Consider the following 70,770-nt stretch of genomic DNA (forward strand, 5'->3'; position numbering starts at 1 on the left):
TGTGCACTCCTGACCTCAGGTGACCCGCCCACCTTGGCCTCCCAAAGTGCTGGTATTACAGGCGTGAGCCACCGCCCTGGCAAACACCTTTTTTATGTATGTCAGCAGGCTTTTTATGGCAATCATGGGAGATAGCGAATGTATGTATCGTAAACTCTGAAGCAGCATATGAATACAACTACTGTCAGAACTCTGAAGCCCTAAATGGCTTGATAAAAAGGCTAGAAGTCCACCTATAATTCCAGCACTTTGGGAGGCTGAGGCTGGTTGATCACTTGAGGTTAGGAGTTCAAGACCAGCCCAGCCAAGATGGCGAAACCCTGTCTCTACTGAAAATACAAAAATCAGCCGGGCATGGTGGCACACACCTATAATTGTAGCTACTCAGGCTCACTGCAACCTCTGCCTCCCAGTTTCAAGTGATTCTCCTGCCTCCGCCTCCCAAGTAGCTGGGACTACAGACATGTGCCACCATACTCGGCTGAGGTGGAGATTGCAGTGAGCTGAGATGATGCCCTGCACTCCAGCCTGGGGAACAGAGTAAGACTGTCTCAAAAAAAAAAAAAAAAAAAGCTAGTTAGAGTCAGTGCCAAAAACTACTAGCTCCAGGGTTTTATGTGTGTTCTAGATTCCTGGGCCCCACCCTGTCCTTCTTTCACCTCCCTCCCAGGTAGAACATGGGGTTAAAAATCTTTCAATGACTACTGATCCATTGAAAAAACAGTCAAGGAGTACGTCAATTGGAATCGACTCAATTTCAGTGCTTGTTAAGGATGAAAGAAATATTATCTTTTTAACATAACCGCAGGCCAGGCATGGTGGTTCACACCTGTAATCCCAGCACTTTGGAAGGCCGAGGCAGATGGATCACTTGAGTCCAGGAGTTCGAGACCAGCCTGGCCAACATGGCGAACCCCATCTCTACTAAAAATCAGGGAGAATCGCTTGAATCTGGGAGGCGGAGGTTGCAGTGAGCCAAGATCGCACCACTGTACTCCAGCCTGGGCGACACAGCAAGACTCCATCTCAAAAAAAAAAAAAAAAAAAAAAAGATAAGCATAGGAAACATTTAGGGAGTACCTACTATGTGTTAGGCACATTATTGTGTCATCATTAAAACTCAAAACCTTGTGAGGGAAGGAAACAGAGTCACAAAGAAACACACACTCCAAGAGAAGGCACGGGCTTTTCTGGGATGAGACAGCCATTCCTATCTCTTAGGCTCCTCCTACTAAACCACTGCATTTTCTCTACTACAGGCAGAAATGGAGATACACTGTCTTGGTTCTTACACAAGCTGATAGCCAGATGGATCCTGCATGTCCAACAACCCTAATCACTGGGTTAAAGGCCAGAGACTACACAAGGCTAGGTTGAGGCTAGATGGGTCACAGAGGGCTTCTCTTTGTCCCTTAATCAGGGAGTAAGACCCAGTGCCCTAGGGAAAGATGGGGTCATATTTAGACCAAGACAGAAGACAAGAAAGTATGGCATGCCAAGAAGAGGTCTGCAGCCAGCATCTCTGAGCTGTAACCACGGCTCTAGCACTGCAGGGAGAGGCTTCCAAGCCTGTGGGGTGAGGTGTCTGCTGCCTGCCTGCCGTGTGGGGTGCTGGACTGGCTGGAAGACAGGAGACACCAGTGGAGCATGCATTGGCCACTGTCTCCATAACAACAAAGGGCTTGCTTTAGGGCAAACCACTCACCTCTGCGCTTCACATTCTCCATCGTGAATGGGAGAGTTGGGTGGACTCAATCCTCAATGCCAATGTCCGATCCTGGTTTCCTGGGGTCACTTGAAGGGCCCCTCAGAAGAACAGATTTAAGGGGATGGCTGGAAGGTCATGAAGACAATGGCCAAGGGCACCTCACCTCCCTCCAAACTCTCGCAGAGGCTCCCGCTCCCTCACCCCAACCAGAGGCCAGGGAGCTGGGGGATGACGGTCAAGGAGGTGAGGGAGGGGGTATAGAATGGACCAGGAGCACATGTCCCTCTCCCGGCTGTGCTGGAAAGTTGTCAGGGCAGTGATCCCGTCCAGCCTTGCTCTCCGAGCCCCTCCTCTGCCTGAGAGCAGTTGTTGGGGTGGGGCCTGCACTCCTGCACCTCCACCTGGGTGGAGGCTGGCAGAGGATGTGAGGCAGGGCAGGCCTGCAGCTGAGTGGGGCGGCTCTGCTCCCTCCTCCTGATACCTTTGCAGGAGTCTTTATCCTCCCATTTTCCACCTTTCCCTTTGGTTGTCCCCTTCTGGCACTTTCCCTACTTCCCTCCTCTGACGGACTTAGCCTGGTTTCTCAGGGATATCCACCCTCTGACAAAGAACTCAAGATCCAGAGGCTTTATTCCAGACCTCGGGAAATGGAGCTCTGGAGGCACATGAGGGTAGGGCAGGGTGGGGTGGAACGGTGGGCACGAGGGAGGCACCCCCCGACCCCCGCCCCTGTCCCAGAACTCTGGACCCCATGCAGCCTGCACTCTTACCTTGCACTGATCCCCAGGGACATCATGTCAGGCCACACAGCCTGGAACCTAGGAACCTGCCTGGGAAAGCTCCAAGATAAGTCACATCCCTTAAAAACACTGGCCAGGGCTGGGCATGGTGGCTCATGCCTGTAATCCCAGCACTTTGGGAGGCCGAGGCAGGTGGATCACTTGAGCCCAGAAGTTTGAGACCAGCCTGGCCAACATGGTGAAACCCCTGGGTCAATACAAAAAATACAAAAATTAACCAGGCACGGTGGTGTGTGCCTGTGGTCCCAGCTACTACTCTGGAGGCTAAGGTGGGAGGTTTAACTGAGCCCAGGAGGCAGAGGTTGCAGTGAACCATGATCATACCACCACACTCCAGCGTGTGTGACAGAGAGACCCTGTCTCCAAAAAAAAAAAAAAAAAGAAAGAAAAAGAAAAATGCTGGCTAGGCAGCAGCACCCAAGGATGGTCCAGTCAGGATGACAAGCACCATCTCTGTTGCAAGGAGAGCTGGCTCTGGCCAGGGCATGGGGGGAACAGGGGCTTCCCAGTGGCTCACAAGCATCTGTTTAGTACTGGCCTCACTTGTGTGCTTACAGGGAGGGGGTGGGGGTTAGATGGAAAGACAGCCTCTCCTGCCAATGAGGGGGGGATTTCATCACTGCTGGGAAGGGACCCCACACCAAAAGAACCCTGGTGGAGGCTGGGCACAGTGGCTCACGCCTGTAACCCCAGCACTTTGGGAGGCCAAGGCAGGCAGATCATGAGGTCAGGAGTTCAAGACCAGCCAGGCCAACATGGTGAAACCCCGTCTCTACCAAAAATACAAAAATTAGCCGAGTGTGGTGGTGCATGCCTGTAATCCCAGCTACTCGGGAGGCTGAGGGAGGAGCATGGCTTGAACCCGGGAAGCAGACGTTGCAGTGAGCCGAGATCGCGCCACTGCACTCCAGCCTGGGCGACAGTGAGACTCCATCATCCATGGGTGGGAGAGGCGGGGGGAAGAAACCTGGTGGTTCCCAGATGCCCAACTGCCTTTCAGATGGGAAGGAACACTTTCAACTGCGAACAGGACTCAACACCTCTGGGGGAAACGAGCTGCTTTCTGGAAAGAGCAGGACAGGGAATCAGGACACAGATGCTTCTGACCTCAGCCAGGAAGCCCTGATCTACTGACGGCTCCTCAACCCAAGTTCAGTCTAAACGTGACTGTCCACTAAGTCCTTTCTGCAGAGGCCCTACGCTGAGAAAAGCCCCCAGTCCGGCTGAGAGCGCCCTCTGGAATGGCTGCAGGGCTCCTCCTTCCCCGGCTCCTCCTCCTCTCAGACCCAGGCCTGGGCCCTGCTGGCTAAAGCGTGAAGGAGGCCCCCCAGGGAAGCCGCAGGCACAGGGGCCTGTAAATTATAGAGCAGCTTTCTTAGCCCCTCTCAGAAAGGCTCAGGCACCTTCACTAAATAATTCACCACCTCAGAAGACCCACTGGTTCTTGACACAGATGAAGTAGGTCAGCCCTGGGTGGCCCTGGGTGGGGGCCGCAGGGCTCAGAGCAGCTTCCCCACTGGCACAGGCAGGGGCTGAAGGCTGGGCGGCCTTGCCAGCTGGTCCGATACTGCAGCGAGGCAAGCGTGGCAGACGAGTAACCCCAGACTCCTCCAGGCATGAACACAGCCACCCTCTGAGGTCCAGGTAACACCCACAGCCACCCAGGGTTACCTGCAGGGCCTGGTCCTGGCCAGGCTCCTCCTCCTCCTCCCTCACAGCACCTGGATCGCCAGCAGTGACATCTCAGACCCAAGCCAACCCATGGTGCAGGACTGCGATTCAAGATAGGGGAGTAAGGCAGGGAGCGGTCACCCGACCAGCAAGTGAGGAAGTGACCACAGCCAGCCACAGCCACTTTAGTTTTGCTCAGAGCAAGGCTGGAGCAACACCTATTGGGAGGGGGGTTCCAGGGCCCCTGCTGTCCTCCCTGTCCAGGCACGGCTTTGGGTCTGAGGTGGGGTGGGGTGCAGGGCAGCTCTTCCAGGAGTGCATGAAAAAACAAACAGTTAAACCCTGAGTTCAGCACACCAGCCCTCCAGTAAGAGCTGGAAAGCATTTCAAGCCACCTCTTCACAGACAAGGAACCGAAGACCCTAAGTCACAAAAGGGAAGCCTGAGGGCCATGGCAGGCATTCCTGACACCTGGCCCAGGCCAGCCTGGGCTCTTAGCACTGCACAGTTTCCCTGAGCCTCACACCCATTTGCTCCTGCTCCAGGAATCAGAGTTGCAGCCCATAGACTACAGGGTGGATAAGGTTAACCCCTTCTGGGCAAGATTCCAGGTCCTAGCCTTCCCGCCAACACAGCCTCACAAGAGGCAAGCCAAGGACAGATACCACCTGGCAGAGCCCAACAGCCCAAACCTCAGTCCTCTTCTACTAGAGCAAGGCTCGAAAAGACCACAGGCCGTAAATGGTTAAGCCAAGTAGATCACTGCGCCCCAGAAAAGGAAGGTCCCACCTGGGAGCCTGCTCTGGGTGCAGGGAGTCTCTCCCTACCCTGACAGCCTGGAAACTGAGGAAGTGAAGCCACAGCTGCCAGGCCCTGAGGCAAGTCACTTTCCCTAGGACTTTGTTTCTCCAGCTTACAAACAGGGAGGCCAAAGAGGCTAAGCGAGCTCCAAGGTCCTCCCCCGCCACCTTTACAGTCACAAGCCAGCTGCCAGCAGGCCAGGCCCACTTCACTTCCTTCCCCCGACTCCACGTCTCTCTGGCTCTGCCTTCCCAATGGCAGTCTGCGTCCACGGAAGGGGGAAGCAAAGGCCAGAGAGCAGTCATTTTGATTTTGTTTTATTTTGCATTTCATATATTATCCAGTTTCACATTCTCACAGGATCAGCAATGACAACAGCCGCCTCATCTCCCAAGTCTGAAATGGCCAGACGGTCACAGCTGCGGCTGACGGTAAAGCACTGATATGCTCAAAACAAAAAACATTGCACAGTGTTTCCTTCATTTCATTTTCTTAAACAAATGTCTGACGCAAAGGCGTACTGCTGAAGAATGGAAACCCTTTTCTTCTTCATGCCTCAAACTAAACATTAAACTTATCTGACAGGGCGAACGAGGTCGCTTTAATAATTAATGGTACACACATGAAAAATCCTTTATGATGCATAAATATTTTGTTACACAGGGTACAAAAATACTTCTCACGTTTTGGTTGTTTCGAGGTTTAGAAAGAATGAGGAGCAGTGGCAGGCCGGGTGCGCTGTGGAGAGGTGAACAGAACATGGCAGAGAGGGCTTTCTTACAACTGTTGGCCCATCCGAGAAGACAGGAGCGGAGGAGCCCAGTGTGAAATGAAAAAGCAAACCCCATCTATCTGTTGGGTGGAGGTGGGAGCCGAGCCTGGAAGCATGTGGGGCCACAGGGCTTGGGCCTCCCTGAAGCAGGGTGGGTGTAGGGGTGGGGTGAGGAGAGAGGGGCCAGGCAGGATGAACCACTGGGAGCCAGGACCTGTCGCTATGGTGACAGTGTGAGAACAAACTGTACACTCACATATACACAAGTGGAAGTGTCTTAATTCATGCCAGAAAACATGCAAAATTAAATGCCTCGCTTCCTCAAGGGGGAGCTACAGAAGCAAGTTTGGGCGGGAGGTCAGGCCTGGCCAGGTCCCAGTGAGGTCTCCGAGCTGGATCTGGGTGCCCCAGCGAGAAGGTCCCCAAATCCTCCTGGGAGGCATTGGAGAAAGGCTTGAGGGTGCAGAACAAGATGAGGAAAAGGAGGGAGGGGAACAGGAAGCAGTCCACTGAGTCAGGCTTAGGATTCACAGTCTCTGGAAGGCAGCAGCAGCTCTGCACAGGCCGCCCAGGGGCAATGGGAACTCAGGGTGCCTGTCCCGGCACCACCACAGATTCCCAGAACCACCTCCCTGGTGACCAGACCTGGAGGGAGGGAGAGAGGCGGCCGTGAGCAGAGGCGTGGGACTAGAGCTAAAGCCAGGCCTGCTCTGGGCTCGGCTAAGCTCTTGAGACCCGGGCAGAGGGAGGAACCACGGCCCTGCAGGGAGCCGGAGTCTAGGACACTTGTCCTGGGCCTCTGGGGCCAACACTTACTGAAGAACTAACAGAACTGACGGTACTTCCATCCTTGCTGGGTGGTGTCAGAGGAAGGGTACCAGCGCACCTGCAAGAGAAGCCAGTGTCAGGAGCCAGCTGTGCATCCCTTCCCTCAACAGGAAGCCCGGTAACCATTGCTGTCGGTATCTCTGTTGGAGTCCTGGTTCTGTCACTGACTGGCTGGCAGACATCGGGCCAGTTACTCACCTTTAAGCATCAGTTTCTCTATCCGGGGAGTGCATTGCCTGATGTGCCTCCTCTGCAGGACACAGGTTCCAGCGAAAGAAGGTCACGCAGGCGTCTCATACCCCAATAAGCCCAATCCAAATGGGCCACTATACTGGCAGGAGCCCTGGCAGCTGAGGGCAGTGGTGTCAGCAACCCGCCCTTCCCCTTTACTGACAAAGCACGGAATTACTAATTCCACGGAGGAGGAGGAAGAGAATGAGCCTCGTACATTTTTGTTTAACTTCTTTGGGTCTCAGTGTCCTCATCTAGCTATAGGACAGAAATGATGAAGACACGGGTGGTTGTGAGGATCAGGTAAGACAGGATGCAAAGATACAGTAAGGCCAGGTGCAGTGGCACACACTTGTAATCCCAACACTTTGGGAAGCTGAGGTGGGAGGATCACATGGGCTCAGGAGTTCAAGACCAGCCTGGGCAACGTAGTGAGACACTGTCACTATTAAAACAAGGCCAGGCACGGTGGCTCATGCCTGTAATCCCAGCACTTTGGGAGGCCAAGGCAGGCAGACCACCTGAGGTCAGGAGTTCGAGACCAGCCTGACCAATATGGAGAAACCCAGTCTCTACTAAAAATACAAAATCAGGCCAGGCGCAGTGGTTCACGCCTGTAATCCCAGCACTTCGGGAGGCTGAGGTGGGCGGATCATGAGGTCAGGAGATCAAGACCACCCTGGATAACACAGTGAAACCCCGTCTCTACTAAAAATACAAAAAAATTAGCCAGGCGTGGTGGTGGGCGCCTGAAGTCCCAGCTATTTGGAAGGCTGAGGTAGGAGAATGGCATGAACCCGGGACATGGAGGTTGTAGCAAGCTGAGATTGCACCACTGCACTCCAGCCTGGGCGACAGAGTAAGGCTCCGTCTCGAAAAACAACAACAGGCCGGGCACGTGGCTCAAGCCTGTAATCCCAGCACTTTGGGAGGCCGAGACGGGCGGATCACGAGGTCAGGAGATCGAGACCATCCTGGCTAACACAATGAAACCCCGTCTCCACTAAAAATACAAAAAAATTAGCCGGGCGTGGTGGCGGCGCCTGTAGTCCCAGATACTCGGGAGGCTGAGGCAGGAGAATGGCGGGAACCCGGGAGGCGGAGCTTGCAGTGAGCCGAGATCGCACCACTGCACTCCAGCCTGGGCGACAGAGCAAGACTCCGCCTCAAAAAAAAAAAAAAAAGAAAAAAAAAGAAAAACAACAACAACAACAAAAAATACAAAATTAGCCGGGCATGGTGGTGCATGCCTGTAATCCCAGCTACTCGGGAGGCTGAGGCAGGACAATCGCTTGAATCTGGGAGGCAGAGGTTGCGGCGAGCCGAGATCACACCATTGCACTCCCGCCTGGGCAATAAGGGCAAAACTCCGCCTCAAAAAAAAAAAAAAAAAAACCCAACGTCCGTGTGGACCCCAAGGGGTAAGGACTCTCTAACATCTGTCCATCTGTCCTGATTCTTCTGAGAAGCCATGGATGAGACCCGCTGAGGCTCCCCTATTTTGACCTTTGCCCCTGCTGTGCCATGCCCTCCATCACAAGCCTCTAAGTCTAGAGGTCTATAATGTCAGGCGGGTGGCAGCTATCTGAGCTCATCCTCACCAGTGCCTGGAAGCTGCCTAAACCCCGGCACTTGCCAGAAGGCCCCACAGAGCAAGTAGCTCCAAAGCTGGGTTCCCAGAGACTGGTCAAGAAAATGACACGTTCCCTCCTCCCCGTGGGCCAGTCATCTGGAAGGCAAGTATGCTGACTGCCAAGACCGCAGGGAAGGCCGCCTGCCCCAGTTATGCACGGTGAAGCATGTCTGTCCCAGCCTGACCCAGGACAGGGAGAAGGAGGTGGGGGTGGGGGGACAGGACAACACAGGACCTTCAGTTGGGGTTGGGGGATGAGCATCCAGGGAGGGGAGCTGGAGTCCCCTCAGGAAGGGAAGGGGCAGCACATGAGCGTGTGGTAGGAAAGGAGTAGAAGCTGGGTCTGCAGACAGCTCCCTTAAGGTTGGAGCAGGCAGACCCAGTTACCCACTTGGCTGCTGGGAACTCCTGCTTCCTGGGTAAGCCATGCCAGGCCATCTGGGGGCTGATGGAAGCTTCCTAAGAACCTGTCCTATCCCCGCCAAATTCTAGGTGCCGTTTTGTACACCGCAGAATTCCAGCCACCACATCCTCCCAGGAGCTCGGCAGGAAGTTAAGACGCCTGGCTGGACACTAGCACTTATTCCACAAGAGAAGGACACATGAGGAAACCAGCAATGCTGCTACCAGAGAAGCCGGCGGCTGGCACCAGCTCAGGGAGCCTCTTAGTGGGCCCTGACCACCGCCCTTCATGTAGCCTCCAGCTGGCACAGCCCTACAGCAAGGAAGTCTCTGATGGGCTGGGTGTCCCACAGGGCCGGACAAGGGGAGAACATGGATGACAGAGTGGAAAGAGCTCAGGAGGCCTGCAACCCACCTGCTTTCACCACTGGGAAGCAGAGGCCTCTGAATGACTGCTTAAGGCCGCCCTCAGCAAATCTGCTGGATCCTGCCCTACACTCTCGCTACAAGATGCTCGGACTCCTACTTCCCAAGCAGCGACTTTCCCTCCAGCTTGAGGGACTCCTTGGGGAAAAAGTAGAGGAAAGCTCCCATATTTGGGCCTGGGACAGCTGTGCCACTGAAGCAGACAGAATGCATTTAGAAGGGCTGCTTTTCCACTTCCTTTTCCACAGACCAGTGGCCTGGGTCCTCTAGAAGCCACACAGTCCCTTCCTAGAGCTCTTCTTTCTGCTCCAGCTCCGAACAGGAGACCTGCGGGGGACCATGCCAGCAAGACAGGGCGCCCACAGTGTCCTTTCAGGGCCTCCAGTTGTGCCCAGGGGGAGAGGCGGCTCCTGAGAGTCCACCCCACAGGCTCCGAGAGGGCTGCTTCAAAACAAAGAGTGGAGGATGCAAACTCAGCCCTCTCTCAGATCCTAGGACTGACCAGTTGAGAAGATGCACCAGAAAGCAAGAAACGGGATGAACCTACATAAGAATAAATATAAGGCCAGGCGCGACGGCTCATGCCTGTAATCCCAGCACTCTAGGAGGCAGAGGTGGGCGGATCTCTTGAGCCTTGAGACCAGCATGGCCAATATGACGAAACCCCGTCTCTGCAAAAAATACAGGAATTAGCTGGGCTTAGTAGCACACACCTGTAATCCCAGCAATTCAGGAGGCTGAGGCAGGAGGATCATGCTTGAGCCCAGGAGGCAGAGGTTGCAAAGAGCGAAGATCATGCCACTGCACTCTAGCCTGGGCAATGGAGTGAGACCCTGTCTCAAAAAAATAAAAATAACTAAAAAAAGAAAAAGAAAAAAAAGATATAAACAACCAAAACTATGGAAGCCTCACTCATCCGAAATTAAAACAATATTTAACCCAGATTGGTAAGTCTACACTTTGACCTTGTCATAGTTCTAGGAATTTATCATAAAGAAAACAAAACAATGGCCGGGCACGGTGGCTCATGCCTGTAATCCCAGCACTTTGGGAGGCCGAGGCGGGCAGATCACCTGAGATTGGGAGTTCAAGACCAGCCTGATCAACATGGAGAAACTCCGTCCCTACTAAAACTACAAAATTAGCCGGGTGTGGTGGCACATGCCTGTAATCCCAGCTACTAGGGAGGCGGAGGCAGGAGAATTGCTTGAACCTGGGAGGCAAAGGTTGCGTGAGTCGAGATAGTGCCATTGCACTCTAACCTGGGCAACAAGAGTGAAACTCCGTCTCAAAAAAAAGAAAAAAAAGGCCGGGCGCGGTGGCTCAAGCCTGTAATCCCAGCACTTTGGGAGGCCGAGACGGGTGGATCACGAGGTCAGGAGATCGAGACCATCCTGGCTAACACGGTGAAACCCCGTCTCTACTAAAAAATATAAAAAACTAGCCGGGCGAGGTGGCGGGCGCCTGTAGTTCCAGCTACTCGGGAGGCTGAGGCAGGAGAATGGCATAAACCCCGGAGGCGGAGCTTGCAGTGAGCTGAGATCCGGCCACTGCACTCCAGCCTGGGCGGCAGAAGACCCGTCTCAGAAAAAAAAAAAAAAAGAAAAAAAAAAAAGAAAAAAAAGGCGGGCGCGCTCAAGCCTGTAATCCCAGCACTTTGGGAGGCCGAGACGGGCTCACGAGGTCAGGAGATCGAGCCATCCTGGCTAACACGGTGAACCCCCAAAAATACAAAAAACTAGCCGGGCACGGTGGGCGGTAGTCCCAGCTACTCGGGAGGCTGAGGCAGGAGAATGGCGTGAACCCGGGAGGCGGAGCTTGCAGTGAGCTGAAATTGCACTCCAAAGCGAGACTCCATCTCAAAAAAAAAAAAGAAAAAGAAAAAGAAAAAAAAGAAAACAAAACAGAAGAGGTGCCCAGAGAAGTACGCACAAGGATATCCATTGTTGTATAGCTATCAGTAAGCAAAACTGTACAAACAAACCAACTTACCATCTACAGGGAGGTGCACACATTCGTACAATGGTATACTAGCCAGGCATCCAAAATGCAGAGCTACACTTACTAATATTTTTTTTAAGTCCTAATATTTAAGTTGTTTTTTTTTTTTGAAACAGAGTCTTGCTCTGTCACCTAGGCTGGAGTGCAGTGGCACTATCTTGGCTCACTGCAACCGCTGCCTCCTGGGTTCAAGCGATTCTTCTGCCTCAGCCTCCCGAGTAGCTAGGATTACAGGTGCCCACCACCACGCCCAGCTAATATTTGTATTTTTGTAGAGACAGGGTTTCACCTTGTTGGCCAGGCTGGTCTTGACCTCCTGACCTCAGGTGATCTGCCCACCTCAGCCTCCCAAAGTACTGGGATTCCAGGTGTGAGCCACTGTGCCTGGCGCTAATATTTAAGTTTTTAAAAGATTAAATATGTATTATAGTTTTTCTAAGATTCATACCTATAGATTTACTTACACACCTGCTCCAAACTACCTACCAAATTGAAGAATTAAAAGTACAGGTTTTCTGGGGATTGGATGATAAGCCAAAGGGAAGAGAACAAAACTGCCTTTTTTTTCCATAAATGCAGATATGCTAATACAATAATAGCTATTGCTCATGAAGCACTTCCACTGTGACCGATGCTGTTCTAGGTAGGTATCATATACTAAGTTCATTTAATCCTCATAAAAACCCTATGAAGTAGATACTATTATCATCTCCATTATACAGATAAGAAAATAAGGCGAGGGAGTCTATGTAACCTTAAGGTCACTGGTAAATGGATGAACCAGTTTAAGGGGGAGAAAAAGCCATGGAAGACCCACATATCCTCAGTTTGGAATGGAAAATAAAATCCAGTCTGGGAGGACCCTGGGATGCAATAAGACACTGAGAACCCCTGCTTTTTTAGGCCACCATCTTTCTATGCTGAAACCCCACTGGGCCTGCCATCCACAGTTGCTTTTGTGCCTCACCCTCTTAAAGGGGAAGATTCCATCAAGAGGGTTAGAAGGCCAGGCAAGGTGGCCTCCTGCCAAGACAGAGCAGGACCAAACAACCTCCAGGACCCCTCCTGCAGGTCTGGTCTCCGCAGCCACGTAGCTGTGGGCTCAGGCTGGGCTAATGGCAAAGGGCATGCAGCTGGGGTAGATAACAGAGGTACTTGTTCTCATCCCCTTGTCTTTTAGCTGCTGCCTTCTCCTGAAGTCACCTCCTTGCCCCCAGGCACAGAAAAACTCAGTCCTATTGGTCCTTTGGGTTCAGAACAATCCACTCAAGATCAACAGTGCCCATACTTCCTTTATTTAGTTATTTATTTTTATTTATTCATTTTTTTTGAGATGGAGTCTCACTCTGTCGCCCAGGCTGGAGTGCAGTGGCACCATCTCAGCTCACTGCAAGCTCCACCTCCCAGGTTCACGCCATTCTCCTGCCTCAGCCTCCTGAGTAGCTGGGACTATAGGCGCCCGCCACCACGCCCGGCTAATTTTTTTTTTTTTTTTTTTTTTTTTTTTTTTTTTTTGAGATGGAGTCTCGCTCTGTCGCCCAGGCTGGAGTGCAGTGGCCGAATCTCTGCTCACTGCAAGCTCCGCCTCCCGGGTTCACGCCATTCTCTGGCCTCAGCCTCCCGAGTAGCTGGGACTATAGGCGCCCACCACCTCGCCCGGCTAGTTTTTTTGCATTTTTTAGTAGAGACGGGGTTTCACCGTGTTAGCCAGGATGGTCTCGATCTCCTGACCTCGTGATCCACCCGTCTCGGCCTCCCAAAGTGCTGGGATTACAGGCTTGAGCCACCGCGCCCGGCCCCGGCTAATTTTTTGTATTTTTAGTAGAGACGGGGTTTCACCGTGTTAGCCAGGATGGTCTCGATCTCCTGACCTCGTGATCCGCCCTCCTCGGCCTCCCAAAGTGCTGGGATTACAGGCACGAGCCACCGCGCCCAGCCCATATTTCCTTTATTTAGACACTATTATCCCCCATCTCTGGGGCAGCACTGTCAGGGGGCAAGCAGTGGGGCTGTTGGAAGGAAAATAATAAAATGTTCTTAGTCGGCAAACAGTAAAACAACCCGTTTTACTACTGAGGAAATGGCTGCCCAGAGAGTCTGAGTAGCAAGGACAGAACTAATGACTCCCTGGTCTAATCTCTTCCCATTAGCCCGCCTCCCCAAAAATGCCACTGTCCTTTGGGGTGGGTGGCCTGTATCCCAGTCCCTGTCCAAGGAAGGCCAGAAGGCAGGAACTCAGGCACAAAGAGGCCTCCAGCCTCCAAGAGGACCCAAGGGGACCCAGACAATAATGATATTAAATAACAATGATGACCATCTGCACTTGCACAGCACTCCCTCCATGCCATCATGTGACTCCACGCCATCATGTGAACAACACATCTATCAAGTAGGCATTATCATCACCATTTTACAGAAACAGAGACGGTGGGTAACGTGCCCTACGTCCCACAGCTGTTGAGAACCAGGATTTAGGCCAGAGTTGGACAGCTGCAGAGTGTGGACAGGGGTGGGAGAAAACTGGGAGGGAAGCCAACAGGAGGAAGGAAGCCCTATGGTATGGAGCTCAGGGCGAGAGAGCAGTGCCACCCCCAGTTGGCTGGGAAGAGGTGCCCTCTCTGATTCATTTGACAAACTCATTGTCCCTGGCTCCCAACCTCTGTCACAGCCTAGCAACTCAGAGGATGGGGCAGAACCTCTCCACCTGATCTGGTCTATCCCTCTCATTTTACGGATGGGGACACAGAGGCCCAGAGGTGAGGATCACGTAGCTAACTGGTGCCAAAGCTGGGATCAGAGGTGAGGAGCCCAGTGAGGTGGGAGCCTGTGATTCCTTTCAGTGACTCCCAGGGCCTTATAGTTAAACATCCTCTTGACCTGAAGCATCAAGTCACTGCCTAGGTCAGGGTAGACAGGATAGGCTTCCCTGCTGCCCGCTCTCTTCCAGCCACAGAACCCAGTTTGCAGTAAATACCCAACAATTCCCTCCAGGGGAAGGTCTTTACCACCTTCCTTATTCTCTGATCAATTTTTGAGCTATTTGTGGTGCTCAGCTGGGGAAGAGTGCCAAGGTTAACCACAATTCTCCCCTCAGTACAACTGAACGTTGTGGAGCCAGGGAGCACTCCCCTGCTGGGGAAAACAGTTTGCTAGGGTAGCGGCCCCTTTCTGCTTTGGAACTAGACAAACCCAGGTGTCACTAAGCCCCTGGAAGAGCCTGAAAATGGACGTGCACACAGCTCTCGGGCAGAGCACCCGACTCTTCCCGCCTCAGCTCTGGCTCCTGTGAACCCTCCTTTCTGGCTTCTCCTGCTTTCCTTCCTCATCCCCTCCTGCTCCCCAGCCAGGTCCCAGCAACCTGGATTCTCTCCTTCGCAGCAACACAGCACACCCTGGCCAGGCAGCTCTTCCTGGGGATCAGCGCTCATCAGCTGGCTGGTCAGAGGTTGAGATGGGCTCAAAAGTGCCCCCCAGCCCCTTCCTGTGGCTGCCTGGCCACATCCTGTCATTGCCACTGTGAGGCACCCCCCTGCTCCCCGACACACACAGTGGGAAGAGACCTCCCCTGCAGTGTGCTCCAGTGACCTGCACTTGTGGCCGAATCAGACGAGAGGAAGTGCCTGCATGGCCAGGGGAGAGAGCCTGACCCCCTGCCTGCCCATTGGGCACCCAGCCCAGCACCCCACACAGAGCCTTCCTAGCCCTGCTCTAATAGCCCCGACTCTCCCCAGAAGCATTCTCTCCCTGTTTCCTGCCCAGCACAGGTTCACAGTGAACAGTGGCCAGACTTCATGGAAGCGAGAGCCAACACTCAGTGAGCTCTCAGGGTGCTCCAGGTTACATCCTAGCACTCACTAGTCACTTCGTCTTGACATCTAACTTTCATTAACAACCCTAAGGCAGATTATCCAAGCATTCCCATTTTTCACATGACTAAAAACAAAAAACAAAAAAGATTTGAGGCACAGCAATCTGTAAGAGCTTGATGAGACAGGAAAGGGCAGAGGCAGATGGTCTGGCTCCAGAGATCATACCCAGGTTAGGACTGGAGTCATAGTCCCATCACCATGGGAGAACACAGTCGGTGGCTGGGCAGGAGTGCTCAGGGCTGGGGAACCGCAGCTGGGCTGCCTGGCATCCTCCACGGGAACTCGTGGGTTATCTTGTCCCTCCCCATCAGATCCTAAACCCAAGGGCAGGGACAAATAGGTCTGGGCTTTCAAACCATCAAGGAAGACAAGAGTTCTGCTGCAGCTCTGGGACAGCAGCGGCCAAGTGGCCAGGCATATGCAAAGTCTGGCCAGCTAAGAGCCCTCGTTCTTCGCCCTCCCCAACCTGAAGGGGCTTACCTGAGCGTGGAGGGCGGCAGCAGCGGCAGTGGCAGCTGGATAGGTGAACGCAGCGTGGGAGATGGCTGGGGCCAGCTCTGTGGTGTACAAAGGGTAGGGGGCCCAGGCCTCTGGGGATGCAGGGATCAGAGCAGCCCCCATCAGGTCATCTACAACAGGAGACAACGGCCTCCACCATCAGAACACTCGCTCCCCTTCCAAACAGAGAAGGCGACCCAGCACTATGGTTGAGCCATATGCCCCACACTGAGGCCAGACCACCCCCAACCACCAAGGACCCCGAGACCAGGCAAGGAAGCCACATTAAATTGGCCTGTCATGGTGTGCATCCTCTTGCTTTCAGGCAGGCCTCAGCCCGTCTTAAATGAAAAATCAAAGAAGGTTTCAGGGAAGCTGGAAGCCCTGGCAGCTCAGAAGCTCTAGGAAGGCTGCAGGGGAGGGAGGAAAACCAGGTGTTTCAAAAATGGTTGGCCATGGACACAAAAAGCCTCCTGGAAAAGGGGCTTCCCTCTGCAAGAGTCTGTAAGTCTGCCCCGAATACAACCCCATGAGGGCCTGTCAGCTCAGAGTGCCACTCACAGGGGTCTCGTGCGACGAAGTGTGCTCCTAGGGTGGGGTGCACGTTGCTGGGATTTGGGGTTGCCATTAGCTTGCTCTTGGCCATCTTGGTGTTGGCTTTGGCAAACTCTAGCCTCAGGGTCTGTGGATTCTCGGGATCAAAACGAATACCCTACATGGATAGAGAAAAGAAGAGAAAGGCTTACTCTGGAGGACCCAGAGTGTTAATGGCAGACAGTAGAGAAGAGCCCCGTAAACAAGCTCACCTGGAAGACTTGCCCACACAGTGGCTGAGGCAGAGGAAAGGCAGCTCAGGCCTTGAGTAATGGCCTTTGGCACAGTTTCGCCAAGGACTCTGCCCAGGGATGGCTGGGAAATAAGATACATCTGCACACCCACTGCCTAAGAGGGCTGTGGGTCAGAGAAGACCCATTCTCCACCTACTCACGTTCAGCGCATTCTTGGCCGCTTCTGCTCCTGCCCGGCTGTCAAAGATCACAAAACCAACAGGCTAGTAGGAAGAAAAGAGAACACCCTTATATCTCTCCCAGCATTCCACCTCTCCCTCCAAAATAACAACAAAAAAGAGTATCACCTATGTGGAAACAGTATTTGCCCTGCTGATGAGAATACAAAAGGAAAAAAAGCCCCCCAAAACTCCAGCCCACGTCCTCCCTATGTTCAGCGGAACAGCAGCTTAACGTGCACCAAAAGTCAAGTCTCCCTCCCCAGGAATACCCTGTGGGAAATGATGCCAACGGAGCTTAATTCCACTGAATTAAACATTGCCCTTTTAGTAAAAGTATTGTTTTTAATGCATGCAGATAACTAAAAGTCAGTCCCAGTGTTTTCCCCAGCAAGAAAGGAGACATCAATGTATCAAGGGCATGGGAAGACTCCGGTTCTATCAAGGAGCAATAGGTTGAAAACTGCTCCAACTTCATTTTCCCAAGAATCAGTCTAGACCCCAAACAACCCCCGAAGGCTAGCAGGCCCTGGCCTCCTTGTATCAAAGGCTAGAGCTCAATCACGCCATTGCACTCCAGCCTGGGCAACAAGAGCAAAACTCCGTCTCAAAACAAAAAAAAAAAACCAGAGCTCAGCTAACTGCTCTACTATCCTCAGCCAGCCGGGTTCCCAGATTCCTAAGAAACAGACGGGGAGGACCAGGAGCTGGCTGGGCTCAGATGGCCAGTAAAGGGACAGTGGGACCTACAGAGGCTGCTCTGTGAGAAACGGGACAACATGGAGCAAGTCTCTACCGCCAGATGCCTCTAGATTAGGGAAAGGTTAACAGGCCCCTGTTCGAAGCTCAGCAATCAGTCTGGGCTGGGAGGAAGAAAACCCTAGGAGAGAAATTACCTGTCTCGCGGTGAGCTTGATCAGGGACCCTTCATACCCCTGCAGAGAGAGGTGGCTGTTACCGCGGAAGGTCAGAAGCGTGTGTTGTGCTAACCCAGCGCTGCCACCTCATCAGCCCCCACTTTCCCCAGGGCTCCCTTGAATCATTCTCACACCCTTCTCCCTGTCAACATCAACCCACCCTGACCTCCACCACTACCAAGTGTCCACCGCCCTGCATTCTGAATCACACGATCTGGCACATGGGGTGGGCATAAGGCGGCAGCACTCATCACTTCAGGCAGAAATTCCCATTTGCTCCATTAACTAGTAACCCGAGAGCACAGACCTTACCTTTTAAGTTTTCTCATCTGCAAACTGAAAAGGCTACATTGAATCTCAAAGATTCTTTATATAACCACATATATTTAAAGATTCTTACTGTTAGCTGGGCACCATGGCTCACGCCTGTAATCCCAGCACTTTGGGAGGCCGAGGCGGGCAGATCACAAGGTCAAGAGATCCAAACCATCATGGCCAACATGGTGAAACCTCATCTCTACTAAACATACAAAAACTAGCTAGGCATGGTGGAGGGTGCCTGTAGTCCCAGCTACTCGGGAGGCAGAGGCAGGAGAATCGCTTGAACCCGGGAGGCGGAGGTTGCAGTGAGCCAAGATCACGCCACTGCACTCCAGCTTGGGCGACGGAGCGAGACTCTGTCTCAAAACAAAACAAAACAAAAAAGGCCAAGCCCCGTGGCTCACGTCTGTAATCCCAGCAATTTGGGAGGCTGAGGCGGGTGGATCAAGAGGTCAGGAGTTCAAGACCAGCCTGACCAACATGGTGAAACCCCATCTCTACTAAAAACACAAATATTAGCCGGGCATAATGGTGCGTGCCTGTAATCCCAGCTCGGGAGGCTGAGGCAGGAGAACTGCTTGAACCCAGGAGGCAGAGGTTGCAGTGAGCTGAGATCACGCCACTGCACCCTAGCCTGGGCAACACAGCAAGACTCTGTCTCAAGGGAAAAAAAAAATTTTTACTGTCTCCATTTAACTGGCGAGCAAACAGGCTCAGAAGGCAGCATGTGAATTCGCAGAACCAGGACAGAGGGCTGGACCTGCCCCCACAGCTTCTGCCACACCTTCCCACATCACCCTGCTGCCTAGCCCGACCCTGTTGCTTCTCCAGGGTCCCAGGCTCCACCTGGGGGTGGCCAGGTCCTGACTCACCTTGAACGGCCGGAAGAGCAAGTAGAGTTCTCTGGGTTTAATGTCCACAGGGAGGCCGCTGACAAACAGTGTCCGGACCTGGGGACAGAGACCAGTGATCAGGGCCAGGCTGCCCAAGACGGACAGGGATGACAACAGCTCTTCCTTCAGGCCGGCCACTGGAATTCTTCTAGAGTTTAGAGGAATTCAGCCTTTCCTGGGCCTCTTTGGACACCCAAGGCAAATTAACATTATTTCACAGCACTGAATTTCCCAAAGCCCTTTTCTTTCTCTGGGTACATCCCAGAGGCATCATGCAGAGTCTGCCAGATGCCTCTGCACACAGACTGAGTCTGCTGGTGAACAGAGGCAAAAAGAAAGCCCTGTTCGATAAAGGTACAAATCCAGCCCAGCATGCCCTTTTTTCTTTTTTGAGACGGAATCTTACTCTGTCGCCCAGGCTAAACGGCAGTGGCATGATCGCAGCTCACTACAACCTCCACCTCCTGGGTTCAAGAGATTCTCCTGCCTCAGCCTCCTGAGTAGCTGGGATTACAGGGGTACACCACCACACCATGCTAATCAGTATGCCTTTTCAAACCAAAGCCTCCTCTAAGAATCTGAAGACCCAGCACTTTGGGAGGCCGAGACGGGCGGATCACGAGGTCAGGAGATCGAGACCATCCTGGCTAACACAGTGAAACCCCATCTCTACTAAAAAATGCAAAAAATTAGCCGGGCGTGGCGGCGGGCGCCTGTAGTCCCAGCTACTCGGGAGGCTGAGGCAGGAGAATGGCGTGAACCTGGGAGGCGGAGCTTGCAGTGAACCGAGATCGCGCCACTGCACTCCAGCCTGGGCGACAGAGCGAGACTCCGTCTCAAAAAAAAAAAAAAAAAAAAAAAAAAAACCTGAAGAAAGCTGCAGTGCCTGACCCCCAAAAAATGTACATGTAAAAATGTATCTTTTTTTTAATCCATTGCACCACTGGCCCCTCAGACAAAAAAGTATCTATTTTCTAGATGATACCCATGGCCTTCTGGTAGAGAGGCTCCAGTCTAGTTGAGGGGAGGAGCGAAGATGTAAAGGAAACAGAGTCCCATGCCCACTATGCCCCGCAGTGATTTCGGCAGAGGTCCTGGCACTTTCTCATCCATCTCCTGCTCCTACACAAGATGTGGGGCCTTCAATGTCAAGAAACACCTTATACTCCTGTCTCTCTCCCTGCTCTTAGCATGGTGATGGTACTAAATGTTGACTGAGGCCGGGCGCGGTGGCTCAAGCCTGTAATCCCAGCACTTTGGGAGGCCGAGACGGGTGGATCATGAGGTCAGGAGATCGAGACCATCCTGGCTAACACAGTGAAACCCCGTCTCTACTAAAAAATACAAAAAAAAAAAACTAGCCGGGTAAGGTGGCGGGCGCCTGTAGTCCCAGCTACTCGGGAGGCTGAGGCAGGAGAATGGCGTGGACCCGGGAGGCGGAGCTTGCAGTGAGCTGAGATCCGGCCACTGCACTCCAGCCTGGGAGACAGAGCGAGACTCCGTCTCAAAAAAAAAATAAATAAATAAATGTTGACTGAACAGGGTAATGGGTAAAGAGTCAAAACCATTACGCTGAGTTTTGAAGAACACGCCAAGATCTTGCCAGCTTCAGGTGAAGCACTTGATGCTGTGAGGTTTTTTTTGTTTTTTGTTTTTTTGAGATGGCGTTTCACTCTGTCACCCGGACTGGAGTGCAGTTGTGCCATCTCAGCTCACTGCAACCTCTGCCTCCTGGGTTCAAGCAATTCTCCTGCCTCAGCCTCCCATGTAGCTGGGATTACACGCATGCACCACCATGCCCAGCTAATTCTTTGTATTTTTAGTAGAGACAGGGTTTCACCATGTTGGCCACGCTGGTCTCGAACTCCTGACCTCAAGTGATCCACCCAGCTCGACCTCCCAAAGTGCTGAGATGACAGGAGTGAGCCACCACGCCCAGCAGATGCTGTGAGTTTTGAGCACTGCCCCCAACATAGTTACAAGCCAGGTCTAAACACCAGGTGTCCATCCTGTGGCTGTAGCCACTGCTGCTATTTAAATGCTGCTGGCACTGGATGCTAAACTAGCAAGCCCTGATCAGCCAAAAATTGTGATGGGGGAGGGGAGATTTTCCATAGCTTAGATCCATTAAAAACATTTTTTGAAACTGTGGCTTCCTGAATAATGAAAAATGTGAACAAGCAGAGCATCCCTACACGCTTGACTTCTGCTCTGGGCCACATCTCCTCCTGCGAAGCCAAGCACAGGTCTTCTGAACTGGCCACTGCAGATTTTAGAAGTTCACATGTCTCACCCCATCATGCAGCCATTCTTGAAAGCATTTAGTTGCCCTACAGTGGGTCACATCTCCTTCTTGAGAGGTACCAAAGAACTTGCTCCGTGCTCTAGTGATGGCCCGCTGACCCCAGACAGCAGCCTTTCTGAGACGATGGCTTCTATCAGTGGCTTGTATCAGGGAGCTGGAGCAGTGTTAGGCCAAACTGCACCCAATGCACCCAGAGAACTCAACAGAGCCAAGAATGTCAAAGGAAACCAGCCAGGATAGCTGCCGGTTACTGGTGTCACCACTCCCACCCACACACGAATGACTCTCAGCCATGGTGAAGAGAAACTTCTTCCCTCATGTGAGCTTTTGCCAAGCCCATCCAGCAGAATCTCAGGCCGCTTGGGATGCTTCTTATCCCGTGGGACACGTCTTTCCCTCAGCAGAGGGACCACTATACCAGCCTCTGTGCCTGGGCTTGGGGTGATGGCACCTCACACCTCACAGCCCTGGCAGCTCATGTCCCACGGAGACACCACTATTATCCTGCCTTGTTGTTGGCAGTATTTGGAGGTCCGGACAGCCGAGGCTCCAGGATGGGCCAAACCGAGCTCCCAATCCGAGCCCAGCAGGCCTCTCTGCCTTTGATGTAAGGGCCTCGAGTTGTGCGTGTGAATCCTCAAGCGGAAGTGACTTGCCCAAGGTCATATGGCTTATTCTTTAAAGGCAGCAGACCTGGAACTCAAAACCCAGGCCTCGGCCAGGTGCAGTGGCTCATGCCTGTAATCCTAGCACTTTGGGAGCCTGGGGCGGCCGGATCACTTGAGGTCAAGAGTTTGAGACCAGCCTGGCTGACATGGTAAAACCCCATCTCTACTAAAAATGCAAAAAATTAGCCACGTGTGGTGGCCCATCCCTGCAGTCCCAGCTACTTGGGAGGCTGAGGCAAGAGAATCACTAGAACCCAGGAGGCAGAGTTTGCAGTGAGCCAAGATCGTGCCACTGCACTCCAGCCTGGGAAACAGAGTGAGATTCCATCTCAAAAAAAAAAAAAAAAAAGGCCGGGCATGGTGGCTTACACCTGTAATCCCAGCACTTTGGGAGGCCGAGGTGGGCGGATCACCAGAGGTTGGGAGTTCAAGACCAGTCTGACCAACTTGGAGAAACCCGTGTCTACTAAAAAATACAAAAATAGCCGGATGTGGTGGCACATGCCTATAATCCCAGCTACAAGGGAGGCTGAGGTAGGAGAACTCCTTGAACCCAGAAGGCGAAGGTTACAGTGGGCCGAGATCATACGACTGCTCTCCAGCCTGGGCAACAAGAGCAAAACTCCATCTCAAAAAAAAAAAAAACCAAAACCCAAGTCTTCCTACTACACGCCCAGCCTGGCAGAGGTGATGGGTGCAGGGAAAGGATGACAGGACCTGAGCACCAAGCCCTCTGGATGGCTCAGGGTCGGCCCGCAACACCTCACCCCCAGAGGATGGGCCAAGAGTGCAGCCGCCAGTGCCCTGATGGAGGGACCTAGATCAGCACCCTTCTCTCCTCCCCTTCCTCCCCAGGAAAGCAGGACATGATTTGGGTCAAAGACCCAGACCAGAGCAGACCCACAGAAACCTCTGCTTCAGCTCTCCCCAGGGGTCACACATTTCACCCGGGCTAATTTTAAACCCTCCCTCAAATGCCTCCCTTCTGGCCAGACCTCCCCAGAGGCCTCTTAAATAGCAAGTTCTCAGCACAGAGTTTCCTGCTTGAGGTGGGGTGGGGTGAGTGTAGGGGCTGTTTCCCGGCTCAAGACTCGTTTCCAGGATTCCGTCTGGGCCCGATGACCCTTTTCCTCAGGGTTCCATCTTTCAGGTTCTATAAAGTCCAAAAGGCTACCCCACAGCTCCCATACTGTCCCTGGTCACCTCTCAGGTGATCAAGGCAGTCACGGATGAGCTGGTGGGCCCCTGTCTGCCTGAGCACAGATGCTCTGTGGGGAGCAGTCTGGGAGGCTAAGTCACAGCAAGTGTGACCCCCAAACACCTGCCTTGGTTCCTACTCGATTCCAGCCACCCCAGCAGATGACATCTCAAAGCCCACCCCCTTGTACAGACAGGGAAACTGAGACCCAGAAAGACTCAGTAATTTGTCAATGGCACACAGCTAAGTTCACGGAGGAGCAGGGCTCCTGAGACCAGGCACCCTGACTCTGCTGTTTGTGAGGGCACGGGGAGCGGCACAGGGCAGCCTCATCAGCCTCATGGGTGGGTAAGTGCTGCCATCCGTCCACTCAGTATGACACTTGTTTAGGATGACAGCCACACCAGAGTGAGGAGGGCAGGAAAAGGGGAAACTGGCAAACCAGGAGCAGGGAAAGCGTGGGCTCTGCAGGCTGACCAGCCACACGTGGGGAGGACAAGAGGTTCCAAAGCCGCCCAACAACTGCTTCCATCAAGCCTGCCCAGCCCGTCCACTCCAGGGCCCTGACAAGCATCCACAAAGCTGCCTGCACTGCCCCCTCGGCTCACCCCTTCCTCACTCCTTAACTAAAGGTATCCAGCCTTCAGGTCTTTCTGGCGTCCTCAGCTCCCCTTTCCTTCCTCTGAAGTCCCACAGTGGCCATTAGGACCCCTCGCCTTATAGTTCCCAGCAGTCTGAGGTATCCCTCACCTTGACTACAGAAAGCTAGGGCAGGAACCAAGCCTCAAAACATTTCTATCTCCCAATGTCCCTAGAGTCAGGTCTAAGCACTGGAGACCTCCCCCATCTCTACACACCTCAGTTCCTGCAGAGAAGAAACTCACAGCCAGAGACCCGACGTGATCCAGCATAGCAGAACGATACCATAAATGGCAGAGAGGGCCTGGCACGGTGGCTCACGCCTGTAATCCCAGCACTTTGGGAGGCCGAGGAGGGCAGATCACTTGTGGTCAGGAGCTTGAGACCAGCCTGGCCAACATGATGAAACCCCATCTCTACTAAAAATATGAAGTTAGCTGGGTGTGGTGGCGCACACCTGTAGTCCCAGCTACTTGGGAGGCTGAGGCACGAGAATCCCTTGAACCCGGGAGGTGGAGGTTGCAGTGAGCCAAGATCACGCCATTGTACTCCAGCCTGGGCAGCAGAGCAAGACCCTGTCTCAAAAGAAAAAAAAAATGGCAAAGAGAACAGACCTCAGTTACACTGGAGTTTGCTTCCTAGCTTCATGCTTGGCCTGAGGAAGCCACTTCATCTTTCCGAATCTCAGTTTCTTATTTTTATTTATTTATTTATTTTATTTATTTATTTTTTTTTGAGATGGAGTCTCACTCTGTCGCCCAGGCTGGAGTGCAGTGGTACAAACTCTGCTCACTGCAACCTCCGCCCTCTGGGTTCAAGTGATTCTCCTGCCTCAGCCTCCCAAGTAACTGGGATTACAGGTGCCTGTCACCATGCCTAGCTATTTCTTTTTTTTTTTTTTTAGTAGAGACAGGGTTTCACCATGTTGACCAGGCTGGTCTCCTCACCTCAAGGAGTTCCTTAAGGTCAGGCTGGTCTCACCTCACCTCAAGGAGTTCCTTGAGGTCAGGAACTCCTGACCTTGGCCTCCCAAAGTACTGGGATTATTTATAGGTGTGAGCCACCATGTCTGGCCTTTTTTTTTTTTTTTTTTTGGAAATGGAGTCTCAGTCTGTCCCCCAGGCTAGAGTACAGTGGTGCTATCATAGCTCATTGCAGCATCAAACTTCTAGGCTCAAGAGATCTTCCTGCCTCCGCCTCCAGAGTATCTGGGACTATAGGTGTGCACCATAATGCCTGGCTAGCTTTTCCATTTTTGTAGAGATGAGGTCTCACTATGTTGCCTGGGCTGGTTTTGAACTCCTGGGCTTAGGGAATCCCTCTGCTCCGGCCTCACCAAAAGTGTTGGGATTACAGGTATGAGCCACCATGCCTGGCCTCAGTTTCTTTATCTTCACAACACAAACACCATCTACCTCCAAGACTGAGAGCTCACCTTACTCTCTCCATTACTTGTCAGAGCAATAAAATGCTGGCTTCATTTAGGGCTCCTGCATTTACCTGCACAAGGACCTCCCTCATCAAGTGCCATGAGTCACTTATTAAGGTTGTCTACTGAAGCTGGATTGGGTCCAGGTCAGACTGAAGCTGGGAATGTGGGTGAGATGTCCTAAGGTGGTCACTAGAGTCTTTAGTTTTTCTCTTCCCCAGGGGAGGTAATGTCCGAAATACAAGACACATCACGGAGATCAGCTAGTTCAACCCCTTCGTTTTATAGATGGGGAAACTGAAGCCAAGAACAAGGTGACAAGGCAAGCTGACGGCACAGCCAGGATCCTTCAGCAATGGCAGGAACAGAGACATGCAGTTACTTCTCCAAGGTCCAGCCAACTAGTCTTGTGTCTCAGGCCAGTACTGGGGACCACCGTGGTACCTATGTCAGGGTAACAGGGCCTGACATTCAGGAAAACAGGCTGGATGCTCCAACCTGGGCAATATAGTAAGGCCCTATCCCCCCAAAAAAATCAGCCAGGCGTGCTGGAAGGCACCTGAAGTCTGAGCAACTCGGGAGGCTCAGGAGTGGGGGCATCCCTTGAGCCCAGGAATTCGCAGCTGCAGTGAGTCATGATCGCAACACTTGCATTCCAGCCTAGGCAACAGAGCAAGACTCTACCTCTAAAAAATAAAAATAGGCCGGGCGCGGTGGCTCAAGCCTGTAATCCCAGCACTTTGGGAGGCCGAGACAGGTGGATCACGAGGTCAGGAGATCGAGACCATCCTGGCTAACACAGTGAAACCCCGTCTCTACTAAAAAAAAAAAAAAAATACAAAAAAACTAGCCGGGCGAGGTGGCAGGCGCCTGTACTCCCAGCTACTCGGGAGGCTGAGGCAGGAGAATGGCCTGAACCCAGGAGGCGGAGCTTGCAGTGAGCTGAGATCCGGCCACTGCACTCCAGCAAGGGGGACAGAGTGAGACTCCGTCTCAAAAAAAAAATAAATAAAAATAAATAAATAAATAAAAATAAAAATAAAAACTAAAATAAAAGGTTAGATGCAGCCAAGAATTCAGGCACCAACAGCTAGTTGATGACAAGAAGGAAAGCTCAACCAAAGAACTCATGTCCTGCCTATTGGGTTTAACTCATAGTAAACTCACGGGTTTATTACAAGAATTCAACACATACACAAAATGTTTTAAAGCATTTGAAGAGTGCATGGGGTGGTTCTCACAATCTCAGGCTGCTGGAAGGCACCAAACACATTCATATGGGCCCTTCTCCTTCCATACTCTCATCCCTTCTGCAGAAGCATCCAGCAACTCAAAATGTGAAGAGCAACCATGGCCCTTCCAAAAAATCACCCTTATGGGAAGTAAGAGCAGAAATGCTGGGAGCACAGTCAGGTCCTCAGCACAGCTGGAAGGTACGCCTGTAGTCAGATGGAGCAGGTATAGGGGAGACCTGGGGAACGGATGGAGGATGATCCTGAGAACTCAGTCAAAGATACTTGTTGAGGAACAATCCTTCTGGTGGAACCTGCTGCAAGCAACAATATAGGCAAAGAACGTGGCCAGGGTTGAGTACCCATACAGAATACCACACACGTGGCTGTGTGGCTCTCATGACCCACCGGAGCAGACCCAGCCCTGCTGGACGTCCCAGTCAGTGCCAGGCCTACCTAGGGGAACTGACCAACTTTTGGCACAACTGTGTATCTGCCCAGCAAAGCTTTGGGGGCACCCAGAGCTGCTCTTTTCTGAAGCAAGTCTTGCTGCTTATCTTCCCTCTAGAGTCACAGGAAGTGCCAGTGAGTGGGCTGTCACTCACTGGCACTTCCTGGAGTCCTCTAGGTCTTTGTTGCCAATTGTTTATAAGCCTGACTCCTTTGGGGAGAAGGGCCTGTGTGTTGTGTTCTTGAGCTCTTTCCCTCCAGCCAGTGCTAGACCTAGGGTGCCTAGGAGATACCTATATTTATTTTTAAATAAAAATTAAACGTTTATTTTTATTTTTATTTATTTTTTTTGAGATGGGGCATCACTGTGTGGTCTGGGCTGGTCTTGAACTCCTGGGCTCAAGTGATCCTCCCGCCTCAGCCTCCCAAAGTGCTGGAATTATAGGTGTGAGCCACCTCACCCATCCTGAGCCACCTCTTGACCTCTCCCCACCTCCCTGGGAGGCCCCTCAGTCTCACTCTCAGCTCCAGCATCATAACTCAGTCCTGGGTCCTGGGGAAGGGGAGAGCAGCACCTGGGTGGCACAAGAAGTAGAGCTCCCCATCCTCAGCCTTGTTTCTGGAGGCCCCTGGAATGGGGAATCCCCTTCCATTAGCAATAGGTCTAGAAGGAGCTTCTGGACCATGCTGTCTAATCCCACCACGACGGAGGAGCCTGCCCAGGCTGCGCAGGTCACCCAGCCCTCTCCTTCAGGAAGGTGTGAGCTGCAAACTGACATCCAAATGTTCTTCCTCCACAGCCCTCTCCAGCCCAGAGGTTAAGGGGTCATTTTTTAGAGAAGAGAAGTAGGAAGACGGGGCTCCAACAAACCCATTCCCATCTACATGTCGGTGATGTTCTTCCTTCAGACAAACTGACATTTGTTTCAGTATCTTCAGAAAAGACCAAATTAAACAACCCTTCAGGAGCAAAGTATCAGAAGCACCCAAGACACCAGCACAAATGCAGGCTTGTGTGGAAAGGGACTCAGCCTGTTTCTTTTTTCTTTTTTTAATTATTTTTTAATTTTTTTGAGATGGAGTCTTGCTGTCACCCAGGCTGGAGTGCAGTGGCACCATCTCAGCTCACTGCAACCTCTACTTCCTGTGTTCAAGCGACTCTCCTGCCTCAGCCTCCCGAGTAGCTATGACTACAGGATTGTGCCACCACGCCTGGCCAATTTTTGCATTTTTAGTAGAGACGGGTTTTTGCCATGTTGGCCAGGATGGTCTTGAACTCCTGACCTCAAGTGATCCGCCCACCTTGGCCTCCCAAAGTGCTGGGATTACAGGCGTGAGCCACCACGCCTGGCCTACTCGGCCTGTTTCTATCAGCTCAGGTAGTTGTCTCTCTTGGCCCTGGACACTGCCATAGGCAGACCTGGCATTCAAGCTGCTGCCACAAAAGGCCAGTGACCCGGACAGCAGATGCTTAGGGTCCGTCCTCCCAGGGCACACACAGAGCCCAGCTCACACGGGGGTCCTGCAGGAATAGGGAACAGGCTGGTGGGGGAGAAGGAGGGGCCAAAGCAGCTGAGCAAAGCCTCCATGAAGAGCAGGACTGGGACGCCGGGTTGGCCAGGAGTCACGACCATGGGGACCCCACACTTGGTGAGAAGTGGCTGCGGCCTGGCCGCTCACCAGAAGCACGTCCCCCTCTGCAAGGGGAAGGACAAGCCCGACGCTGAGGGATCCAGCTTCTCAGATACTGTGACCATGAGGACAAGCTCCATAAGTGCTGGCTTTTATTAGCAATGTAAAAGGAAAAGGCAAACACTGTTTTCAAAAACAGTGGTAGGCTCAAGGATATTAAAGTCTCTTATGCTTTAAGTCTAGGGGACAAATCCCAGCCTTAGAATAGCCACGAAAGGACCACAGACACCAGGAACCACCACCTAAAAAACAGATCCTTCTCCGGATCACCTGAGGTCAGGAATTCTAGACCAGCCTGGCCAACATGGTGAAACCCCGTTCCCACTAAAAATACAAAAATCAGCCGGGCATGGTAGCGCACGCCTGTAATCCCAGCTACTCGAGAAGTTGAGGCAGGACAATCACTTGAACCCAGGAGACAGAGGTTGCAGTGAGCCGAGAGCACACCACTGCCCTCCAGCTTGGGCAAAAAGAGTAAACTCCATCTCAAAAAAAAAAGAAAGAAAACAGACCCTTCTCCACCAAGGACACTGAGGCAAGAAACCACTGGAACCACTCCCCAATCTTCCCCACCTACAGACAACCCACCAACCCACCAGGAACTGTCACCCCCTCGAGGCCATCTCTGGCCTTCTGTAATTTCCTGCCTCACAGTATTGGGACTTGGATAGAAGACACCCCAGGAAAATCTCACTGCAGGCAATAGAAATATCCTACAAAAAAAACAAAAAAAGACTTTTGCAGCAACCCTTTAGCATCTCTAAAAGTTAGAATTCAATCTGGAAAGGAAGAATTGTTTCAACTGCCCACTCACAACGTTCAAGTAACGAATGCGCGTGCTTCAGAAGTCCCCTACCCACTGCTTTGAGTAAGCTCTCCTGGAGTCATCTGGATGGAAAACACTACTTTGGGAAGGGGGTCAGAAGAGGAGGGAAATCCAAAAAGGGAAAAATGAGCCTCTTATAAGCCCCTCCCACATCCTTCCCCAACTCCCAGCCCTCAGCAGCAACCCAAATACAGAACATCTGAGCTGGAAGAAACCTTATTTTTAGACAAGGAAACCAGGGCCTAGGGGTCGAGCCAGTTGCTCGCAGTTACCGAGCATGTCAGAAACAGCCTGTGTCCCCAAGTGCCCAGCTCACGAGTGAATGCTCTTTTGCAGACCTTGATCTCACACCAACCCACTCAGACCCAGTGGCGCCAGCCCAAGCTACCCAGGAACAAGTGACCTTCAGCTTTTTTTTTTTTTTTTTTTTTTTTTTGAGACAGGGTCTTGCTCTGTTTGTTCAGGCTGGAGTGCAGTGGCACAAACATGGCTCACTGCAGCCTTGATCTCCTGGACTCAAGCGATCCTCTTGCCTCAATCTCCTGAGTAACTGGGACCACAGGTGCATACCACAAAGCCCAGCTAATTTTTTTTTTTTTTTTTTTTTTTGAGACAGAGTCTCACTCTGTCGCCCAGGCTGCAGTGCAATGGCATGATCTTGGCTCACTGCAACCTCCGCCTCCGCCTCCTGGGTTCAAGTGATTCTCCTGCCTCAGCCTCCCAAATAGCTGGGATTACAGGCACCCACCACCATGCCCAACTAATTTTTGTAGTTTTAGTAGAGATGGGGTTCCACCATGTTGGCCAAGCTGGCCTCAAACTGCTGACCTCAAGTGATCCATTCGCCTCAGCCTCCAAAAGTGCTGGGATTACAAGCATGAGCCTCTGTGCCCAGCCCCCGGCTAATTTTTTAAGTTCGTGTAGAGTTGGGGTCTCACCATGTTGCCCAAGCTGATCTCGAATTCTTGGGCTCAAGCGACCCTCCTGCAATCCCAAAGTGACTCATGCCTATAGTCCCAAAGTGCTGGGATTACAGGCGTGAGTCACTGCACCTGGCCTGGCCTTCGGCTCATGAGCACAGAGGACAGACACAGTATCTTGCAAAAGGTTGGGGTAGGTGTGATGGTGGCGGTGGCAGGGGAGTGGAGGGTGGTCCCACTGGATGATGCCATGGTGAGTCCTTCATGGTTACAGGCCAACGACAAGACTGAATGACAGACTGCCAACTCCCACAGCTGAGTGTGAGTGGCCTTGTGCCCCACTAGCTGCAGGGAGGTTGGGGGTGGGTGGCTGGAGCAGGGCCCAGCCATCCCTACCAGCCCAGACCACAGAGCACATGAGCTGCAGCCTACATTTCTAAGTTTACGGCTTTCCTGTTATAAAGACACTGAACAGGTTTTTAGAATTTGCTGCCATCATCGTCACACCCAGATCCGATCTGGCTCCCCCAAGGGAAAGAGACCCCATTGAGAACCAGGACACTGCACTCAGGGTCCAGCTCAGAAGACACCCGCTGACAAGACTTCAAACAAAACACAAAGAACCTCAAAACAACGTCAGGAAACCCAGGTTGAAGACCCAGCCCTGTCACCGGCCATGGCAGGTGGCTTTGTGGCCTTCTCTCATCAGCCTCAGCTACAGGAGAGGAGACTTGCCTCAGGTCCCGTCACACACTGACACTCCATGACACCGGGCATTTTAAAGGGCAGTAGAAGAACATGACCGAGTCTCGGATAAGACTCAGTCACTGTGCCGGGCGCGGTGGCTCACGCCTGTAATCCCAGCACTTTGGGAGGCCGAGACGGGTGGATCACGAGGTCAGGAGATCGAGACCATCCTGGCTAACCCGGTGAAACCCCGTCTCTACTAAAAAATATAAAAAAACTAGCCGGGCGAGATGGCGGGCGCCTGTAGTCCCAGCTACTCCGGAGGCTGAGGCAGGAGAATGGCGTGAACCCGGGAGGCGGAGCTTGCAGTGAGCTGAGATCCGGCCACTGCACTCCAGCCTGGGTGACAGAGCGAGACTCCGTCTCAAAAAAAAAAAAAAAAAAAAAAAAAAAAAAAAAAAAGACTCAGTCACTGTCCTCCATCTGCTCAGAGCTTCAGTGACTCCTTCTGCTCACAAGAAGGTAAAGAAGTGGTGTGAACAAAGAGAAGGGGACAGAGCTGGAAGTCAGGAGCCAGCTCGGGGCCCTAGACCAAGCTGGGCCTGGGAGCTTGAGGGGCGTCTCTGCAGAGCCAATGTCAGGGCTGCTGAACAGAAACCTCAGGGCAGTCACACCCTTGGTGTGGTCTTGGTCGCCATGGTGGGTGTGGGGTGGGGTGGGAGTGTTTTGGGGAATTGGGTCCTGCCTGGGTCCCGCGCTTAGGCTTGGCACCAGCAGGTTGCTCTTACGCCTCCCACAGGAAAGAAGGCCCTCTGAGTATGGCCACTTGACGTGAGGTGGATGGAATGTGGCGACATGGCCCGCAGACCCAGGACTTATAAGGCTCTGAATAACGACACAGGGGAAGACAGCAAGCAGCACACAGCCAAACACTGGATGTGAACCTAGATCCACACACTTCACAACATGTTTCCCATGCTTCCTGCAAGGAGCTCTGAGGTGGCTCAGCTACCCAGGCAAGGACCATGCCCAGATCCCCTTCCAAGAAGCCCCCATCTAGAGGATACTTGGCCCCGGAGTTTACCAGTGTCACCACAGCCTGACCTAGTATAGTAAGGACAAGTCCCAGGTTCAGGGGGGATCTGGTGTTCTGCCTGCCCCTGCTATCCTAACTCTTGCCCCAAATTCCATGTTATCAGGGCTTGCCTATAAGGCCCCATCCTGGGCTGCACCTTGTAGTTTCATTCCTTTACACAAACCATCAGCAGGCAAAGCTCACAGTCCTTTGAGCAACAGGTAGAATAGGTATGGGGTCCCCATTTTACAGATGCAGAGATTAGTTCAGGAATCAGGTGCCTGGCTGGCCAGTGGCAGAGCTGAGGCTCAAGTCCAAGTTGTCTGAAAAGTTTGGGGCTCTTCCCCATAATGTGTGATGTGTCCTAGACTTCCAACTGTGTGTGTGTGTAGGGGCTGGGGAAACAGAGACTAGGGGGAACTGAGCCAGGGTGAAAAGTTCTCTCAAAGGAGGGACAGGGCTGGGCATCTTTAAGGCGGCTTCAGACCTCATTCTCCAAGCCACTTCCAGCCCCAGGAAGAGAAGGCTTAATGTCGCAGGAACACACCTGGTCAAAGCCTGTCGTGTGCACTTCACCTACACCTCATTTAGGGAACTAGACCAAACAGAGAATGAGCTGTGCTTGCAAACTTGGTGTCAGGGCAGGCTGGCTGAAGCAAGCTTTCCATCAGGCTTCAGACAGAGCCAGGGGCCAGGACTTGGCTTTCGGAGGCAAAGTTCACTGGGCACCCCGGCATGGAAGCCTCCCAGGCCCACCCACCTCCTGCAGCCTTCTTGGTGTTGTGTGGCCAGCTAACACGGATCTACTGCCTGCCTGTGTGCCTGGCAAGGGTTGCAGTTGCCACCACTGCCATACAATACCTCACAGAAGGGACTAGATTCAAGGCATTGGGCTAGAGGACTCCTACACCCCTCACTGCCAGCTCCTAAATCAATACCTCCAAAAAAAGCACATGATGCTATGCTGGCATGAACACACGGCCCCGAGCCCACCACACCTAGCCCATCACTTGACAAAGGCAAATGAAACCTGACAGGAGAGATGTTTCCTAACATGATGCTCCTGTCAGGAGAATGTTTCTGTTCAGAGGTAGAAGCTGCTTCTGCGACCTGCATTCTGGTTTGCAGCTCCCTGCCACAAACATAGTAGGACCCTCCATCGCAAGCTGTGCCTGGATATGGCCATGACTGTACATCAAGAACAAGAGGCCGGGCGCGGTGGCTCACGCCTGTAATCCCAACACTTTGGGAGGCCGAAGCGGGCGGATCACGAGGTCAAGAGATCAAGACCATCCTGGCTAACACAGTGAAACCCCGTCTCTACTAAAAAAATATAAAAAATTAGCTGGGCGTGGTGGCGGGCACCTATAGTCCCAGCTACTCAGGAGGCTGAGGCAGGAGAACGGCGTGAACCCGGGAGGTGGAGCTGACAGTGAGCTGAGACGGTGCTACTGCACTCCAGCCTGGGTAACAAAGCGAGACTCCATCTCAAAAAAAAAAAAAAAAAAAAAAAAAAACAAGAACTGGCCAGGTGCAGTGGCTCACGCCTGTAATCCCAGCACTTTGGGAGGCCAAGGTGGGTGGATCGCCTGAGGACAGGAGTTTGAGACCAGCCTGGCCAACATGGTGAAACCCCGTCTCTACTAAAAATAAAAAAAATTAGCCGGGCATGGCGACGTGCGCCTGTAATCGCAGATACTCGGGAGGCTGAGGCAGGAGAATTGCTTGAAGCAGGGAGGTGGAGGTTGCAGTGAGCCGAGATCGGCCACTACACTCCAGCCTGGGTGACAGAGCGAGACTCCATCTTAAAAAAAAAAAAAAAAAAGAACAAGAACCAGGCTGGGAGCAGTGGCTCACGCATATAGGCCTAGCACCTTGGGAGGCTGAGGTGGGAAGGATCACTTGAGCCTAGGAGTTCAAGATCAGCATGGGCAACACAGTGAGACCTCACCTCTACAAAAAGTCAAAACATTAGCCAGGGGCCGGGCATGGTGGCTCACTCCTGTAATCCCAGCGCTTTGGGAGGCCGAGGCGGGCAGATCAGGAGGTCAGGAAATCAAGACCATCCTGGTCAACATGCGGAAACCCCGTCTCTACTAAAAATACAAAAATTGGCCAGGGGCGGTGGCTCACACCTGTAATCCCAGCACTTTGGGAGGCCAAGATGGGAGGATCACGAGGTCAGGAGATTGAGACCATCCCGGCTAACATGGTGAAACCCCATCTCTACTAAAAATTTTAAAAAATTAGCTGGGCGTGGTGGCGGGCGCCTGTAGTCCCAGCTACTCGGGAGGCTGAGGCAGGAGAATGGCATGAACCCACAAAGGGGGAGGTTGCAGTGAGCTGAGATTGCGCCACTGCACTCCAGCCTAGGCAACAGAGCAAGATTCCGTCTCAAAAAAAAAAAAAGAAAAATACAAAAATTAGCCAGGCGTGTTGGTGTGCACCTGTAGTCCCAGCTACTGTAAAATCCCTTGAACCCAGGAGGTGGAGGTTGTAGTGAGACGAGATCACACCACTGCACTCCAGCCTGGTGACAGAACAAGACTCCATCTCAAAAAAAAAAAAAAAAAAATTAGCCAGGCATGTGGCATGTACCAGTGATCTCAGCTACTCAGGATGCTGAAGCTAGGGGACTGCTTGAGCCCAGGACTCGAGGCTACATTGAGCCATAATCATGCCACTACACTCCAGCCTGGACAATGAAGCAAGATCCTGTGTCAGGAAAAAGAAAAAAAGGACCAGTCTAGGCAAAAGTTGGAAGGTGCAGAGCCTTTTCATCAATAGTTCTTCAAAAATGGGCCAGGCGCAGGGGCTCACGCCTGTAATCTCAGCGCTCTGGGAGGCCGAGGTGGGTGGATTACTAGGTCAGGAGTTCAAGACCAGCCTAGCCAACATGGCAAAATTCTATCTCTACTAAAAACACAAAAGATTAGCCAGATCGTTTCTCTGCCTTTTGGCTAAGATTAAGTGTGAAAAATTAGCTGGGTGTGGTGGTAGGTGCCTGTAATCCCAGCTACTCAGGAGGCTGAAGCAGGAGAATCGCTTGAACCCGGGAGGCAGAGGTTGCAGTGAGCTAAGACTGAGCCACTGCACTCCAGCCTGGCAACAGAACAAGACTCCGTCTCAAAAAACAAAAAAGAAATGGTCTCAGCTCCTATGCCAGTATCCTCTCCTAGTTCCCCGCCCCCACCTGCACTAAAAGCGTAAGATAGTTGGGGAGGGGGAGGTCAGTTAACCACAAAGAAGGGCTAAGTACTCCAGACTTCTGCCATGGCCTGGTCCAAGTCAGGCCCTGCCCGTCCTCCCTGGAGGTTGGAGGCGGCCTTGATAGCTTGTGACAGTCAAGAGCCTCTGCTCAGTTGGCCGTGAGTGATTGACAGCCAAGGCAGATGGGCCTAGGCAAACGCTCCCACCACGCCCAGGCTCTGCTGCACTCCAGAGGCCTCCAACGCTGATACAGCCACCAGTGCACTCTTCAGGAAGGGAAGGCCCAACAATCCTGCCACCTGTCTAGTGTTGGCACGTATCAGAGGTAACCATACTCTCTCCATCAAAGGGTGGAATGCAGGAAGAAGCAGAATACAAGGAGGCCAAGCCGGTGCCTGGGCAGGCAGTGGACGGGTTCTGGCATATGAAGCCTCATGGGTTGCCCACAGTTCCCACTTAATGGTGGCATTTTTTTTTTTTGAGATGGAGTCTCACTCTGTTGCCCAGGCTGGAGTGCAGTGGCACAATCTCAGCTCACTGCAAACTCCGCCTCCTGGGTTCCCTCCATTCTCCTGCCTCAGCTTCCCAAGTAGCTGGGACTACAGGCACCTGTCACCATGCCCGGCTAATTTTTTCTTTTTTTCGTATTTTTAGTAGAGATGGAGTTTCACCATGTTAGCCAAGATGATCTTGATCTCCTGACCTCGTGATCCACCCACTTCGGCCTCCCAAAGTTCTGGGATTACAGGTGTGAGCCACTGTGCCTGGCCTGTTTTTGTTTTTTGAGACCAAGTCTCACTCTGTCGCCTCTCAGCTCACTGCAACCTCCGCCTCCCAAGTTTAAGCAATTCTCCTGCCTCGGTCTCCTGAGTAGCTGGGATTACAGGTGTGCACCACCATACCTGGCTAATTTTTGTATTTTTAATAGGGACAGGGTTTCACCACGTTGCCCAGGCTGGTCTCGAACTCCTGGGCTCAAGTGATCTGCCCATCTCAGTCTCCTAAAGTGCTGGAATTACAGGCGTGAGCCACCGTGTTTTTTTTGTTTTTTACTTTTTTTGTTTGTTTGTTTAAGACAGGGTCTCTCGCTCTATCATCCAGGCTCAAGTGCAGTGGTGGGATAGTGGCTCATTGCAGCCTCCACTTCCCGGGCTCAAGCGATCCTCCCACCTCAGCCTCCTGAGAGGCTGAGACTACAGGCGTGTGCCAACATGCCCAGCTAGGCAGCATCGTTTCTGAAGTGTAGGGGACAGGTTCTGCCCCACTGCCTCATTATTTTGCCAGAGGCATGTGGATCCTTCTGGGGCAACCATGGGCGGATGACAGAGGAAGTGACATGACACCAGATGCTGCTGCCCATAACCAATGCCAGAGCAGATCCAGTACCCAGCTCTGTAGTTCAGTTCTGGGTAATCTTGGACCAGGAGCTCAGCACTCAGGGCAGGCGGGACTCACTCTGCCTCCAGTTCTCAGGAGTGTCCTGAGGACCCGTGGGATAAAAGGGTTGAGAGCATGAGAGCCAAGCAAAGGCTCAGCATCCACAAGCCATGGCTTCCTCTACTTACAGCACTTGTCAGTCCCACCCTGGACATGGGGAGGAGAGGAAGCCAGCATGTCCCAGCCTTGAGTGGGATTTTTTTTTTTCTTTTGAGACAAGGTCTCGCTCTGTCACCCAGGCTGGAGTGCAGTGTGGCATAATCTCAGCTCACTGCAACCCCTGCCTCCCAGGTTCAAGCCATTCTCCCACCTCAGCCTCCTGAGTAGCTGGGACTACAGGCATGCACCACCACACCCAGCTAATTTTTTGTTTTTGTAAGGACGGGGTTTAATCACGTTGCCCAAGCTGGTCTTGAACTCCTGGGCTCAAGTGATCCTCCTGCCTTGGCCTCTTAAAATGCAGGGGATTACAGGCATGAGTCAAAGTACCTGGCTGGCCTCCGTGAGTGGGATACAAGCCGGTTCTCTCTGGGGCAGACTAAACAGGCTGCCCATATGTGGAAAAGAAAGAGACAAGGAGACACAAAAGAATGCCCCCCAGAATATCAGCCAAATGGCTCTTTAGAGCAAGAATCATTTCTTTAGTTAAAATGCCCAAAGCAAAGGGTAGTGGAGGACTATGTGAAAGCAGTCACCCCCAGGTACAGGAAATAAGGAAGCGTGCCATTTGTAGAGAATTTAAAATAAAACTGCTTGGGCTTGGCAACTCACATCTGTATTTCCAGCAGTTTGGGAGGCAAGGCAGGACAATCACTTGAGGCCACAAGTTCGAGACCAGCCTGGGCAGCAAAGCAGACACTGTCTTTATAAAAAATTAAAAGGGGCCAGGTGCAGTGACTCACACCTATAACACAACACTTTAGAAGGCCAAGGAAGACGGATCACCTAAGGTCAGGAGTTCGAGACCAGCCTGCCAACATGGTGAAACCTCATCTCTACTAAAAATACAAAACTTAGACGGGTGTGGTGGCAGGTGCCTATAATCCCAGCTATTCGGGAGTATGAGGCAGGAGAATCACTTGAACCCGAGAGGCGGAGATTGCAGTGAGCTGAGATCGTGCCACTGCACTCCAGCCTGGGCAACGAAGCAAGACTCTATCTCGGGGGGAAAAAAAAAATTAGCCGGGCATGGTGCTTGTAGTCCCACCTACTAGGGAGGCTGAGGTGGGAAGATCATTTGAGCCCAGGAGATCGAGGCTGCAGTGAGCTATGATCATGCCACCGCACTCCAGCCTGGGCGACAACAAGACCCCATTTATTTTATTTTTTTTTATTTATTTATTTTTATTTATTTATTTTTTTGAGACGGAGTCTCGCTCTGTCGCCCAGGCTGGAGTGCAGTGGCGCGAGTTTGGCTCACTTCAAGCTCCGCTTCCCGGGTTCACGCCATTCTCCCACCTCAGCCTCCAGAGTAGCTGGGACTACAGGCACCCGCCACCACGCCCGGCTAATTTCTTTTTTTGTATTTTTAGTAGAGACGGGGTTTCACCGTGTTAGCCAGGATGGTCTGGATCTCTTGACTTCGTGATTCACCCACCTTGGCCTCCCAAAGTGCTGGGATTACAGGCGTGAGCCACTGCGACTGGCCGAGACCCCATTTACTAAAAAAAGAATTTAAGGCCGGGTGCCGTGGATCATGTCTGTAATCCCAGCACTTTGGGAGACCAAGGAGGGTGGATCACGAGGTCAGGAGTTTGAGACCAGCCTGACCAACGTGGTGAAACCCTGCCTCTGCTCAAAAAAAAAATACTCATCCTGGCTAACATGATGAAACCACGTCTCTACTAAAAAATACAAACAGGCCAGGCGCAGTGGCTCACGCCTGTAATCCCAGCACTTTGGGAGGCCGAGACGGGCGGATCACAAGGTCAGGAGATCAAGACCATTCTGGCTAACACGGTGAAACCTCGTCTCTACTAAAAATGCAAAAAATTAGCCGGGCGTGGTGGTGGGCGCCTGTAGTCCCAGCTACTTGGGAGGCTGAGGCAGGAGAATGGTGTGAACCCGGGAGGCGGAGCTTGCAGTGAGCCGAGATCGCGCCACTGCACTCCAGCCTGGGTGACAGAGCAAGACTCCGTCTCAAAAAGAAAATATATAAACAATTAGCCAGGCGTGGCAGCGGGCACCTATAGTCCCAGCTACTAGGGAGGCTGAGGCAGGAGAATGGCATGAACCTGGGAGGCGGAGCTTGCAGTGAGCTGAGATCGCACCACTGCACTCCAGCCTGGGAGACAGAGCGAGATTCCATCTCAAAAAATAAATAAATAAATAATAAAAATTAAAAATAAAATAAAACTGGCTTGGTTTATTATCTTCGTGCAACGACAACTCTAAAGAGTATCTGTGCCATCCTGGCTAACACGGTGAAACCCCGTCTCTACTAAGAAATACAAAAAACTAGCCGGGCGAGGTGGCAGGCGCCTGTAGTCCCAGCTACTCGGGAGGCTGAGGCCGGAGAATGGCGTGAACCCGGGAGGCGGAGCTTGCAGTGAGCTGAGATCCGGCCACTGCACTCCAGCCTGGGTGACAGGGCAAGACTCCATCTCAAAAAAAAAGAAAATTGCAGATACCTTTTCTCCCCCACCTTCAAGTCTCACCAAAATCCCTAATATAAAACACAATAGCAGGTATACTGGATGGTTAAGAGTAAACTCTGGGTTCAAATCCCAACCTCCCCACTTAATAGCTACAAGAAAGTTATTTAACCTCTCTGTGCCTCACTTTCCTCATTTATGAAATGGTAATAATAATGTAAGTACTTCATAATACTCTTACAAAGATTAAATTAAGAGTTAAAATGGTGCAGGACATATAACAATGCCTGGCATAAATACAATATACAGGTTCACTATTATTAGTACAGCCTCTCCCTTAGATTACTTAGGCAGAGGGGACACATCCATGATAACTCCCAGGGAGGAGGGGAACCTGACCTCCTACTGCTATCTGCCTGGCCCTTCTTCTAGGTGAGTGTCCAGAAACAGAGAAGCCTCGCTTCCCTCATATTCAAAAAAAGCCGCAGACCAAGATGTCCCAGACGCTTTCAAATGCTATTGATGTTAAAGAAAAGGGAGGTGCCCAAATAGCACACTGGATCTAGGAATTACCTCGCAATCATCTAGAGTGCCTTTCCCCCACCTCCCACGCCCCCCTCCCTGTTCCATCCACACAAGTCTAAGCACCTGTTCACCCACATCTCAGGAAGGGCTGACCTCAAGGCACCCAATGGTCCCAGGGCCCTGGCTGCTGCCTGACACCCCTCTGAGGACACATGATGGGCTCTAGGGTACCAGGCCTGTAAGAAGCAGGCCTGTCCCAGACACACTGGGATGAGGTGGAGGGAAGGGCCAAGCCCCTCAGGTCAAACTGTAGTCCCCTTAGCTGCCATTAACCCCTGCCTTTCTATAGCTTACCGTTAAGCTGGCAAAAACTTTTTTAACTCTTAGAAACTTATATCCTCCCTCAACCCAATAGTATAAATACCACTCTCCCTCTTCCAGGGTGCCTCCTAGTTAAAAATTACTCTAACAATCTCCAAACTCATCAAGTTGTATACACTAAACATACAGCCTTATATATGCCAATCATACCTCAAAAGAGCGGTTTTTAAAAATTACTATAACTTGGCCAGGCGCGGTGGCTCACGCCTGTAATTCCAACACTTTGGGAGGCCGAGGCAGGCGGATCACGAGGTCAGGAGATGGAGACCATCCTGGCTAACACGATGAAACCTCGTCTCTACTAAAAATACAAAAAAATTAGCCGGGCGTGGTGGCGGGCACCTGTAGCCCCAGCATCTCGGGAGGCTGAGGCAGGAGAATGGCGTGAACCTGGGAGGTAGCGGAGCATCTCGGGAGGCTGAGGCAGGAGAATGGCGTGAACCTGGGAGGTAGCGGAGCTTGCAGTGAGCGGCGATCGCGCCACTGTACTCTAGCCTGGGCGACAGAGCAAGACTCCATCTCAAAAAAAGAAAAAAAAATTACTATAACTTAATATCACCTTGTACCGTTAGTTGTCCCTCGATATTTGAGGGAGACTGGTTCCAGGGTTCCCCCTTGGATATCAAAATCTCCCGATGTTCAAGTCCCTTATATAAAACATGTATATAACCTATGCACAGGCCGGGCACAGTGGCTCATGTCTGTAATCTCAGCACTTTGGGAGGCCAAGCTGGGTGGACCACCTGAGGTCAGGAGTCGAAGACCAGCCTGGCCAACATGGTGAAACCCCATCTCTACTAAAAATACAAAAATTAGCCAGGCATGGTGGTGTGCACTTGCAATCCTGGAGGCTGAGGCAGGAGAATCACTTGAACCTGGGAGGAGGAGGTTGCAGTGAGCCGAGATCGTACCACTGCACTCCAACCTGGGCAACAGAGTCTGTCTCAAAAACAAAAAAAGGATGGGCACGGTGGCTCAGGCCTGTAATCCCAGAACTTTGGGAGGCTGAGGTGGGCAGATCACCTGAGGTCAGGAGTTCAAGACCAGCCTGGCCAACATGGTGAAATTCCGTCTCTACTAAAAAAACAAAAATTGGCCGGGCGCGGTGGCTCAAGCCTGTAATCCCAGCACTTTGGGAGGCCGAGACGGGCGGATCACGAGGTCAGGAGATCGAGACCATCCTGGCTAACACAATGAAACCCCGTCTCCACTAAAAATACAAAAAAATTAGCCGGGCGTGGTGGCGGCGCCTGTAGTCCCAGATACTCGGGAGGCTGAGGCAGGAGAATGGCGGGAACCCGGGAGGCGGAGCTTGCAGTGAGCCGAGATCGCGCCACTGCACTCCAGCCTGGGCGACAGAGCGAGACTCCGCCTCAAAAAAAAAAAAAAAAAATTACCCAGGTATGGTGGCGGGCGCCTGGAATCCCAGCTACTAGGGAGGCTGAGGCAGGAGAATTTCTTGAACCTGGGAGGCGGAGGTTGCAGTGAGCTGAGATCGTGCCATTGCACTCCAGCCTGGGTGACAAGTGAAACTCCCCTTCAAAAAAATTTAAAAAAAGAAAAATCTATGCACATTTTCTGGATACTTTAACTCATCTCTAGATTACTCACAATACCTAATACAATGTGAATGCTATGTAAATAGTTGTTATATTTATTCGTATTATTTTTGATTATTGTATTTTTTATCTACAACTGGATTTGTGGATGGGGAACTCATAGATACGGAAGGCCAACAGGAAGCAAGGTCTCCACTTTCAAAATAAAAATCACATTTACCCCTCCTCAGAGACACGGTAACTACCCAGTTATCCCTTGAGAATCACTAAGACAGGACATGTTTAGGTCGGAAGTTTGGCAGCACTGACACAGCCTGCCCTGGGCAGGTTCATGTACTGTATTACCTCACGTGGTCTCCAGCTCCAGCCAAGACTTACCTGCAGGACAGCGGAGCGTCTAGATTGGGAGGGATATTCAGCTCCTCCCCTTAATTCCCTACTGCCCTCCTTAGCTTTCAAAGGGTATCAAAGCTCTGAACACATCTTCCCAAGTGGCAGGAAAATGCCAATTTTCCCATAATCCCACAGTCATTACTGCCCTAAACCCAAACTCTCATTATGGCTGCATTGCCTGATATTGCTGCAATATAGCAAACTCCAGGTAGTCACCCAAACAAGCCATGTGGTTACACAAACCTACCCCCTCACTTACACATGCGACCCCCTCCTCTTGGAATGCCTTTTCCACCCCCCCAGGTCTAACCTGGCTCCTCCTACTCACTCACATGTCTGTGAAGGCTGACCTCTAATCTCTCAGGAGCACCATGGTACCATGTGCTGATATGCCTTTATTTTATCTACCATTGCATTTCACATACCACCACTTCCTGGCAAGTCCTTCTCACCTCCTAGGCTGAGAATTATTCCCTTGTATCCTTTTTTTTTTTTTTTTTTTTTTTTTTTTTTTTTTTGAGACGGAGTCTCGCTCTGTCACCCAGGCTGGAGTGCTGTGGCCGGATCTCAGCTCACTGCAAGCTCCGCCTCCCGGGTTCACGCCATTCTCCTGCCTCAGCCTCCTGAGTAGCTGGGACTACAGGCGCCCGCCACCTCACCCGGCTAGTTTTTTTGTATTTTTTAGTAGAGACAGGGTTTCACCGTGTTAGCCAGGATGGTCTCGATCTCCTGACCTCGTGATCCGCCCGTCTCGGCCTCCCAAAGTGCTGGGATTACAGGCTTGAGCCACCGCGCCCGGCCCTCCCTTGTATCCTTAACCCCTGGGTCCAGAAAGAGAACTTAATGGGTATGACATGGATAAAGCCTATAGGTAAGGCAGGCAAGCAGGCAGAGTTAAGGCTATCCAAAGCGGTTCAGGACAGGCAGCCCCACTGATAACTCCCAGAACCATGAAAATACACTCTCTTCTCCAGTGACCCAGCACCTCTAGGAATTGAGGTCTTATGGTGTGCAGCAGCATTCCTTGGTTTCCTGGGCTTGCTCTCGCTAGTCTCCAATAGTTGACTGGGAAGAGCCTGCCTGAGTCAGCCATGGGAGTAAACCACCACTGCTAACATTGATTCTCCAGATGGTGGCTCTTAGGGGTTGCAGAACTGACTGCCTAGGGAGCATCTAAACTACAGGGAGGATTCCAGTTCCAGCCTACACCACCAATCCAAGATGGAGCCACCAGCAGAGGAGCTCATGGCCCACTATTCAGAAGACTAGGCCAGGGCTTGGGCGACAACCCTTTCCCTTACCAGACCAGACAGACACTGGGCTCCAGGAGACCCTCAGAACCCTTCGTTTTGGACCTCTGCTAAATGCGAGCCCACCATGCCCTTTCGCAAGTGCATTCACTTTAAACCACCATAGGGCCGCAGGCCATCTCAATCCCCAAGGAGAAATGGTAGGGATTTCACTTTTTGAAGATCCTGCCCTCTTTCCCAGAAAAGGTACTTAGAAAGGAGTGGCTAAAACCTCAAACGCTTTTTTCAAGACTTTAGAATGGCCACATGGGTCACCCTTCTCACCCAACAGCAGTGGGTCTGAGAGTTTGTCCAGTTACTGCCTCTTGGGCAGTGTGAAGTCCCCACTGAAGTCGACCCTTTAGCAGAAGTGGGGTTCTGGGTCCCCACCCAGCTTCATAAGAGACATGCTCTCCCCCAGTTTCAGCCCATGGCAGGGGGCCAAGCAGAGACTCCAAGTATGCTAGCAACCCTGTCACCCTCCTCAACTGTCAAGGGAGATTCTGAACAGCCAGGTAGAGTCAGGATGGGGGCAAGATCCCCAAAGCCAAGGGCCGGTTGGCATCAAGGTACAAGGAGGGCAAGGCGGAGCCCAAACAAACCCACCACACTCAAACCATTAGCGGACAGATGTCACAGCTGTATATTCTTCCCTTCCCCTTCCGCCAAAAAGTGGGGATCCAGACCTAGATTCTCATCGACTGGGGCTAGCTGAAGGTCTCTGAATTGCCGAGTGGGAGCCGGCGGCGCTTAGCCCAGCCCAGCCGAGGACCACCGGCGCCATTCTGCACCAACCCCTCAGCACAAGAGGAGGAGGCAACACCAGTTCACACCAGGGGCTCTGCGGTTTTTCCCCCAGGCCAAGGGGAAGGACGCCCAAGGTGGATAACCAGCCTTTGGTTTCCTGGGCGAGAACACGCCAGGGCAGGGGCAGGAAGGGTCTCTCACCCCTGGAATGACGCAGCAGAGGCCAGAGGCCCTGCGAAGCCTGTCCCCTTTCACTCCAGTTCTTGTCTCCGGCAGCCTAGCTCCTCGTCCCTATTCACTGATAGCTTTGAGGCTTTTATCCAGCACCCCACCCCGCACACACATCCTCCCTACCATCCATTAACCACCCAGCTGCTGGCAGTTCCACGGAGCCGCCTCACACTCCCTCCCTTTCGCACATGGCCAGTGGACGACATGATCTCGCCCCTCCTGGCAGGATCCCACCCAGGCCAGCTTTGGGGTCCTGGCTTGGCTGCCAGGACAAACCCAGAGAGAAGAGAAGGAGGAACTGAGTGTCTTTAGTCATCTCCTTCCAAACTAATTAAATTGTGGGCTCACCTCTGCTAAAGCCCAGGTTCTGGGGCTGTGAAGAAAGCCCGCCCACCCCCATGACAACAGCTCGCGTGAACCGAGAAGCCGGCCAGTCGGCCGGCCCAAGCCTCCAAGGTCACGGGGAGGGGGTCAGGGTGGAAAAGGCAGTGGAGTGAGGGTGCTGCCCTCGGGCCGTGCTAATCCCGCTCAGCTCCGTGCCGCCGAGGCGCGGTCCTGGCCACGCGGGAGGTGCGTCCTCGGAGGAGGGCGGCGAGCAGGTCCGGGGTGGGGAGCCAGGGGCGCGCGGGCGGCAGGCGTGGAACGGACGCGGCGCCTCTCGCCCACTGCGGGACGCCCGGACGGCGGCCGGCGCGCGCGGCCCGCCTCAAGCCCGAGAGGGCGGGGAGACAATGCCTGTCCGGCGGGGCAGTCCAGGCCGCACGCCCCCGCCCGCGGACACGGGCCGCTCCTCCCCGGGCGAGAGGCAGCGGCGGGAAGGCGCTGGGAGCGATGGCCACCCCGGCCCCGCTCGCCCTCTCCAGAGCCCGCCTCGCGTGCGCTTCACCCGGCAAGTCCCGGGGCCACAGACCCACCTCCTCCTCCAGGGCGCCGCCGGAGCCCGCGCTGGAGCCGGTGCTGGTGCTGCCGCCGTGCTCGCCGTCCGGCTTCAGGTTGCTCATGGTGCGGGGGAGGGGGCGGCGGGAAGGAACGCGAGGGCGAGCGCGGCGCCGGCCCCGCGGGGAGTGGGAAGGGGCGCGGGGAGAGGTGCGCTCGCGGGTGCGGAGCGGGTGGCGGGGGACCCGCGGGGCGGTGAGAGGGGCAGCAGCCGCGTCGGGCCAGGGTCACATTAAGTTTGGCGGGTGCAGGAGGTGAGGAGGGGGTGCGGCGGGGGAGGCAGTGGGAGCTGGAGCGGCCGCCGCCTCCGCCTTTTCACTGCGACCGGCGAGTGCGCCCGCGGCGGCGGCGGCGGCGGCGGCGGCGGGGGGCGGGCGCCAGGGGAGGGGGCGGGCGCCGGGCGGTGGCGGGGGGCGGGGGCCGGAACCGGCCTCAGCTGGGGCCCGGCCAGCCCCCTCCCCCGCCTGCCGCACGGTCTCCGGGGGAACGCGCAGCCAATCCCCACCGCCCACCACGGGCTCGCCCCGGTCCCGGCCGCGGCGCGCCGGCCTCCGGCCGGGCCTTTCCCCTCTCTCTTGCCTGGGTCAGCGCTCTCACTCTCTCCTCTTCCCCCGCTCCCTTCTCCACGGCAAGTTTTTAAACTTTGATGAACTCGCCCAGCGAACTTTCTTAAAGGGGCCGCGCGCTGCGCGCCCCAGCCCGCAGGAGGTGGAGCCCAGTGCCCGGCACCCAGCGCCCCAGTCTCTGGACGGCCCTGCTCTGGCGGCCTCGCGCTTGGGACGCCCGCACTGAGGTTTCCGGGCCGTCGACTCCCCTTGTATCTTGACCTGCGGTTTTGGGGTGTCCAACGCACTCATTTTGCCCCCAAATCCAGTCGCCCAGACATCAGCTCCGGGGAGCCGGGTTCTGCGGATGATGGCCGGGGGAGGGGGTTGGGAGACACCTGGGCTTTGGCCGGGGCTGGGCGCTGTTTTGCTGAGTGACCTTGAGGAAATCACTTCCCCTCTCTGGCCTCAGGCTCCCAGCCCAGAGGGTGGGACTTAGGATCTCAAACTCCCTTCCCCTCCCAGTCACTATCTGAATAGGACTTAGGTGGGGAGTCGAGTGTTGGGACCCTAATGGTCATTAGATAGGGGTGCCTCGAATGACCAAGAAGGTTCTGTTGCCCACCTTGCCCTCAACACGCCTGGCTTTCGGGTCTTCTCGCTCGTCCCCTGACCTCAGTGCCCCTCACACCTTTCCCTACCTCCTATTGCGAGCCCGAAGGCTAAGGACGGATGTAGCAGCCTGGAGGCTCGGGCGGGGTCATCGTGACTCCACACCCCACCCCCGCGCAGGTCAGGGCTCGGCCTCTGGGTCGGTTTTCCTTTGTATTTGAAAACCCAGCCGATAGGGGCCGGCCCTGCAGCCGCACTAGAAACCCGCACCCACCTCGGGGAGTGCTGGAAGCGCCGCAGCCGGCTGAGCCGTGGAAGAACTGGGTCCCTCCTCAGTGCCCCTTCTCCTGGACTCGTGCTGCGACCCCGGGGGTCCCTGCCAGGGGCGCCATCCGGCCTTAGAAGCCACTGGCGAGAAGTGAGGGGAGTCCTGCGGGACCCTGGCCCGGGTCGGGCATCACCTAGTGTAATCTACCGCCCGACGCCTAGTTTCTGTCCTGGCTTAACCCGCCAAGCTAGGTCTTAGCAGCTAGGTTTTAGTATGGAAGCGACGCACTCGTCTGTGTACTCAGAAAAGCTGGATTTGGGCCGGGCGAGTGGCTCACTCCTGTAATCCCAACACTTTGGAAGGCCAAGGTGGGGAGATCACCTGAGGTCGGGAGATAGAGACCATCCTGGCCAACATGGTGAAACCCCATCTCTATTAAAAATACAAAAAATTAGCCGGGCATGGTGGCACATGCCTGTAATCCCAGTTACTCGGGAGGCTGAGGCAGGAGAATTGCTTGAACCCGGGAAGCGGAGGTTGGGGTGACCCGAGATTGTGCCATTGCACTCCAGCCAGGGCAACAAGAGCAAAACTCCGTCTCAAAAAAAAAAAAAAAAAAGAAAAAAGAAAAGAAAAGCTGGATTTGCAGTCACGGACTGGTTAGGATCCCAGACCGTGGACAAGTGCCTGAACCCTCAGAACCCTGTGTGTAGACCTCCTGAATTAGGGCTAGCACCACAGGATCACTGTGCTGTGGTTTAGTCTCCCCAGTAAATTGTAATCTCCATCCTGACCTGCCATCTCACAGATAAATTGAGGCCTAGAGATGGGCAATGTCTTTCCAATGACATATTCATTTCTTTAGTAAATAATTATTGAGCACCTACTGTGGGCCGGGGACCATTTTCTGCTGGTGGCAAGGCCAGGAGCACCCTGGTTTACCATCAGCCCTGTTGCCAACACTTGGCTTAGGCCCTGGGAAGGGGGAACTGCTGCCTGCAGGAGCCAGACCTTTACCCAGAGTTTTTAAGGTGCTTCCAGCCTTTGGCATCTCCAGGTAGAACCAACCTTGGGAATCCTCAGATACCCCTACCATCCTCCACAGGCCTCAGTCCAATCTGGCTGTAGGCTTGATCACCACGCCCTCCCCTAGAATAGGTCTTCCTATCAGGTTTATCTCTAACTTTGGCCCAGGAATACTCTTCCTCCTCCCCTTCCTCCCCTGCTCCCCCTAATCAATCCAAATCTTCCCTTCCCTCAAGATCCTGCTTTTCCCATGCTTTTTCCAGGAGAAGGAGCCTGGCCAGATTTCTGAACTCAGCCATTATATGGTTAATTTGAATTTTTTAAAGAAGAACATCTCATCTTAATTCTGGTCACCATTCTTCTCCATTCTGGTCTCCATTTTCTCCATAGATAGGAGAGCTAAGGCCCAAAAAGGTGACAAATGACACAGGGGCCACAACTGACCCCCATCACTACATTTCTTTTCTTTTCTTTTTTTTTTTTTTTTTTGGCTTTTGGGGCTTTTCTTGAGATGCAGTCTTGCACTGTCTCCAGGCTGGAGTGCAGTGGCGTGATCTCGGCTCACTGCAACCTCCACTTCCTGGTTTCAAGCGATTCTCCTGCCTCAGCCTCCTGAGTAGCTGGGACTACAAGAACGCGCCACCATGCCCAGCTAACTTTTGTATTTTTAGTAGAGACGGTTTCACCATATTGGCCAGGATGATCTTGATCTCTTGACCTTGTAATCCGCCCACCTCGGCCTCCCAAAGTGCTGAGATTACAGGTGTGAGCCACCGCGCCCGGCCTTCTTTTCTAGTTTTAGAGACAAGATCTTGCTCTGTCACTCAAGCTGGAGTGCAGTGGCACTATCACAGTTCACTCCAGCCTTGAACTCCTGGGCTCAAGTGATCCTTCTACCTCAGCCTCCCAAGTAGCAATGATTACAGGTGCAACACCACGCCCAGCTAATTTTTTTTTTTTTTTTTTTTTTTCCCCAGACTGGCCTCTCATTATGTTGTTCCAAGCTGGTCTTGAACTCCCAGGCTCAAGTGATCCACCCAGGCTGGAGTGCAGTGGCCGGATCTCAGCTCACTGCAAGCTCCGCCTCCCGGGTTTACGCCATTCTCCTGCCTCAGCCTCCTGAGTAGCTGGGACTACAGGCGCCCGCCACCTCACCCGGCTATTTTTTTGTATTTTTAGTAGAGACGGGGTTTCACCGTGTTAGCTGGGATCGTCTCTCGATCTCCTGACCTCGTGATCTGCCCGTCTCGGCCTCCCAAAGTGCTGGGATTACAGGCTTGAGCCACCGAGCCCGGCCGCATTTCTTAAGTTCTTCATAATTTGTAATAATTGCTTAACCCTTATTAGATTGTTATTACTTATTTAACCTGTCTCTTGTTAGATATTTGTATTATTTCTAGTTTTTTTTCTCTTTTGCCTTCATAGGCAAACTTTATATGAGGATTATTTTTTTTTCTTTTTCTTTGAGACGAAGTCTCGCTGTGTCACCCAGGCTTGAGTGCAGTGCATACTCCATCTCCCAGGTTCAAGCATTTCTCATGCCTCAGCCTCCTGAGTAGCTGGGATTATAGGTGCCTGCCACCACACCTACTATCACACCTGACTAATTTTTGGATTTTTAGTAGGGACAAGATTTCACCATGTTGGTCAGGCTGGTCTTGAACTCCTGGCCTCAAGTGATCTGCCCACCTCAGCCTCTCAAAGTGCTGAGATTACAGGCATGAGCCTGGCCTCTTATATGAGCATTCTTAATGCCTCAGAAAATTTCCTGTATATGACCAGCCCTTAAGCCCTTTGGAGGCAACAACTGTCTTTTCCCTCTCTGTGGACCCCCACAGACCCTGAAATGGCAGAATCTCCAATCCCACGTGGATTTGGAGATTATATAAACACAAAGCTCCCACCCAGCCGGCACCTTCATGAGTAATCATGCGTACCCATCGGTGCTGACCTGGAAGCTGATCTGAAGAAGGAGGCTGGAGAGAGGAGTTAGGGGTGTACAGCTCTTCCAGACATCTGACGGGTAGGAACTTATATTTCTGTGTCCCCAGCTATGACCTAGTAGTGCAGCCTCTAGTAATCTCTTCAGTGCCCCAGGCCTCCCCCACTGCTGTGCTCCATATCACCTCTGAGCTTCTGGAATTTCTATTCCTTTTATCTGGAATCCTCCCATCCTCACTCTCCACCCCCAGCTTCCAGACCTTTCCCAGTACCCATTCTTCTTCCCCTGTGCTCTCAGAGTTCCTTCTCTGTGTCCTGTTGAGCCTGGGAATACCTTGTCTTGAAGTCTCACCTACCACATGGGAAGCTTTCTGACTCGAAGGAGTGGCTGTAAACGCTACTGAGTGAGTAAGTAGAACTCCTTAACCTCTGCAGCCCCCTGGCCTCCAGCAAGGAGCAGATAATGGTGGGATTTTCAGTAGTAGGTGTTCAATAAACCTTTGCTGAACCAATACTGGGCTATTCCTGGAGCTTCTGGGCTATCTGAAGCCAATGGCCCTTTCTCTTTGATGTACTGTACATACATCACCCTTCAATATTTCATCCTTAGGGTAGGGAAGAGATGGCCTCACTCCTGGGAAACGCTGCCTTGGAACTCAACTCCTGAGAGTGTACCTGACTACTTCAGGGCAGGCCCCCATTCTGACCCCAAGTTTCCCACCACCAGGAAAGCCTAGGCAATAAGAAGGCAGGTAGAAGCTGGGCTTGGTGATGTGTGCCTGTAGTCCCTGCCACTTGGGAGGCTGAGCTGGGAGGGTTAATTGAGGCCAGACTCAAGTCTAGACGGGGCAACATAGCAAGATCCCCTCTTTATTTAAAAGGAAAAGAAGAAAGACAGGTAGAAAGGATGACCTTGAAGCTTAAAGGCTGAGATGTGTCTAAGTTATATTTTCTTTTTCTTCATTTTTTTGGGGGAGTGGGGGTCAGGGCCTTGCCCTGTCACCCAGGCTGGAATGTAGTAGCACGATCTTGGCTCACTGCAACCTTCGCCTTTCGGGTCAAGCCTCCCAAGTAGCTGGGAATACAGGATCCCACCACCACGCCCGGCTAACTTTCCCTAGTAGAGACAGGGTTTCGCCAAGTTGGCCAGGCTGGTTTCGAACTCCTGACCTCAAGTGATCCGCCTGCCTCAGCCTCCCAAAGTGCTAAGGTTACAGGCGTTAGCCACCGTGCCTGGCCATAATTTTTGTATTTTGGTAGAGATGGGTTTTGCCACATTGCCTGGGCTGGTCTCAAACTCCAGGCCTCAAGTGATCCGCCTGCCTTGGCCTCCCAAAGTGCTGAGATTATATGTGTGAGCCACCACACCCAGCCATCTGAGGTATATTTTCTTGGTGCTCCTAGGTTTTTGTTTATTTATTTTGAGACAGAGTCTCGTTCTGTTGTCCAGGCTGGAATACAGTGGCGCGATCTCAGCTCACCACAACCTCTATCACCCAGGTTCAATCGATTCTCCTGCCTGCCTCAGCCTCCTGAGTAGCTGGGATTACAGGTGTGCACCACCATGCCCAGCTAATTTTTGTATTTTTAGTAGAGATGGGGTTTTACCATGTTGGCCAGGCTGGTCACGAACTCCTGACCTCAAGTGATCTGCCTGCCTCAGCCTCTCAAAGTGCTGAGATTATAGGTGTGAGCCACCACACCCGCCCAGTGTTTATAGGTTTAAGCTCCACATGAGTGCAACTGGTCTCTGGAGGGAAAGGGGACAGGCTGCTGCCCCAAGCAGTTAATATAATCTTTCTATTGTTCCTGCTAACCCTAGTTATAGGATTAGGGGAGCTTCACTAGCCACTGGTAGATGGAATGGATGGTGGGAAAAGCATGACATAGCCCTGTGATAGGATTCTGATTCTGTAACCTTGGGCAAGTCGCCAGTTAGTATCAGTCAGTTCATCTGTAAAATGGGAATACTAGTGCACAATTGCAGGGAATGTGTTAAGTAAGATAAGAGCTCTTGGAGGTTGTGATTATTGCCCTGGGTCCACTGCTAGTTTGCACATCAAGGTCATAGACTGAGTAATTTCTTTTTTTTTCCTTTGAGATGGAGTCTCGCTCTCTCACCCAGGCTGGAGTGCAATGATGCGATCTCGGCTCACTGCAATCTCTGCCTTCCAGGTTCAAGTGATTCTCCCGCCTCAGACTTCCCAGTAGCTGGGATTACAGGCACCCACCATCATGCCTGGTTAATTTTTGTATTTTTGTAGAGACAGGATTTCACCATGTTGGCCAGGCTGGTCTCGAACTCCTGACCTCAGGTGATCTGCCCAACCTCAGCCTCCCAAAGTACTGGGATTACAAGCATGAGCCACCGAGCCCAGGCAGCCACTTAATTTCAGCCCCAAATCCCTGAGCTCTCCCTTTCTCTCCTTGCCTTCCTCTGGGCCACATTGTGAACGTGGATCCCAGGTTCCAATCTAAGACAAACAGTATTTCCAAAGTAGCTGTGCCAGAAGACCAGGATCTGCGTCCAGGTCACCATGGCAACCCGTGTGACTATACGCAGATAGTTTAATCTCTCCAAGGCTTTGTTTTCTCAAGGTAAAACTAGAGAACTAGAGACACCTTTCAGGCTCTCATGAGTGTTCCCCAGGCTTCTGTAAGAATTAAATGAGATCCTGATGCTGAAAGTTCTTTGAAGTCCTCAAAGCCCCAGGACAGACAACAGGAGGGGCGATTGTAAAGTCAGCAAAGGAACAACACAAGAACTTCACTTCAGATCCAGCCTTCCTGAGAGGTGGTGTCTCCTCCCTGCACACCCTCTCCCAAAGACATTATTTCTTCTGTCCCCACCACATAGCTGAAAATTAGCGGGGGACCACCTGAGGACAGGGATAGCATCTCTTCATCTTTGAATCAAATCCTGGAAGCCCAGCTCAGGTCCTGGCAGAGAGGCTTCAGTAATGAATATTGAATGATTGAAAGGCTAGGGTTGCTAAGGAAATACCTCTGACAACAGTTTTTTTGTTTTGTTTTGTTTTGAGGCGGAGTCTTGCTTTGTTGCCCAGGCTGGAGTGCAGTGGTGCAAGCTTGGCCCACTGCAACCTCCTCCTCCTGGGTTCAAGCAATTTTCTTGTCTCATCCTCCAGAGTATCTGGTATTACAGGCACTCGCCACCATGCCTGGCTAATTTTTGTATTTTTAGTAGAGACAGGGTTTCACCATGTTCATCAAGCTGGTCTCAAACTCCTGACCTTGTGATCCGCCTGCCTCGGGCTCCCAAAGTGCTGGGATTACAGGCGTGAGCCACCACGCCCTACCCTACAGTATTTTTACACTAACATGTCAATGGCTGCTTTTCCTCTCTTCCAAGATGGGAGGGAAAGTGAGATGCCAGGAACCTGAATGAGGAGAGGACCCAGGATTGAAAAACAAAGAGAAGCCCCAAAGGGATGTCTGGGCAGGCCAAAGGTTTCTGTCTGAACCCTGAGCTCCCTGCTCATACCTCCCTCTCAGCACCCAGGGCCTTTGAAACCACAGGGCCCACGCCCTGCTTCACTGCCAGTTCCTATGAAACCACAGCCTTTGCTGATGGGGAAACTGAGGTTCAGCGGCCAAAATCAACTAGCTTGAAGTTACACAGCAAAGTACTGAATTCACTTAATACTTTGTTTAATTTCAAAAGCAGGTAGCTTAAAGGCTTTCTTTCTAAGAAAAAGAAAATCAAACCTAATCAAAGATATTTTCATACATACCCCCCCAAATGATCTTTTATCCTCTAGAAAGTGTGTGTGTGTGTGCATTTTTTAAAATGAGTTTTAAGTTCTGGCAACAATTTAATGACACTTGCTAAACTTTTACTGGTTTTGAGTCCTTCCCAGGAAACCAAAGGTCACTGAAAGCCTCTCTGGCCTGCTTCCCTGCCTGAGTCCCTGGCCTCCTAGAGCCTGTGAGAGGGCCTTCTGGGCCAAACCAACTGCAGAATTGCCCAGCATTCTCGGGAGGCTGGCTCTACCGGGCTACTTTTCTAAGGGATTTAAAGTAGGAATTGTTACACTTGACTAGAGTCCAGTGGGGCAACTGACAGTCTCAGGGACAGGGGCTCCACATGGAATGAGGTGGGATAGGGTGAGGAGGGAAGATGAGCTGTCTCTACCCTCACCACTGAAGGTGGCAGTGTGAGCCTATGCCCGCCTCTACTGCCTTTTTTACCATCCAGAAGAGTCTATTGCCCATGAGGGGAAGGGTACACTCATCCTCTCTAAGGCCTTAGAAATTTAAGGAGGCAGTAGGGGGAGAGGGCAATGCCTAACCCAAAGGAATACTTCCCAGTGCTGTGTTAGGGCACCACAGGTCATAGAACCTATGCAGAAGGGGCTTAGGGCCAGGCACGGTGACTCACACCTGTAATCCCAGCACTTTGGGAGGCTAAGGCAGGACGATCCCTCGAGGCTAAAGGATTGAGACCAACCTAGGCAACATAGCAAAACCCTATCTCTATAAAGAAAAACAACAACAACAACAACTAGGCTGGGCACAGTGACTCACACCTGTAACCCCAGTACTTTGGGAGGCTGAGGCAGGCGGTTCATGAGGTCAGGAGATCGAGACTATCCTGGCCAACATGATGAAATCCCATCTCTACTAAAAATACAAAATTAGCTGGGTGTGTGGTGTGTGCCTGTAATCCCAGCTACTCAGGAGGCTGAGGCACGAGAATCACTTGAACCCAGGAGGCAGAGCTTGCAGTGAGCCAAGATCGTACCACTGCAATCCAGCCTGGCGACAGAGCAAGACAATGTCTCAAAAAAAAACACAAAAACTAGCCGGGCATGGTGGTGTGTGCCTGTGGTCCCAGCTACTCAGGAGGCTGAGGTAGAATTACTTTCGTCCTGAAGGTGGAGGCTATAGAGAGCTGTGATACTACCATTGCACTTCAGCCTGTATAACGTAAAAGATCTCTGGAGGTCAACCAAGCCAGTGGAATCCACACTTGGCTGCAGTCCGGAATTGCCTTTTTTTTTTTTTGAGACCGAGTCTTGCTCTATTACCCAGGCTGGAGTGCAGTGGTGTGATCTCGGCTCACTGCAAGCTCCACCTCCCGGGTTCATGCCATTCTCCTGCCTCAGCCTCCCGAGTAGCTGGGACTACAGGCACCCACCACCACACCCAGCTAATTTTTTTTGTATTTTTAGTAGAGACGGGGTTTGGGCGTGTTAGCCAGATGGTCTCGATCTCCTGACCTCGTGATCTGCCCGTCTTGGCCTCCCAAAGTGCTGGGATTACAGGAGTGAGCCACCGCACCCGGCCCTGACTTCTTTTTTTTTTTTTTTTTTTTTTTTTTTTTTTTTTTTGAGACGGAGTCTCACGCTGTTGCCCAGGCTGGAGTGCAGTGGCGCGATCTCGGCTCACTGCAAGCTCCGCCTCCTCGGTTCACGCCATTCTCCTGCCTCAGCCTCCTGAGTAGCTGGGACTACAGGCGCCCGCCACCGCGCCCGGCTAATTTTTTTTTTTTTTGTATTTTTAGTAGAGACGGGGTTTCACTGTGGTCTCGATCTCCTGACCTTGTGATCCGCCCGCCTCGGCCTCCCAAAGTGCTGGGATTACAGGCTTGAGCCACCGCGCCCTGACTTCTTAACACAGTGTTTAAACTTCCAAATTTTGCACTAAGGTAGGCCTGGATTCAAACTTTGATACATTTTATATTTGTTTCTGTGACTTTGGACAAGTGATCAGGGACTCTGAGCCTTGGTTTCTTTATCTGTAAAATGGGGATAGTACCTATCTCATAAGGTTTGTGTGCAATCAAATGAGATGACATATAGGAAGTCCTTGGCATAGTGCCTGGCATAATGTCCTCTCAAATATATAATTCAGGTCAGGTGTGGTGGTGCACGCCTGTAATCCCAGCTACTTGGGAGGCTGAGGCAGAAGAATCACTTGAACCCAGGAGGCAGAGGTTGCAGGGAACCGAGATTGCACCACTGCACTCCAGCCTGGGCAACAGAGCGAGACTCTGTCTCAAAAAAAAAAAAAAAAAAAAAAGGCCGGGCGCGGTGGCTCAAGCCTGTAATCCCAGCACTTTGGGAGGCCGAGACGGGCGGATCACAAGGTCAGGAGATCGAGACCATCCTGGCTAACACGGCGAAACCCCGTCTCTACTAAAAACACAAAAAATTAGCCGGGCGAGGTGGCAGCGCCTGTGGTCCCAGCTACTCGGGAGGCTGAGGCAGGAGAATGGCGGGAACCCGGGAGGCGGAGCTTGCAGTGAGCTGAGATCTGGCCACTGCACTCCAGCCTGGGCGACAGAGCGAGACTGCGTCTCAAAAAAAAAAAAAAAAAAAAAAAAAAGGCCTGGCACGGTGGCTCACACCTGTAATCCCAGCACTTTGGGAGGCCGAGGCAGGCGAATCACAAGGTCAAGAGATTGAAACCATCCTGGCCAAAATGGTGAAATCCCGTCTCTACTAAATATACAAAAATTAGCTGGGCGTGGTGGCACGCACCTGTAGTCCCAGCTTCTTGGGAGGCTGAGGCAGAAGAATTGCTTGAACCCGGGAGGTGGAGGTTGCGGTGAGCCAAGATCACGCCATTGCACTCCAGCCTGGGTAACGAGAGCAAAACTCCGTCTCAAAAAAAATATATATGGCCGGGCGCGGGTGGCTCAGCCTGTAATCCCAGATCACGGGCGGATCACAAGGTCATTGCACTCCCCAGCTACTCGGGAGCCTGGGTAGTGAGCGAGATCGCAAAAGCCTGGGATGGGCGACAGAGCGAGACTCTCAAAAAAAAAATATATATATATATATATATATATATGTATATGTATGTATATATATGTGTATACATATGTATGTGTGTATATATGTATGTATGTATACACATACACACACACACACATAATTCAGTTAAGCCAGCCAGGTGTGGCAGCTCACACCTGTAATCCCAGCACTTTGGGAGGCCGAGGTGACAGATCACTTAATGTCAGGAGTTTGAGACCAGCCTGGCCAACATGGTGAAACCCCATCTCTACTAAAAATAAGAAAAGTTAGGCTGGCCACGGTAGCTCACGCCTGTAATCCCAGCACTTTGGGAGGCCAAGGCGGGCAGATCACCTAAGGTTGGGAGTTTGAGACCAGCCTGACCAACATAGAGAAACCCCATCTCTACTAAAAATACAAAATTAGCCAGGCATGTTGGCACATGCCTGTAATCCCAGCTACTTGGGAGGCTGAGGCAGGAGAATCGCTTGAACCCGGGAGGAGGATGTTGCAGTGAGCCAAAATTGCGCCATTGCACTCCAGCCTGGGCAATGAGTGAAACTCCATCTCAAAAAAAACAAAAAAAAGCAAAAATTAATCAAGCGTGCTCACTTGAACCCAGGAGGCAGAGGTTGCAATGAGCCGAGATCGTGCCACTGCACTCCAGCCTGGATGACAGAGCAAGACTCTGTCTCAAAATAAAAAAAAAATTAGTTAAACCCAAATCTCTCTCCCTGTGCCTCCACCCAACTCCTCTATATATAACAGCCCTGGGTTCTACAATCCCATAGAGCACACCCATGTTCCCTGTCCTAGAGCAGCCTTGGCAGACATCCAACCCATTCCTAGCGCCAGACTCTGATTCCTGTCACCTCAAACCTTGGTTGAGCCCTCTTCCAGACTGTTTGGCAATGAGGGTGGTGAAATATTTTGGGAAGGGGATTCTGCCCAGTAGGCCAGGCCTCTAGGAGTACCTTGAAGATGTAGGAAACCAACAACTTATATGGAAAGGCTGTAGAGATTGGTGATCTCAGTAGAGAAGAGGATGATGGCCCCTGCACCCTGATGATGTAAGGCCGCTAAGGCCAGCTATGTGCTGGGCACAAAGTTAGGCATGTCTCATCCCTGAGTTCATTTATCTCTCCTGGCTGCTCCATGAAATGATTTTTCCTTATTTTATGTTTCCAGTACACAGAGGTTAAGTAACCTGGACTGTGATGTACAGCTATAACTGATAGGATTGGAATCGGAACCCAGGACTCTCCCAACTTCTGGTACAAGAACATAACAAAGGAGTTAAGTTTGAATTGAGGTCTAGAGTCTAAAATGCAGTTTTAGGCTAGGCACTGTGGCTCGCGCCTTTAGTCCCAGCGCTTTGGGAGGCCGAAGCAGAAGGATTGCTAGAAACCTGGAGTTCAAGACCAGCCTGGCCTAACATAGACCCCCATGGCTAAAAAAAAAATTATTAATGTATATTTATTATTAATATATATGTAATATATATGTTATATATATCATATATTTTATATGTGCATTTTATTTTATTTTTTATTTTTATTTCTTTCTTTGCTCTTGTTTCCCAGGCTGGAGTGCAATGGCATGATCTCGGCTCACCGCAACCTCCGCCTCCAGAGTTCAAGTGATTCTCCTGCCTCAGCCTCCCAAGTAGCTGGGATTACAGGCGTGTGCCACCACACCCGGCTAATTTTGTATTTTTAGTAGAGATGGGGTTTCTCCATGTTGGTCAGGCTGGCCTTGAATTCCCAACCTCAGGTGATCCGCCCACCTCGGCTGGGATTACAGGCATGAGCCACCACGCCTGGCCTTATTTTTTTATTTTTTAAGAAAAATAAAAAACAAAATAAAATGCAGCTTTCTTCCAAGAATTATCAAGATAAAGCATTTTTTTTTATTTTTTATTTTATTCATTTATTTATTAATTGAGACAGGGTCTCACTCTGTTCCCCAGGCTGGAGTGCAGTAGTATGAGCTCAGCTCACTGCAGCCTTGATCTCCCCTGCTGGAACAATCCTCCCACTTCAGCCTCCTGAGTAGCTGGGACTACAGGTGTATGCCACCATACCTGGCTAATTGTTTTTGTTATTTGTAGAGACGGGGTCTCCCTATATTGCCCAGGCTAGTCTTGAACTCCTGGGCTCAAGTGATTCTCCTGCCTAGGCCTCCCAAAGTGCTGGGATTAGGTAAAGGCATGAGCCACCATGCCTGGCTCGTGTGTGTCATTTTTCATATAAATGGTAACATCCTGCATACATTGTTTCTTTTACTTAGTAAAGATCTTGGAGATATTTCTACATCTGTGCTTATAGATTTGCTATGTTCTTTCTTCTTTGTTTTAGAGACAAGGTCTCACTACGTTGCCCAGGCTGATCTTGAATTCCTGGATTTAAGGGATCCTCCTGTCTTGGCCGCCAAAACTGCTGGGATTACAAGTACGAGCCACTGCACCCAGCCTGCTATGTTCTCTCTCTCTCTCTTTTTTTTTTTTTTTTTTTTTGAGACGGAGTTTCGCTCTTGTTGCCCAGGCTGGAGTGCAATGGTGCAATCTCAGCTCACCACAACCTCCGCCTCCCAGGTTCAAGCGATTCTCCTGCCTCAGCCTCCTGAGTAGCTGGGATTACAGGCATGCACCACCATGCCCAGCTAATTTTGTATTTTTAGTAGGGACGAGGTTTCTTCCTGTCGGTCAGGCTGGTCTCGAACCTCAGGTGATCCGCTTGCCTCGGCCTTCCAAAGTGCTGGGATTACAGGTGTGAGCCACTGCCTCCGGCCCATGTCCTCTTTAACATCCCCACATTGGTCCATTTCATGAATATGTCTGGTTTATCCAGCTTGCACCTACTGATGGACATTTAGATTGTTTCTACTATTTTGATATTTTATTTTTATTTTTGAGACAAGGCTTATTCTGTGTCTTAGGCTGGAGTGCAGTGGTGCGACCTTGGCTCACTGCAGCCTCAACATCCAGGGCTCAAGCAGTCCTCCCACCTCAGCTTCTCTGGTACCTGGAATTACGGGCATGTGCCACCACACCTGGCTAATTTATTTTTAAATTTTATTTATTATTATTATTTTGAGACAGAGTCTTGCTCTGTTACCCAAGCTGGAGTGCAGTGGCACGATCTTGGCTTACTGCAACCTCCGCCTCCTGGGTTCATGCAATTTTACTGCCTCAGCCTCCCGAGTAGCTGGGATTACAGGCGTGTGCCACCACACCCGGCTAATTTTTGTATTTTTTTATTAGAGACAGGGATTCCCCATGTTGGCCAGGCTGGTCTTGAACTCCTGACCTCAGGTGATCCACCTGACTCCGCCTCCCAAAGTGCTGGGATTACAGTTGTAAGCCACTGCACCCAGCCATTTTTTTTTTTTTTTTTTTTTTTTTTGAGACGGAGTCTCGCTGTGTTGCCCCGGCTGGAGTGCAGTGGCCGGATCTCAGCTCACTGCAAGCTCCGCCTCCGGGGTTTACGCCATTCTCCTGCCTCAGACTCCTGAGTAGCTGGGACTACAGGCACCCGCCATCTCGCCCGGCTAGTTTTTTGTATTTTTATTTTTATTTTTATTTATTTATTTTTTTTTTTTTATTTATTTTTTTTTTTTTTTTTTTTGAGACGGAGTCTCGCTGTGTCGCCCAGGCTGGAGTGCAGTGGCCGGATCTCAGCTCACTGCAAGCTCTGCCTCCCGGGTTTACGCCATTCTCCTGCCTCGGCCTCCCGAGTAGCTGGGACTACAGGCGCCCGCCACCTCGCCCGGCTAGTTTTTTTGTATTTTTTAGTAGAGACGGGGTTTCACCGTGTTCGCCAGGATGGTCTCGATCTCCTGACCTCGTGATCCGCCCGCCTCGGCCTCCCAAAGTGCTGGGATTACAGGCTTGAGCCACCGCGCCCGGCCAGTTTTTTGTATTTTTTAGTAGAGACGGGGTTTCACCGTGTTAGCCAGGATGGTCTCGATCTCCTGACCTCGTGATCCACCCGTCTCGGCCTCCCAAAGTGCTGGGATTACAGGCTTGAGCCACCGCGCCCGGCCCCACCCAGCCATTTTTTAAAATTTATTTTTGTAGAGGTGGGGTTTCGACATATTGCTAAGGCTGATCTTGAACTCCTAAGCTCAAGTGATCCACCTGCTGTGGCCTCCCAAAGTGCTGGGTTTACAGGCATGAATCACCACATCCAACCTCTTTTGCTATTTTAAACAAGGCTGCTGTGAATAGCTTTGTATGCAGATCACTTCACTCATGCTTCTATCTATGGGGAAATTTCTAGAAGTGTAATTGCTGAGTCAAAGAGTATGTGCAAGGCTGGGTGAGGTGGCTCATGCCTGTAATCCCAGTACTTTGGGAGGCTGAGACGGGAGGATCACCTGAGGTCAGGGGTTTGAGACCAGCCTGACCAACATGGAGAAACCCCGTCTCTACTAAAAATACAAAATTAGCTGGGGGTGGTGGCACATGCCTGTAATCCCAGATACTCAGGAGGCTGAGGCAGGAGAATTGCTTGAACCTGGGTGGCGGAGGTTGCAGGGAGGTGGAGGCTGTGGTGAGCCGAGATTGCATCATTGCACGCCAGTCTGGGTGACAGAGCAAGACTCTGTCTCAAAAAAAAAAAAAAAAAAAAAAAAAAAAAAAAAGTGCCGTTTAATTTTTCCACTTGCAAATATAATACACGCTTTTTACACAAATTTCAAACAACTCTGAAGCTTATAGGCTAAAAGTAAAAGAGCCCTCCCCACCACCCTAATCCTATCCTCAACAGCAGAGTTTCCTCTCTCTTCCTCCCTGGCCCCTGGCCTACAGCTCTCACGTCTGCAGGAGCCTTTCCTACCTGCCCAGCTCTGCCTGGCCCTGCAGCCTGATTCTGAGTCTCTCATCCTACTTCCCCACCCATTTCTTCCCTCATCCCTCAGTAGAGACATTCTCGCCTATCCCCAGGGCCTGCACTGGGCCTGAGGCCCACAGTCAAATATAAACTATTACCACCAGACCTAGCAATGGCAGATCCCCAGCAAGTGCTTCCAAAACAGAATGTTCAAACGAAAAGGTTAGGGGCATCTCATCCAATTCTCAAGCTCCAATTTACGTAGAAGGCAACTGAGGCCCACAGAAGAGAATTGTGGTTCAGTGAGTGGGTTAACAGAGCCGGAAAGAGAAGCCACATCTCTCGACACCCTGACCAGGGATCATTTCATTCATTTAATAAATGGTTACTGGGGCCATGCAGTGGCTCACACCTGTAATCCCAGCAGTTGGGGAAGCTGAGGCAGGAGGATTCCTTGAGCCCCAGAGTTTGAGATCAGCATGGGCAACATAGTGAGACCCCATTGCTACAAAAAATTGAAAAATTAGCAGAGGCTGAGGCAGGAGAACGGCGTGAACCGGGGAGGCGGAGCTTGCAGTGAGCTGAGATCCAGCCACTGCACTCCAGCCTGGGCGACAGAGCGAGACTCCATCTCAAAAAAAAAAAAAAGAAGAAGAAAAATTAGCCGGGGATGATGGTAGGCACTTGTAGTCCCAGCTACTTGGGAGGCTGAGGTAGGAGTATCCCTTGAGCGCAGGAATTCAAGGCTGCAGGGAACCATTGATTTACACCATTGCACTCCAGTCTGGGCAATGGAGCAAGAATTTGTCTCAAAAAAAAAAAAAAGTTAGCCGGGCACGGTGGCTCAAGCCTGTAATCCCAGCACTTTGGGAGGCCGAGGCGGGCAGATCACAAGGTCAGGAGATCGAGACCACAGTGAAACCCCGTCTCTACTAAAAATACAAAAAATTAGCCGGGCGCGGTGGCGGGCGCCTGTAGTCCTAGCTACTCAGGAGGCTGAGGCAGGAGAATGGCGTGAACCCAGGAGGCGGAGCTTGCAGTGAGCCGAGATCGCGCCACTGCACTCCAGCCTGGGCAACAGCGTGAGACTCCGTCTCAAAAAAAAAACAAAAAAAACAAAAAAAAAGTTAGCCGGGCACGGTGGCTCAAGCCTGTAATCCCAGCACTTTGGGAGGCTGAGACGGGCGGATCACAAGGTCAGGAGATCGAGACCATCCTGGCTAACACGGTGAAACCCCATCTCTACTAAAAAATACAAAAAACTAGCCGGGCGAGGTGGCGGGCGCCTGTGGTCCCAGCTACTCCGGAGGCTGAGGCAGGAGAATGGCGTAAACCCGGGAGGCGGAGCTTGCAGTGAGCTGAGATCCGGCCACTGCACTCCAGCCTGGGCAACAGAGCCAGACTCAGTCTCAAAAAAAAAAAAAAAAAAAAAAAAAAAAAAGTTATTGGGTTGGGTGCCATGACTGCCTACTACACCAGACACTGGTATAGGCACTGGGCTCCAGTGGTGAATGAGACAGAAACGCTTGTCTTCCTGGAGCCCACATTATATTCAGAGAGAACAACAACAAAAAAGCAAACACAGGCGGGTGCGGTGGCTCATGCCTGTAATCCTAGCACTTTGGGAGGCTGAGGCGGGCTGACCACAAAGTCAGGAGATCGAGACTACCCTGGCCAACACAGTGAAACCCCATCTCTACTAAAAATACAAAAAATTAGCTGGGCATGGTGGCAGGCGCCTGCAGTCCCAGCTACTCTGGAGGCTGAGGTAGGAGAATCACTTGAATCCGGGAGGTAGAGGTTGCAGTGAGCTGAGATCACACCACTGCACTCCAGCCTGGGCAACAGAGCAAGACTCCGTCTCAAAAAAAAAAAAGAAAGCAAACAAAATATTTCACATTATATTAATAGTAAGTACTATGTGAAGCGGGGTTAGGCCCAGGAGTAACTTGGGCTCAGCAATCTTTTTTTTTTTTTTTTTTTGAGATGGAGTTTCACTGTTATAGCCCAGGCTGGAGTACAGTGGCACGATCTTGGCTCACCACAACCTCTGCCTCCTGGGTTCAAGCAATTCTCCTGCCTCAGCCTCCCGAGTAGCTGGGATTACAGGCATGCGCCATCACACCCAGCTAATTTTGTATTTTTAGTAGAGACGGGATTTCTTCATGTTGGTCAGGCTAGTCTCGAATTCCTGACCTCTGGTGATCCACCCGCCTCGGCCTCCCAGAGTGCTGGGATTACAGGCATGAGCCAGCTATGTCCGGCCTTTTTTTTTCTTCTTTTGAGACAGGGTCTCGCTGTTTCCCAGGCTGGAATACAGCAGTGTGATTTTAGCTCACTGCAACCTCTGCCTCCCAGGCTCAAGCTATCCTCCCACCTCAGTCTCCCAATTAGCTGTGACTACAAGTGCCCACCATCATGCCTGGCTAATTTTTTCGTTTTTTAAAGAGATAGGGTCTTACGGCAGGGCATCGTGGCTCACGTCTGTAATCTCAGCACTTTGGGAGGCCAAGGTGGGCGGATCATGAGGTCAGGAGATCGAGACCATCCTGGCTAACACAGTGAAACCCCATCTCCACTAAAAATACAAGAAATTAGCCGGGCGTGGTGGCGGGCGCCTGTAGTCCCAGCTAGTCGGGAGGCTGAAGCAGGAGAATGGTGTGAACCTGGGAGGCGGAGCTTGCAGTGAGCCGAGATCGTGCCACTACACTACAGTCTGAGCGACAGAGTGAGACTCTGTCTCAAAAATAAAAGAGAGATAGGGTCTTGCTTTGTTGCCCAAGATGATCTTGAACTCTTGGACTCAAGCAGTCCTCACACCTCGACCTCCCAAAGTGCTGGGATTACAGGCATGAGCCACTGTGCCTAGCCAGGTCCAATAATCTTAATGGGTGTTGGATATCTGAGCTGGGACTTGCATGACTAGAAAGAACCAGCTAAACCAGCATATGCAGAGGTCCTGAGGTAGGAAGAAAATTTTTATTTGACAGGCAAAAGAAGGACGGGAGCAAATGAGGGAGATGCCGCAACAAAGGTACACAAAGCTGATCATTTAAGGCCCTGGAGGCAGAGTGATACTGTGCTGCAAAGCCATAAAGTCAGCCTGCCATGGCGGCTCATGCCTGTAATCCTAGTGCTTCGAGAATCCAAGACAAGAGGGTTACATAAGGGCAGGAATTCAAAACCAGCCTGAGCAACATAGCAAGACCTTATCTCTACAAAAATAAAAAAATTAGCCCGTGATCAGTCTGCTGTGTTCTTTTTAACATTTCTACACTGTGGTGCACACCTGTAGTCCCAGCTGCTTGGGAGGCTGAGACCAGAGGATCAGTTGAGCCCAGGAGTTTGAAGCTCCAATGAACTATGATTGGACCACTGCACTCCAATGTGGGCAGCAGAGCAAGACCCTGTCTCTTGGGGAAAAAAAAAAAAAAAAAGGGCTGGGCGCGGTGGCTCACGCCTGTAATCCCGGCACTTTGGGAGGCCGATGCAGGTGGCTCACGAGGTCAGGAGATCGAGACCATCCTGGCTAACAAGGTGAAACCCTGTCTCTACTAAAAATACAAAAAATTAGCCAGGCATGGTGGCAGACGCTCCAGCCTGGGCAACAGAGCAAGACTCTGTCTCAAATAATAATAATGATAAAATAAATATAAATAAACACACACACACATATATATATATATATATATATATATATATATATATATATATATATATGTTTATATAAATAGCCAGTCACAGGCCAGGCGTGGTGGCTCACGCCTGTAATCCCAACACTTTGGGAGGCTGAGGTGGGCGGATCACTTGAGGTCAGGAGTTCGAGACTCAGCCTGGCCAACATGGTGAAACCCCGTCTTTACTGAAAATACAAAAATTAGCCAGGCGTGGGGGCAGGCAGCTGTAATCCCAGCTACTTGGGAGGCTGAGACAGAAGAATCGCTTGAACCCGGGAGGCGGAGGTTGCAGTGAGCTGAGATTGTGCCATTGCGTTCCAGCCTGGGGGACAAGAGCGAGACTTTGTCTCAAAAAAAAAAAAAAAAAAAAAAAAAAAAAAAAAATAGCCAGGCACAGTGGCTCAAACTTATAATCCCAGGACTTTAGGAGACTGAGGTGGGAGAATCTCTTGAGCCCAGAAGTTTCATACCAGCCTGGGCAACGTAGTGAGACCTCATCTCTACAAAAAAAAAAAAATTTGGCCCGGCGCAGTGGCTAACCCCTGTAATCCCAGCATTTTGGGAGGCCGAGATAGGCAGATCACTTGAGGTCAGGAATTCAAGACCAGTCTGGCTAACATGGTGAAACCCCGGCTCTCCTAAAAAAAATAAAAATAAAAAAATTAATTAGCTGGACGTTGTGGCAGGTGCCTGTAATCCCAGCTACTTAAGAGGCTGAGGCAGGAGAATCTCGAGCCTGGGAAGCAGAGACTGCGGTGAGCTGAGATCTTGTCCCTGCACTCCAGCCTGGGTGACAGAATGAGACTCTGTCTCAAAAAATATTTTTTTCCCCGGGTGCAGTATAATCCTAGCACTTTGGGAGGCTGAGGTGGGTGGATCACCTGAGGTCAGGAGTTCGAGACCAGCCTGACGAACATAGTGAAACCCCATCTCTACTAAAAATACAAAATTAGCCGGGCGCGGTGGCTCAAGCCTGTAATCCCAGCACTTTGGGAGGCCGAGACGGGCGGATCACGAGGTCGGGAGATCGAGACCATCCTGGCTAACACGGTGAAACCCCGTCTCTACTAAAAAATACAAAAAACTAGCCGGGCGCAGTGGCGGGCGCCTGTAGTCCCAACTACTCGGGAGGCTGAGGCAGGAGAATGGCGTGAACCCAAGAGGCGGAGCTTGCAGTGAGCTGAGATCCGGCCACTGCACTCCAGCCTGGGCAGCAGAGTGAGACTCCGTCTCAAAAAAAAAAAAAAAAAAATACAAAATTAGCTGGGTGTGGTGTCGCATGCCTGTGGCGTCGCATGCCTGTAATCCCAGCTACTTGGGAGGCTGAGGCAGGAGAATCGCGTGAAACCGGGAGGCAGAGGTTGCAGTGGGCGAAGATCGTGCCATTGCACTCCAGCCTGGGCATTAAAGTGAAACTCCGTCTCAAATAAAAAAAAAATTTCTTTTTTTAATTAGCCAGGGATGGTGGTGCACACATGTAGTTTGAACTACCCGGGAAGCGGAGGCAGAGCGATTGCTTGAGCCACGGAGATGGAGGCTGCAGTGAACTGTGATTGCACCACTCCATTCCAGCCTGGATAACAAATTGAGGCTCTGTCTGAAAAATAATAATAATTTAAAATATAAAAAAATTCAAAAAAAGGAATAAAAAAGAGAGGCAGAGGGGCATTACAAAATCCTTGAACAGGCCAGGCATGGTGGCTTACACCTGTAATCCTAGCACTTTGGGAGGCTGAGGAAGGCAGATCACTTGAGGTCAGGAGTTTGAGACCAGCCTGCCCAACATTGTGAAACCCCAGTCTCTACTAAAAATACAAAAATTAGCCAGATGTGCTTGCTTGAACCCCGAAGGCACATAATTTCAGTGAGCCAAGATCATGCCACTGCATTCCAGCCTGGGCGACAGAGCAAGACTCTTGTCTCAAAAAAAAAAAATTCTGGGCCGGGCGCGGTGGCTCAAGCCTGTAATCCCAGCACTTTGGGAGGCCGAGACGGGCGGATCACGAGGTCAGGAGATCAAGACCAGCCTGGCTAACACAGTGAAACCCCGTCTCTACTAAAAAATACAAAAATCTAGCCGGGCGAGGTAGCGGGCGCCTGTAGTCCCAGCTACTCGGGAGGCTGAGGCAGGAGAATGGCGTGAACCCGGGAGGCGGAGCTTGCAGTGAGCTGAGATCCAGCCACTGCACTCCAGCCTGGGCCACAGAGCGAGACTCCGCCAGAAAAAAAAAAAAAAAATTCTGTGAACAATCTGTATGGTCATCATTTTAATGGCAGCCAACAGTTAGAGAATTCTGCAAGCCCCACAGTTGGATCTGTGTTGCAAGTCTTCAACATTGCCCTTGTAGCTGTATCGTAGGAAAGCACTCAGATGATACAAAAAGAAGTGGGTATGGCTGTGTTCCAGTAAGATTTTATTTACAAAACCAGGCTATAGGAGCAACCCATGCCTCAGAGAGCACTTAAAGTATATGTATTATACCTTTATAATGAGGAGCTGAACAGATCAATTATCCTTCACCTCATTCAGGTCTTAGACCCCCATTGAGATTTAGGTGGCCTCTCTGTGAGGTAGGAGGCAGGTCTTGACTTCAGAGGCAGGGCTTGAACAGTGGACCAAATTGAGGACTAGCTAAAACAGGGAAAGGGTGAAAGCAGCTTTCCATAAGGCACGCCCACCAGTGTTCCATGTCAGTTTGCCATTGCCATGGCAACACCCAGAAGTTACCACCCTTTCTCTAGAAATTTCTGTATAAATTTCCCCTTAATTTATGTGTAATTAAAAGTGGGTCTAGGCCAGGCGTGGTGGTTCACGCCTGTAATCCCAGCACTTTGTGAGGCCGAGGTGGGCAGATCATTTGGGGTCAGAAGTTCGAGACCAGCCTGGCCGACATGGTGAAACCCCATCTCTACTAAAAATACAAAAAATTAGCCTGGCATGGTGGTGGGCGCCTGTAATCCCAGCTACTTGGGTGGCTGAGGCAGGAGAATCTCTTGAACCTGGGAGGCAAAGGTTGCAGTGAACCGAGATTGTGCCACTGCACTCCAGCCCAGGTGACAATGGGAGACTCCGTCTTAAAAAAAAAAAAAAGTGGGCCGGGCGCGGTGGCTCAAGCCTGTAATCCCAGCACTTTGGGAGGCCGAGACGGGCGGATCACGAGGTCAGGAGATCGAGACCATCCTGGCTAACACGGTGAAACCCCATCTCTACTAAAAAATACAAAAAACTAGCCGGGCGAGGTGGCGGGCGCCTGTAGTCCCGGCTACTCGGGAGGCTGAGGCAGGAGAATGGCGTAAAAACCCGGGAGGCAGAGCTTGCAGTGAGCTGAGATCCAGCCACTGCACTCCAGCCTGGGCGACACAGCGAGACTCCGTCTCAAAAAAAAAAAAAAAAAAAAGTGGATGTAGATATGACCACAAAACTGCCCAGAGCTGCTACTGTCAGCACACTGCCTATGGGGTAGCCCTGCTCTGCAGGAGCAGGCACGGAGCTGTAACACTGCCAGAGCTGTAACATGCTGCTCAATAAAGCTGTTTTCTTCTACTACTGGCCCACCTTGAATTCTTTTCTGTGCAAAGTCTAGAACCCTCCCATGCTAAGCCCCAGTTTGGGACTCATCTGCCCTGCATTATCTGCATGCCTGCTCCCAAAATGTACACACACACACACACACGAGTTGTGAGTGGCCCAGCGTGGTGGCTCACGCCTGTAGTCCCAGCACTTTGGGAGGCTGAGATGGGCGATCACCTGAGGTCAGAAGTTCAAGACCAGCCTGGCCAACATGGCAAAACCCCGTCTCTACGAAAAATACAAAAAAACTAGCCAGACGTGGCAGCGGGCGCCTGTAATCCCAGCCACTCAGGATGCTGAGGCAGGAGAATTGCTTGAACCTGGGAGGCGGACGTTTCAGTGAGCTGAGATTGCGCCACTGCACTCCAGCCTGGGCAATAAGAGCGAAACTCTGCCTAAAAAAAATTTAAAAAAAAAAAAAGAGTTTTGAGCACAGCCAGAGAGGGCAGAGTTTGAAAACCTGAGGACTTTGTGAACCCTATGGATGGATAATCCCCAAGGGCCTTTCTGCCTCGACAGTGACCAGTTGCTAGAGATGCTGGGAACTGTGGGATGGCCACTAGGAAGGCTCTGAGAGATACGGCAGGAACCAGCAACTTCCTGGAGTAGACGGTTGCAGTCTGGGACAATGACTGAGGGCTGGCTGGCAGAAGGCCACCACCTGACCTCTTTTCTCCCTGGAGGAATTCCTTCTCAAAGTGAGTGGCAGAAAAAGCCTAGCTCGGGGAGGAGCCCTATGGGGGAATCCCATCCTAGGCCCTGTCTCCTGGCTGGTGATAGTAGAACAAGCACATCCCTTCTGCTCTGTGTCTCCACTGTAAGATGGGGGAGTTGGATGAGACTCACCACTCTTTCCAACTACACATATTGAAGGGACATCTGCTGTGCACCAAGGACTACATCAGACCCCGCCACTGATGAACCTGCCTTGAGCACAAAGAACTACACCCAAGGGGAAGGAGAGCCCACTTGCATCTTTCAGCTAGCCAGCTGGGAAGGATCCTGGAAGACCACTGCTTGGGATGGAACCTGAAGATGAGTAGTATTCTGGACAGAGGGAAGGACATGAGTAAGAAAAGTCTGGGTACACAGGGCCTGGTGTAGTTGGAGTGTCAGGTGAACAGAGAGGCATTCTCATGAACAAGGCAAGAATTGGATCGAGGCCTGGGTGGGAGCTAGACCAAGAGTCATCAGGGCATAACAACTGCAGGGCCATAAAGGTGGAGGGAGGAGGAAGCACTGGGTCTCGGAGAGCCTTGCAGGAGGCAAGTGGGAGGGGCCTGGACAGAGGGCCCTGGGGACAGGACCCAGAGGAATGTGGAGGCAGTCACTTGGGACCAGCTAGTTGGCCGGATGTGGTAGGAAATCTCTCTCGGGCAGATGGAAATAGGAACCTGGCGCAGTAGAGAGATTAGGGCAGAGAAGACTGCCCGAAGTGGAAGCTGGGAATGGTGGCTCATGCCTGTAACCCCAGTGGTTTGGGAGGCCGAGGCAGGAGAATCACTTGAGGCTAGGAGTTCAAGACCAGCCTGGACAACATAGTGAGACTCTGTCTCTACACAAGAATAAAATAAAAAATTAGCTGGGTGTAGTGGCATGCCCTTCTAGTTCCAGCTACTTGGGAGGCTAAGTCAGGTGGACCACTTGAGCACAGGAATTCGAGGTTGCAGTGACCTTTGATCATGCCATTGCACTCCAGCCCAGACAACAGAGAACTACTCTGTCTCTTTAAAACAAACAAACAAAACAAAACACAAAAACAGCTATGTGACTTGGACAATAAGTAAACATCCGAACCTCAGTTTCCCCAAATTGTAAAGTGGGGATGTAATAGTATCTACACCTTACAGCGTGTGTGAAGAGGAAATGCTGTGCTACGTATTCCACAAAACTCGAGGCCTCAGTACTGTGTATGATATAGCAGCCATATACGTGATTTTTTTTTTTTTTTTTTTTTTTTTTTTGAGTCAAAGTCTCGCTCTGTCACCCAGGCTAGAGAGAAGTCAGGCTGGAGAGAAGTGGTGCAATCTCAGCTCACTGCAACCTCCGCCTCCTGGGTTCAAGCGATTCTCCTCCTTCAGCCTCCTGAATAGCTGGAACTACAGGCACCCACCATCATGCCCAGCTAATTTTTCTATTTTTATAGAGACGGGGTTTTACCATATTGTCCAGGCTGGTCTCAAACTCCTGACCTCAGGTGATCCGCCCACCTCGGCCTCCCAAAGTGCTGGGATTACAGACATGAGCCACCACGGCCGGCCCATGTATGTGATCATGGTTTTTATGGTTATTGTTATCTTTAGGTTGTTGAGGTGGGTCCTGAGGTTTCTTCGACATTCT

General features: G+C 51.8%; 1 protein-coding gene across 1 annotated transcript; it reads right to left on the minus strand.

Moving 5' to 3' along the window:
• Window positions 1-5,281: 5,281 nt before the first annotated feature.
• RBPMS2 (RNA binding protein, mRNA processing factor 2) lies at window positions 5,282-45,538 on the minus strand. The gene is made up of 8 exons (XM_050796038.1): window positions 45,179-45,538; window positions 18,757-18,834; window positions 17,543-17,581; window positions 16,629-16,691; window positions 16,202-16,352; window positions 15,623-15,771; window positions 6,569-6,638; window positions 5,282-6,397 (listed from the first exon to the last, which is right to left on the minus strand). The coding sequence occupies exons 1-7, from the start codon at window positions 45,263-45,265 to the stop codon at window positions 6,576-6,578; spliced, it is 630 nt and encodes a 209-aa protein (XP_050651995.1). The 5' UTR covers window positions 45,266-45,538; the 3' UTR covers window positions 5,282-6,397; window positions 6,569-6,575.
• Window positions 45,539-70,770: the final 25,232 nt, after the last annotated feature.

Source organism: Macaca thibetana, chromosome 7 (assembly GCF_024542745.1).
Source record: "Macaca thibetana thibetana isolate TM-01 chromosome 7, ASM2454274v1, whole genome shotgun sequence".
Classification (NCBI taxonomy): domain Eukaryota; kingdom Metazoa; phylum Chordata; class Mammalia; order Primates; family Cercopithecidae; genus Macaca; species Macaca thibetana.

Coding starts and splice junctions, on each gene's coding strand:
- RBPMS2 (XM_050796038.1), bottom strand. CDS start 45,265: ATGAGCAACCTGAAGCCGGACGGCGAGCACGGCGGCAGCACCAGCACC. Junction 17,582..18,756: donor TGCTCTTCCGGCCGTTCAAG/GTGAGTCAGGAC, acceptor CTCTCTCTGCAG/GGGTATGAAGGGTCCCTGAT. Junction 6,639..15,622: donor CTGCCGCCCTCCACGCTCAG/GTAAGCCCCTTC, acceptor CTTCTCTTGCAG/GTGCGCTGGTACCCTTCCTC.